At 49.8% G+C, this 69791-nt stretch overlaps 3 protein-coding genes and 1 long non-coding RNA gene across 10 annotated transcripts in view; 1 reads left to right on the top strand and 3 right to left on the bottom strand.

Moving 5' to 3' along the window:
• Nucleotides 1-32, bottom strand: part of NCKAP5L (NCK associated protein 5 like) — a 38773-nt gene extending 38741 nt beyond the window's left edge. For all 5 annotated transcript variants that reach the window (XM_032294107.1, XM_032294117.1, XM_032294088.1 and 2 more), the window contains exon 1: nucleotides 1-32. This exon is cut by the window's left edge and continues 165 nt beyond it. The gene's annotated coding sequence lies outside the window, so the exon portion shown is untranslated.
• Nucleotides 1-4939, top strand: part of LOC116562032 — a 25143-nt gene extending 20204 nt beyond the window's left edge. The window contains exons 1-2 of one of the 2 annotated variants that reach the window (XR_004273717.1): nucleotides 178-267; nucleotides 3760-4939. This is a non-coding gene — a long non-coding RNA (uncharacterized LOC116562032). Of the gene's footprint in view, nucleotides 1-177; nucleotides 268-3759 lie in introns of those variants that run through there. The other variant, XR_004273718.1, reaches the window with a different exon arrangement.
• Nucleotides 4940-9408: 4469 nt separating this feature from the next.
• BCDIN3D (BCDIN3 domain containing RNA methyltransferase) lies at nucleotides 9409-14211 on the bottom strand. Its single transcript, XM_032294076.1, has 2 exons — nucleotides 13920-14211; nucleotides 9409-10094 (listed from the first exon to the last, which is right to left on the bottom strand). Exons 1-2 carry the CDS (start codon nucleotides 14151-14153, stop codon nucleotides 9453-9455), a joined length of 876 nt encoding a protein of 291 aa, XP_032149967.1. The 5' UTR covers nucleotides 14154-14211; the 3' UTR covers nucleotides 9409-9452.
• A 20090-nt stretch (nucleotides 14212-34301) lies between these two features.
• On the bottom strand, nucleotides 34302-67688 carry FAIM2 (Fas apoptotic inhibitory molecule 2). Of its 2 annotated transcripts, XM_032294064.1 has the most exons (13): nucleotides 67422-67688; nucleotides 65260-65317; nucleotides 64798-64993; nucleotides 60818-60921; nucleotides 60344-60408; nucleotides 59869-59922; nucleotides 52885-52935; nucleotides 52509-52548; nucleotides 51944-51981; nucleotides 51316-51403; nucleotides 50942-51037; nucleotides 49223-49276; nucleotides 34302-36072 (listed from the first exon to the last, which is right to left on the bottom strand). In XM_032294064.1, exons 2-13 carry the CDS (start codon nucleotides 65260-65262, stop codon nucleotides 35923-35925), a joined length of 939 nt encoding a protein of 312 aa, XP_032149955.1. In that variant the 5' UTR covers nucleotides 65263-65317; nucleotides 67422-67688; the 3' UTR covers nucleotides 34302-35922. The 2 variants fall into 2 exon arrangements, with proteins under 2 accessions (XP_032149955.1, XP_032149947.1); XM_032294056.1 differs by lacking the exon at nucleotides 65260-65317 and having other exon boundaries at nucleotides 67422-67686.
• Between the last annotated feature and the right edge of the window lie 2103 nt (nucleotides 67689-69791).

Genomic DNA, 69791 nt, shown 5'->3' with positions numbered 1-69791 from the left:
CTCCCGAGCAGCCAATCCACGTTCACCCTTGATGCGCGCCCCTCCCAGCCCCCTCCAGATGTTCCCAGGGCGCGAGCTAAGTCTGCCTGGCCGGCGCGCGCCGCTTCCGCTCCGGTGGGAAGGACCTCCCTTCCCCCCTATAGAAACACTTTCTCCAGGCCGGGGCAGGCCGGGCCTGGTAAACCTCAGCAGTGCCTGGGTAGAGGACGCCGGGCTGGGCCGCGCGGGGGTGGAATGAGGGCGTCTAGAACAGAGAAAACTAAGTAGGTGCGTTCGGGCCCACGGGCATGCGCGTTTGCTTTTGTGGGGCTGGGCGTGCACGTGTATGTGTGGTTGTGAGCGTCGGTGTTTGTAATTTGCCTTTCTGCATACGTGTTGGGTGTAAATCCATGGGGAAAGGCTTGAGTGCCTTTTTGGCCTTAAATGCTCCCGCCTCTCTCCCTCCTCCAGGATGGGGTTGTCCCCCGGTAATCTGGAAAACAGTGGTAGGAACAGGGCCCACTCATCAGAGAGCAGTGCTGGCCGTTTCCTCACTGGTTTAGGAGGAGGGAAGGCTGGGCAGAGAAAGGCTACAACCTTGTTCTCAACCATTTGCTATCTCGGTGGGGATGAGGAAAAGCAAACAGCCCATCCAGGCCCCTGCAGACCTCAGAGCTTTCAATATCATTCCCATTAGTCCTTAATTAAACACCTATTTGCCCTTGCCTGGATACCGCATCTCACAACCCTTACAACCTGCATCGTAGTGACTGCCCCAGAAATGTAGGTTCTCAACTGGGTTCTGCAGGGAAATACGTTGGAATCCCTAGGCACAGTCTCTGCCCAATTCATTAAAATTTCTTTTGTTGTGGGTATACAAAGGATGCGGCTTAGAGTATCATATTAGCCCAATAAAGGAACATAAAAAATAAAGGAATTTAGGGTGCACAAATTGGCTAGGATTAAGAGTTCTTTTCTGAAGGAGGCTTATTTAAAATGGGATTTGAAGGGCAGAGAGAACTTGAATAGGGTCCAGGCAGGGTAAAGGGCACAAGGAGACTCAGGCAGGAAAGAGCAGATTGTCTGCATGGGATAGTGATAGGTAGTGGTAGGTTGGGAAGCCAGACAAGTTAACGGAGGAGGTTTCCTATGGAGGAGAGCAGAATGAGACTATGGATGTGACAAGACATGCGGTAAAGAAGTCATTTTGGCTTCCTGAGCATAGAGTAGTTTGATGAAAAGAGTTGCCCAAGGACAGCCATTATTGGAACCTAAAAGATGTCTTGATGGTTGATGGTTACTCCCACCAGCTGTCTCATCTTATTGCTTAAAAAATTTTTTTTATTCCTTTTTTTTTTTTTTTTTTTCTGAGACAGAGTCTTACTCTATTGTGTAGGCTGGATGGAGTGCAGTGGCACGATCTCTGCTCACTGCAACCTCTGCCTCCTGATTTCAAGGGCTTCTCCTGCTTCAGCCTCCCAAGTAGCTGGGATTACAAGCGTGCACCACCACGCCTGGCTAATTTTTGTATTTTTAATAGAGATGGGGTTTCACCGTGTTGGCCAGGCTGGTCACTCCTGACCTCAGGTGATCCACCCAGCTTGGCCTCCCAAAGTGCTAGGATTACAGACATGAGCCACCATGCCCGGCCCTTAAATTATTCTTAACATGCAATAAAATGCACACATCTTAGGTGCTTTGTTTGGTGAATTTCAAAATATACACCTATGTAATTAACACCCAAAGCAAGATACTGAACTGTCATCCTAGAAAGTTCCCTCATTTATAGTTGATCACCCCACACCCATCACCACCCTCCCCTAGCAACTTCCTGAATATCACCATAGATTTGTCTGCACTTGTATTTCACATATATGGTATGTACTCTTCCATGTCTGTATCCTTTAGCTTAGTAATGTTTTTGAGATCCATCCATGCGTATCAGAAGTCAATTCTTTTTTATTGCTGAGCAATATTCCATTGTATGAATATATTACAATTTATCCATTCTTTAATTGATGGATATTTGGGTATTTCCAGCTGGGGTTATGATGACTATGGCTGCCATTAACATTCTGGTGCAAATATTTTCATAGACATGTTTTCATTTCTCCTTTTCACCTTATTTCTTGATGCTAGTGACATCTTTGGAAGCCTACGGCATTGTGAATTCTTATTTAATTATCTAACATTTATTGAATAGGGATCAGTGGGCTAGTTCTGGGATTACAACAAAAAGTAGACATGGTCCTTTCCTCAAAGGGCTTGAAAGTCCAATAAAACTCCATGTACCTGTTGTCCATGTCCGTGTCCTAATATTGCCTTGTATTCCTAATTTCTGCCTTGAGGTAGAAAACCTTAAAAGTCTGCCAGGAATTTCTAACTACTTTTGGATGTTTCCAAATAACTGAATTATTGGAAATTAACAGAACATCAAGATAATACTCTACTCTTCTTTTCTTTTCTTTTTTTTTTTTTTTCTTTTTGAGGCAGAGTCTGTCACCCAGGCTGGAGTGCAGTGGCACAGTCTTGGCTCCCTGCAAGCTCTGCCTCCCAAGTTCAAATGATTCTCCTGCCTCAGCCTACCAGCTGAGATTACAGGTGTGCACCATCACATCAGCTAATTTTTGTATTTTCAAAGTACTGATGTTAGCAGTGATGTTAGAAATGAGTTTTCACCATGTTGCCTAGGCTGATCTTGAACTCCTGACCTCAGGTGATCTGCCCATCTCAGCCTCCCAAAGTGCTGGGATTACAGGCATGAGCCTCTGCGCCCAGCCAATATTTTACTGTTCATTTAGATGTTTGCCCTTGTTTAATAAACACAGCCAGAACACCTGCGCTCCTTCCATAAAGGCTATTGTGCACTTGATAATTTAGGCATTCAGATTTTGGCAGATTTTCTATGCTTCACAAACCTTCATCCTCACTGATAGAGGTTGAAAGAAATATAGCTACTATTGTTCCAAGATTCCTTTCAGTCTTTTGATGAGGCTTAAGACACTTTTATTCCTCAGTGCTATTATTTGCATAAATTAAAAATTACACGGAAGTACCAAAGTTTGTTCTTCACACTTGTGAAATACCACTAATCATATATCATTATTTACTTGAGTTGTCTGTGTAACAAAACAAGCTAGGCCTCTTAGGTCTCTGGTAGCTAAAAGCTGTTACCACTGGTTTAGTAACAAACTAGTTTGGTGGTATAGTCTAACTATGCATGTAGTGCTGATGCCTGGTAGATGGAATCTCAGAGAACCACCTCATCACTGCTGACATCAGTACTTTGAATTCAGGTTCCCTGCTTTAATACTCTGTGGTCATTCATTTAATGTTGGAGCATCTTCAATTCTCAGAGGTTGACACTTTAGCCATTTAGCCATTGGTTGATAAACTGACTCTAGTTTAGAATTTCTGGCAACAAGAGATAGTAAGGCTGGTAACTAGCCTCTCAAAACATTTTTTCTTTTTTTTCCAGATAGGGTCTTTCTGTGTCACCCAGATTGGAGTGCAGTGGTGTGATCACAGCTCACTGCAGCCATGATTTCCAGGCGCAAGTGAGCCCCCACCAAATAGCTGGGACTGCAAGTGCGCACCACCATACCCTGCTAATTTTTTCATTTTTTTTTAGAGACAGGGTCTCACTGTATTGCTCAGGCTGGTCTTGAACTCCTAAGATCAAGCTATCCTCCCACCTTGGCCTCCCAAAGTGCTGGGATTATAAGTGTGAGCGACCATGCCCAACCTCATAACATTTTTGTAACCTGGCTTGTTTTCCAGGTTGGATGGACTCTGAGTGCAATCTTGATGTCTTTCCTGCTCAGTAAGAGGAAGAAAGGCGCTGCTGGCTAATGTTTGGACTACTTGCTGGATAGGAACAGATCTTTACTGCTGCATGTACATAATTCTGTACGGAACAGTCATGTTCCTGGATTCTGACTGCAGCATCGTCAGTATGTGCTTTGAAACCTACCTGGCACAAATACGATGAATCTGCTCATACCCTTTAACCTCTTTTTCATCACTTTTCATCATTCAAAAATTTTAATTGAGTCTATATGCTAAGCACTGAACATAAAGTATTAGATAACTTGTATATAGTTCATGTGGGGTATGATAAATTGAGACTGGAAAGGTAAGCAGTGGGTAGATCATCCTTTATCCTAAGAGCAGTGTAGCCTTTGAATGGTTTTAAGCAGGAGGGTAGCATATCAGATTTGCATTTTAGATCAGTGTGTTTGCAGTGTGGACAATAGAGAGAGCAACAGTGAAGTCAGGGAGGCTAGGCAAGGTTTTTGTAGTACCTGAGGAGAAAAATGAGAAATGATGTGGGCTGGACTAGGAAAGTGATAGTGGTGATGGAGAGAACATTGAAATGCCCAGGGGGCATCCTAGTAGAAACATCTCTCCAAGTCATCAGAACTTCCCAACTGTGTGCCTCAGGGAAGAGGTTATGGTGGTGCTGCATACTGGACTTTGCAATTCTCAGGGCAGCACAAGCTCCCTGAATCAGAGAGCAATCTTGGTTATGCCAGATTGCATTATCCGGCATATGAAACACCATGATTTTCTATGTGTGTACTGACACGGAAAAAGTTGGGAAGCACTGATGTAGGCTGTGGGATAGATAATTCTGAAGCTCAGGAGAGGAATCAGAGAAGATGATGATAGAGAAGAGCTTTGTGAGTCCTCAGGACATTGGTGGTCACTGAACTCATGCAGTTGAGGAGATCATGCAAGGAGAGAAAAGAAAGGCTGGAACAGAACCCCAAGGAACATCAGCCTTAGCGGGGCATCTCCAGAGAAGAAGGAAAAAAACTGAATGAATGCTGTCCCCCAGAACCCAAGAAAGGGATTTAAAAAAAAAAGGACCAAATACAGTCGGTCCTTCTTATTGGTGGTTTCCACATTCATGCACTCAACCAACCTCAGATCAGAAAAAATAAAAAAATAAAAACTACATCTCTCTGAAGACTAGATCAGAAAAAAAAAAAAAAAAAACTACAGCAACAAAAATACAAAATTTAAAAAATTTAGTGTTAACTATTTACATAGTATTTACAAGATATTCGGTATTATAAGTAATCTAGAGATGATTTAAAATATATGGGAGAATACCCCTAGGTTATTTACCATTTTAGGTCAGGGACTTAAGCATCCTTTGATTTTGGTATCCTTGGGGGGTCCTGGAACCTATTCCCCATGAATAGGAAGGGATGATATTTTGGTCCCAATGTTGCTGAATCAATTTGGATCAGGACAGAGACATCCCCACTGACTCTGGCCATATGTCGTTGGAGACTTTGATAAAACCAGATTTTATTTGTTTATTTATTTAAAATAGAAATGGGATCTCACTCCATTGCCCAGGCTGTTCTCGAACTCCTGGGCTCAAGCCGTCCTCCCATCTTGACCTTCCTAAGTGCTTGGATTACATGCGTGAGCCACCATGCCTGACCTGGCAAAACCAGATTTTGAAGGATTGAGAAAGATTTACAAAGTAAGGAATGGAGACAGAAGGCGATTTAAACTTTTCTGGGCCAGGTGCAGTGGTTCATGCCTATAATTCCACACCTTGGGAGGCTGAGATGGGCGGATCACAAGGTCAGGAGATCAAGACCATCCTGGCTAACACGGTGAAACTCCGTCTCTGCTAAAAAATGCAAAAAATTAGCCAGGCTTGGTGGCACACACCTGTAGTCCCAGCTACTTGGAAGGCTGAGGCAGGAGAATCGCTTGAACCCAGGAGGTGGAGGTTGCAGTGAGCTGAGATTGCGCCACTGCACTCCAGCCTGGGCGACAGAGTGACTCCATCTCAAAAAAAAGAACTTTTCTAAGATTTTGGCTGTGCTATGAAGGAAAAATTAGACAGATGGGTGGTACAGTGAGAGTTATTTTAGAAAAACACTGCCTAATTTTTAAAATTATTCATTTTAGTTTTTAAAAGTAGTATATCCATATGGTTTAATAATCATTACAGAAGTAAATTATTTGCTGCATTTCTTACCTCCAGCAATGAGCCATTTTAACTTTTTGGCTGATTCTTCTATATGACTAAATATTCTTATACTGCCATTCTTTTTTTTTTTTTCCTTTATTACCTTCTACATGTTATTTTTTATTTTTATTTTTTTTGAGACAGTGTCTCACTCTGCTGTCCAGGCTGGAGTGCAGTGGCATGATCTCAGCTCACTGCAACCTCCACCTTCCAGGCTCAAGCAATCCTCCTACCTTGGCTTCCCGAGTAGCTAGGACTATAGGCACATGCCACCATGTTCAGCTAATTTTTAAATTTTTTTTGGTAGAGATGAAGTCTCATTGTATTACCCAGGCTGGTCTGTAACTCCTGGGCTCAAGTAATTTTCCCGACTTGGCCTCCCAAAGTGTTGGGATTACAGGCTAACTGCCACAGATGTGAAATACAGTGGTTCCATCAGAACAGGTCAGGTTCGGATACTGAAGCATCTCCCAAAGCTTTTAGTTATAGAGGATTTTTTTTCTTTTTAAGACAGTTTCTCTCTTACCCAGGCTGGAGTGCAGTGGCATGATCTCGGCTTACTGCAACCTCAAGTGATCTGGACTCAAGAGATCCTCCACCTCAGCCTCCCAAGTTGCTGGGACTACAGGTACATGCCACCACTCCCAGCTAATTTTTTGGTATTTTTTTCAGATTCAGGGTTTTGCCATGTTGCCCAGGCTGGTCTCGAACTGCTGAGCTCAAGTGATCCACCTGCCTCAGCCTCCCAGTGTTGGGATTACAGGTGTGAGCCACTGCACTTGGCAATTTCTTAATTAGCCATGTTGGACAAAGCCCATATGTATCCTTCTGGCCACTGAGGTTATTTTCTGTCATCAAGGAATTATCTGGGAAAGGCGCCACTAGCTTTGTAAGCCAGTCTCACTGCAGTCAGAGCCCATGAAGTTTTGTAGTGCTGCTTTAAGAAATCACCACAAACTTAGTAGTTTAAAATACTGATTTATCCTTACAGTTCTGGAGATCAGAATTCTAAAATCAAGGTGTTGGCAGGGCTTTTCCTTCTGGATGCTCCAGGGAAGAATATTATTTCCTTACCTTTTCTAACTTCTAGAAGCCACCTGCATTCCTTGACTTGCAGCCCTTCTTCACATCACTCCAACCTCTTGCTCTTGTCATTACATCTCCTACTGTGGTCACATCTCCCTCTGCCTCCCTATTATAAGAACACTGATTAATTCATTTAGGGTCTATTCTGATCATCCACATTAATCTTCCTATCTCAAGATCCTTAATCTCATTTGCAAAGTCCCTTTGCTGTCTAAGGGAAAATTCACAGGTTCCAGGGATTAGGAGGTGGACATCTCGGAGGACCTTTCAGCCTACCACAGCCCCACAATATGTTTCTGTGCACTGCCTTGGTGAAGAGTGATAGGAGAGAGCATCCAGCAGGGCTACAAGGTTTCAGAGCGTTCCTAAATTAAGATCTTGTAGGCAAATTCAGCTCTGTAACTACTGTGATAACTGAGACCATCATAACTGGCCTCGTTTCCATTAGCTCCGTATCCCTCACTCCCAACACTGCTTCCTTTAAAATGCTCTGTAGCACTGAAGCTGTACTCCTTATTACTTCATCATCCTGAAAAACAAGCTATCAGAGATAGTAAGATGCATGTTTTCTACCAGGTGAGATGTTTTTCTCATAAGCCTCTGGTCTAACAAGTGCAGTGGTGGTCTGCAGCATGCTCACACAGTATAATACCACCTTATTTTTCTTTATCACTCTAAATTCTGCAAAATACCTTCACATCCTTTAGCTCATTTGGGCATAGGAAAAGGAAGGTGGTGTTATTTCAGTTGTACAGATGAGTAAACTGTGGCTGTAAGGCAGGGAATGGATGGGAGGGTAGATGACTTTTAATATAGGAACCCCTACCAGGCACCAGCCACATGGATGGAATGAAATTTACATGTAATTGATAGAATTTACTGGACTTTGTGAGCATTTCAGTGTGGGGAATATAAGTGAGAAAATCAACTGAGGTTTCTAGCTTGAGCAGTGAATAACACCAAATGAGATAGGACTAGGTTTTGAATGAGACTAATTAATTTGCTTTTGAGATATGTTGAATCTGATGTACCTAAGATCTAAGGGATATAATTACAAAACAGGAAAAATGCTAGTCTGGAACTGTGGATGTATTGCTACCAATATATTTGAGGACCACAAGTATGTAGGTAGTTGTTAAAATCATAGGGAAGAATTCACCCAGGAAAAATATATAGAGAAGGGCTGAATGGAACCCTAAGCACTCAAAGTATGGTCTACTGCTGCTTGCCTCAGAATCATCTGGGGGAGCTGTTAAAAACAGATTCCTCAGCCAGTGTCGTGGTTCATGCCTGTAATCCCAACAGCTCTGGGAGGCCGAGGCGGGTGGATCACCTGAGGTCAGGAGTTTGAGCCCAGCTTGGCCAACATGGTGAAACCCTGTCTCTTAAAAATAAAAACAAAAAACAGATTCCTCATTGTAAATGTACTTAATGTCACAAAATTGTATACTTAAAAAAAATTATCTTTTAATTTTTTAAATCCAATTTCTGATGGGATTCCACATGTTCTGAAAAATATTTAAAAATGATTAAAATGGTAAATTTTTTATGTATATATTACAATAGAATACAAAAAAAAAAAAAAAAAAAAAAAGAAACCCAGAAAATAGATTCCTAAGCCCCATTCCAGACCTGAAGTACGAAGGTTTTGCTCAAAGGCAGGCCTAGCAAGTCCGGAAGACACCTGAAGAAACCAGGTAAGGTTGAAGGAGGGCCAGGAACTGATATATTCTAAGACTAGCCTAGTCTGATCTTTATAAATAACCCCCAAAAGCAGCCCCTTCCATAACCCATAACCTGGACCACTTTTCCTAGGCCATCTCAATCCAGATAATCCTAGCTCACAGCTCCAGAGATTCATTCTCCTAAAGATTTGTTCCAAACAATGGGGAACAGATACTGATTATTTCAATTACATGCCTTGGACATTTTAGCAAAAGCTCCTGCCTGGTTTTGAGGCTGGCTGATTGTTAAGGGGTTAAGGAGAATGAACATTAATTCTCAATATAAATCCCTTTCAATATCTCTTTCTTGGTCTTCCTGACCTCCTACCTCACTGCCTCTGAAATCTTAATCTGTTCCTTTCTTTCCCTTTTTCTTTCCTTTCTTTTTTTATTTTTTTTTATTTTTTGAGACAGTCTTGCTCTTGTCGCCCAGGCTGGAGTGCAATGGCACAATCTTGGCTCACTGCAACCTCTGCCCCCTGGGTGCAAGTAATTCTCCTGCCTCAGCCTCTTGAGTAGCTGGAATTACAGGTGCCTTCCACCATGGCTGGCTAATTTTTTTTTTTTGTATTTTTAGTAGATACGGGGTTTCGCCATGTTGGCCAGGCTGGTCTTGAACTCCTGACCTCATGATCTGCCCGCCTCAGCCTACCAAAGTGCTGGGATTACAGGTGTGAGCCATCATGCCCGGCCTCTTTCCCTTTTTCTATCAGTGATTCAGGAATTGGATGAGTCTCTGTGGTTTGTTTTGCCCTGAAGAATAGAAGGCTTCTGTCCCAACTGGTGTTGCCAAAGCAACATATTAATTCCATGCCATGATCCTGGGTCAAGATCTGCACAATCTGATTGGTCATATCACCTCGGATGGCAAGGGAGTGGAAGTGGTCAAAATCATGGAGTCCCAGCTTTCGGAGACGCCTTGCAGCTGCCCGGTAACACTTCCAGGGCTGAGGCTCCACGAGGAGGTAGCGGCAGAGGGAGGAAAGATGGGCCAGGAACTCCCACAGGCCATGGTCCCCATGGTTCAGATGAATCCACATGGTTATCGACATGCAGAAGCCAATGTCAAAAACTGAACGTCCAAATTGGCTTAAGAAAGAGCTCAAGAGAACCTTCCGGGTCCTCTGATTCATGAAATCCAGGGTGATAAAGGTCAAAGCATCAGGAAAAGGACATTCTTTTTTGGCTCGCTTTACCAGGACTGGATCTATGTCACAGCAGAGGAGACGGAGTTCTCTTGAGGCATCTGAGCAGGTCTCCCCGTCAGGTAGGGAAAGGAAGTGTTTGTATAGAGCCACACTCAGATCCTAGAAGAACCCAAAAGAGCAGAGAAATCTGTATCATTCTCCCACCGAGAATGCCACTTACCCCTGGCTGTACAGGATGTGAGGTTCCTAAACCGTAACCTAAAGAGACTGTGCAAAAAGTTTTCCACAGAGTAGGCCCTCAGTGCCCTCCAGGGGTCACATGCTGTAATGCATCATCCCCATATTTTCCTGACACTGATGACAGATTGGGTTGTATAGTTGAACGTTACAGCCAAATGGATGCAGCAAAGGTGCCTACAGCAGTATTTCCTGGCTTAAGTAATATGCTGATAAAATCACTCTTTCTGGGTATCTCAGACCCTAGGGAGGAGGAAAGGGGTCCAGAGGTATAACCAGCGTCCCTTATCAGGAAAGTGAGGAATAGACAAGTACCATCTTATAAAACCTGCTTCTCAGACCTGTGGTGGGGGAAGTCTGGATTCCAAAGTCCTCATTCAGCCTTCACTACAGCTTCAATTTTACTGTCTTACGATTCACCACCTCCTTCTGAGACATTCTGCTCCTATAACCATCATTGCTAAAAGTCACTGCTGACAACCTTCTAGGCAAACCCAATGATTTGTGATCTTTTACCACAATAGCATCTTTTTTTACTCTTAAGTCACCATCTCCTTTCTCTAACTTTGAATTCTTTTTTTTTTTTTTCGAGACAAAGTCTGGTTCTGTCACCCAGGATGGAGTGCAGTGGCACAATCTCAGCTAACTGCAACCTCTGCCTCCCAGGTTCAAGTGATTCTTCTGCCTCAGCCTCCCAAGTAGCTGGGATTACAGGCATGTGTCACCACACCTAACTAATTTTTCTATTTTTAGTAAATACAAGGTTTCGCCATGTTGGCCAGGTTGGTCTTGAACTCCTGACCTCAGTGATCCACCTGCCTCAGCCTTCCAAAGTATTGGGACTATAGGAATGAGCCACTGCACCTGCCCGCTAACTTTGATTTCTATAACCATTATAAGTAACTCAAATTTGCGTTTTTCCACTAGTATTTGCAAGGCATTTTTCTATTTACTACTTTATTTGCTTGGTGTAACATGCATGTGAGGAAAATTTATTTATGCCTTTTGTGCAGGTGAAGAAAATGCACAGTGGAAATCAACCAGATGTCCAATGATAGTGGCACGGTCAAATAAATGTAGTATAATTGTGAAGATATGCAATGAAACCGAACCATTTTTATGTGCAAAAAAAGAAAAAAAAATCATGAAGATAGAATACTAAATAGCAGTTAAAAATGAAGGTGCTCAGCTTAGTGCACAACATACATGATTGTCACAAACACATTAATGTTGAGAAATAAAGCAAGCCATAAAAGAAAATATGTGACAAGCATCCACTTACATGAAGCTCAAAAATGGGTGAAATTAAAAGTACATTAGGGAAGAAAAAAAGTACACTATAAAGAAAAGCAAGGAAATAATGGAAGGCTAGTTGTTACCTCTGGGTAGAGATAGGGGTTTATGAACAGGAAAAGGCATATAGGGGAACTTCTGGGGTGCTGAAAATGTTTATTCTTTTTTTTTTTTTTTTTTGGAGATAGGGTCTTACTCTGTTTCCCAGGCTGGAGTGCAGGAGTGTGATCATGGCTCACTGCAACCTTGACTTCCTAGGCTCCAGAGATCTTCCTTCCTCAGCCTCATGAGTAGCTAGAACCACAGGCACACACCACCGTGCCCAGCTAATTTTTGTATTTTTGGCAGAGATGAGATTTTGCCATGTTGCCCAGGCTGGTCTAGAGCTCCTGAGCTTAAGCAGTCCACTAGCATCAGCCTCTGAAAATGTTGGGATTACAGAGGTCAGCCATTGTGCCCAGTTTTTTGTTGTTTTATGAGAGACAGGGTCTCACTTTGTCACCCAGGCTGGGGTATGTGGCACAATCAAGGCTGACTGCAGCCTTGACCTCTTAGGTTCAAGCAGTCCTCCTCCCTCAGCTCCCTAAGTAGCTGGGACTAAGATGCCCATCACCACACCTGGCTAACTTTTTGTAGAGATGGGGTTTTGCCATGTTGCCCAGGCTGGGGAAGGAGTTTTTAAAATTGAAAAAAAGGACCCATAAATTATGGTACATCTATACAATGAAACATTAGGAAGCCACTAAAAAAAGAATGCAGTGATATAATCTCAGAATTAAAAGTACTAATAGTGTGTTACTATTTGTAAAACTAAAAAGGGGGTATTTATACATACGTAAATGCTGGTATGCACACAGGACTGATACCTAAGGAATCACCAACACTGGTACCACTGTGTGGGGGGAAAAGGAGGATTTAGGGTTGGGAGTAGAGACTTCCTTTTTACTAAATACCCCTTTGTGTTTCTAATTTTTTTTGTTTTATCTAGCGCAAGCATCTTTTTCCCCTCTTTCTCACTACAAAAATCCAGAAGAGAAAGTTTTTTTTTTTGAGTGCAAAACAGCTCCATAAATATACAGCCAGGTTTGGGAACCACTACCCTAGTTAACTGCCAACTATGTCTTTACTCTCATGTGTATACTACTCTCAACTTTAAAATTTCTGGTAGTTTGCTAATGCCTTTCGTGAAATCCCAAGCCCTAAGCTCAGTCTCCCTTTTCCATTGTTTTTACCCTCTGACTTCCTGTATCATCACAGTGGAGAAGTTTTGAGGGGACACTGGATATCCACCCGTCTCCTCATTCCAATCTTTGAAACTGTATCCAAATGTCCCCCTCCTGCTTATAAGCTGGGTCCCACAAGGTCTGCAATCATCCCCCAAGTCTCTTCTGTGAAAGGACAGCAAGATGACAAAATGTGTCTGCTGCCCTCCAGATGCTGGACTGGAGTGATAGAGAGGGCGGAAAAAGGGTACTAACTAACTTTTGAAGCATTTGCCATCATAAGTTCAGACTGCCTGCTCCTGTAGGATATCCCAGTGGCTACAAATAGATGTGGGAGAGACATTTCCTTATTTTGCATGTGGTTTGACTATAATCATTACATGTCTAGGAATAGTTTGCAGTAAGAAGAGTGGCAATGCCACCCTTCTCCATTCCCTCGGGCAAAACGTTCTATTTCCTTCTTGATCCTCTCCACTGTAATCTGTCAACTCACCTTTTTTTTTTTTTTTTTTTTTTTTTGGCTCACTGCAACCTCTGCTTCCCAGGTTCGATTCTCTTGCCTCGGCTTCCCAGGTAGCTGGGATTACAGATGCCCGCCACCACGCCCGGCTAAATTTTTATATTTTTAGTAGAGACGGAGTTTCACCATGTTAGCCAGGCTGGAGTGGAACTCCTGACCTCGTGATCCGCCCGCTTCGACCTCCCAAAATGCTGCGATTATAGGCATGAGCCACTGCGCCCGGCCAATTTAGTTTAGTTTTTTTTTAAAATAAACATGCAGGCTCCAGGGTTTGCCGCGCACTGTATAGCACACAGGAGTCTCAATATCAGGCATGATTCTGTCACCCTTGGCTCTTCTCTCCCAGGAAACCAAACCTAACCCCATGTTCCCAAACGTGTCTTTGGACGCCCCCTCTTCCCAGCCAAGGCGCCAGGCACGCTGGACAGAGGACACCCTAGATACAGGGACCATCCCCACTTGGGGTCTGGTCCTGAAGGAGAAGTGGGAACGTAGTTGTCAAGGACTCCTCTCTAAGAGAGATTCCTAAGACAGATTGTGGAACACTGGCGGACAGGCACCAGCAGCACTGGGTCGGTCAACGCCACGCTTTATACTCGTTTTAGGAAAGTTTCCATGGGTGTGATGCCACGCCCAGGCCAAAACCACAGAGGATGTGGAGGCAGCCAACCTCTTGGCTACGGATGCTCCAACCCCTTCCCTGTCACTCACCCCGGAGTTACACCCCACGTCCAGCCCCAGAATCGGCTCGTTCTTGGGACTCTGCGGAAAGAGCTGTCGAAGCAGCTCCGGGGGCAGAAGGCGGAGCCGTTGCTCCGGAGGGTGGAAGCGAGAATAATGAGGAAAATTTCCGAACGGGGCGGCCCCAGGTTCCAGAACTCGTGGTTCCTCTTCCGCTGCGGTCTCCTTAACGCCCCCTCCAGCGAGTTCCGTGGGCCCAGCCATTACATTCTACGCCGCCACAGCGCCCCGGCGGAACCGGAAGTCAGGAACCTGCGGTCGGCGTGGGCGGTGGCCGTGCCAGCGCGCGTGCGCCGAACGGCGAGGGCGGGTGGGTGGAATTCTGTGGTGAATCAGAAAGGCTGGCCTGACTCTGTCTCTCCGTACCTGGAGCCGGCTAGCGCGTGGCGCTCGCGTTGTATTATTGAGTCCTCATCTCAACACGTGGAGGGGATTAGCAATATCCACGTTTTAGAGGGAGGAAACAAGCTCTGAGGGCTAAGTGTCTTGGCCAAGCTAACACCATTTGGAAACTTGGGCTACTTGATCCAGAACAAGTATAATAGTTTGTTGGGATCTTGGAAATCAATTTTAGTTCAATTTTCTTCCTTTCCTGCAAAAAGCGAGACCCGGAGATAACTCACTTGTCTGGGGTCAGTGAATCTGGGACTCAGGAACTTCCATCTGGTTCAGGAAAGGGTAGCCAGGAGCTGCAGGTCCCTTGCAAAGCCGTTGACTCAGCCCTGTCCCCCAGGTACAACTGTAGACCATGAGCTCCTTGAGAGGCAAGGACCGTGCCTTAAGAGCCCGCACTTAAAGAGTGCTTACCAGGCACCAGACACCTTTCTAAGCCCCTTACCCAATCCTCCCACTAACGGCATGAGAAAATGTATTATTTTTCCTTTCTCTCTCTCTCTTTTTTTTTTTTTTCTTTTTCCTTTTATATAGATGAGGACACTGGGGTACAACAAAGTAACTTGTCCAAGATCTCACAGTTAGACATGATGGTACTAGGATTCGAACCCAGAGTTTGGATCCAGAGGGTGTGTTTGCAACACTGTTATTCTCAGCCTTGAGTCTCCTATACCTACCATAGGCCTGGCACAAAGATGCTCAACAAATGTTTGTTGAATGAAAACTCAATAGAGGATGCAAGGAGGTGACTAAAGCCAGATCTGTTTGGGGAAAATTTAAATGGAAGGGAGAAAGGATGCGAACTGAAACAGACATAGTGGAATGGAGTTGGGCAAGATGTGAGCCAGAGATTAGAAATAACAGAGCTGATAAGAAGAGGAACTGAAGGGTCAACTAGGTAGCAGTTTCCAGTCAAAAGCCTGGATGGCCCAGAATGTTCAACAAGGTCAACCAAGGGTGAGCAGAGTTGTTCAGGACCCCCACCCCCACCCCTGCACTTGGCCCACCCATCTTAAAGGGGTCTCCTGCTCCATGAGGCCAGCAGTTTGCTAAACTTCTTAAACGGCACTAAAGCATGACTCCTGCAAACAGTGCCATCAGGAGTTAAAATAAGCCCTGTTTTCCTCTCAGTTTTTACTTTATATTTTCATCTCTATCTGGCCTGCTGTTTCTCTAGCTTCATTTATTTGAGGATGTAAGTTAATAAACAAAAGTCACTCTGGAATTGACTTTTGTATTCTGCACAACTTACAGAAAAGGAGAAAAAGCTGCACCATTTCGTCTAATTTTGGTGATCTGAGCTGAACTTACCTCTTTTTGTCACTAGATGACACTAGCACGATTAACAATATTCACGGAGCTGGAATCACCTTGCTTTTGTAAACACTTTGTTTGTTTGTTTGTTTCAACAGGGCCAGGATAGTGAATGGCAAGAATTCCTGATCCTGGGGTTCCTCCAGAAGCAAAGATCGGGCCTGGTAAGATTACTGGTGACCTAAAATGCTTGAGAGGTGATCTTATAAAGAGGTGTTTCAATTTGATCTACTCTGGTGACTTTTCTAACCTATGCCCACTTTTCGGAGCTTGAACAGCACAAGTGACTTGACAGTACCAGTCCCAGCACCTCAAATAGCTGTAGCAGCACCTAAGAGCTTGCTCTGCACTTCAGTCAGTCCAGTTTTGTGGAGTGTGATGCAAGGGGGCAGAAGCGGTGCCCTCTTTAAGGAAAAACCCCCACCAAGTTACAAATATAAAGATAGATATAAAAGTGAATATTTATTTATAATGAGAAATCACAACAAATTACAATTTTTTTTGAGGCAGAGTTTCACTCTTGTTGTCCAGGCTGGAGTGCAATGGGCACGACCTTGGCTCACCGCAGCCTCCGCCTCCCAGGTTCAAGCGATTCTCTTGCCCCAGCCTCCCAAGTAGCTAGAATTACAGGCATGCACCGTGCCCCGCTAATTTTGTATTTTTAGTAGAGATGGATTTTTTCAATTTTGGTCAGGCTGGTCTTGAACTCCTGACCTCAGGTGATCCACCCGCCTTGGCCTCCCAAAGTGCTGGGATTACAGGTGTGAGCCACTGAGCCCTGTGACAAATTACAAATTTTTAAACGCTGACTACCACAAGCATCACAAAAAATTTCTGTAATAGTTTGATTGATTAGATGCAAGTCACACTTGAATGTTACTTTTTTTCTTACATTTTTGGCTGCATACTTTTTGATTGCTTCTTCACATGATAATCACTTGATAATATCATTTTATAGAGAGACTGGGAAGGTAATTCAGTCTTTTCTTAGCATGAGTTGATAGTTTTAAAAAGTTTTCTATTATTTGATAGTATTTTATTATTTGATAGTTTTAAAAAGTTTCAGGTTCACAAGTTGTTATTGGCAATATCATGTAAATTTTTAGGTTTGTTATCAAATTGGGGGAGAACCTTGATTAAATTTCTTTCATTTATTAGCTGGAAGATTTCAGAGCATTTCAAGTTTTCTTGTGCAGGAAATAATCTTAGATCTACTCTTCAGATGGACTGTATTTGTTAGCCAATTTGTCTTTGAAAACCTCATTATGAAGGATGCATTATAAAATTTTTATGATTTGCATTGATAGCAGTAATTTGTGTCAAGTCAGCCAAAAAATTTAAACATAGGGATTCTGATAAATTGTGTTTTGTACAATTCCCATAAAGAAATAAAAGAATGCACGGTGCATTTATAATTATATATGCTGTGCCATTGAGTTACTGTTATTGCAGACAGGACAAAACTTGTTTTGACTGGTGTTTAATAAGAGACAAAATCTTCTGCTTATGATTGGAATAATTTTCTTCAGACTAGCTTCTGACTTCATGTATTTTCAAATCTTGATTCTCCTCCACTCCCACATAACTTTGGGTGCCAGGTGCTGTAGGAGACATTTATATCCTGGTTTGACCTCTGCCCTTGTACCTACATGTCACAATACCAGGTGAGTCAGCGTGGTAGGTGAATAAGAGTACTTCTGGAAGGTATTCCTATGTCTGGGTTGCGGGTGGTAACTATGCATAGAAGTGTCTGTACACCATATGAATAGCTATCAAATGAAGTATATTCCCAATTAAACTTCCCTGTAGCTTTTATTTCCTAAAAATGCCTGTGGCCACTTCAGTGTCATCTAACACAAGGAAAATGTGAAGTGGGGGAAAACAGAGCACAAATAGACAGCAGCCTTAACCAACTGCAGTTAAGATATCTTACTTTTTCAAATTTTACAAAAACAAATGACCTTGTAAACACATTGCAAGGGTCTTGGAAAGGTCCTGCATGGGAGTGAGGATCCCGAAGCCTGAGCTTCATTAGCTTCATGGTAAATCTATCTCTTCCCTGCACAGAATGTGTACCCAAGCACAGTTAAAAAGAAGAGGTAGGGCTGGGTGCGGTGACTCACTCCTGTAATCCCAACACTTTGGGAGGTCGAGTCGGGTGGAATCATGAGGTCAGCAGTTCGAGACCAGCCTGATCAATATGGTGAAACCCCCATTTCTGCTAAAAATACAAAACACATCGTGTCACTGCACTCCAGCCTGGGCAACAGAGCGAGACTCCCTCTCAGGAAAAAAAAAAAAAAAAAAAAAAAAAAAAGGTAGACTTAGAATTTGAAATATCCAATTTAGCAATGACTCACATGTATCATGGCTTCCGTTTCCTCCCGCAGGAAGCTTGTACAGCTGACATCCTGGTCCATGGTCCAGCCCATCCTACCCTCTTGTCCTCTCTGATCACACCCCAGGGCCTTTGTTCAGCTGCTGCTCACCTGCCTCACTCACTGCCTCCAGGGTAGAGCTCAGGGGACCTCAGAACTCAGGATGAAGCAGGAACTTATGTATATGTTTAAAAATTGAACCTGGCCGGTGCGGTGGCTCACGCCTATAATCCTAGCACTTTGGGAGGCCGAGGTGGGTGGATCACCTGAAGTCAGGAGTTTGAGACCAGCCTGACCAACATGGTGAAACTGTGTCTCTACTAAAAATACAAAATTAGCTGGGCATGTTGGTCCATGACTGTAATCCCAGCTATTTGGGAGGCTGAAGCAGGAGAATTGCTTGAACTCGGGAGGCTGAAGTTGCAGTGAGCCAAAATTAAATTGCACCATTGCACTCCAGCCTGGGCAGCAAGAGTAAAACTCCATAAAAAAAAATAATAATCTATGTTTTCACAGAAACAATGTTCCAATAAGGAACTTGTACCTGAACTTTTGAAACACAACCAACTATAAATTGGGAATTTAGTCTTTATTATAGTTGAGAGATTCTACATTTAGTCCTTGCAGAGTTTTAAACCATTTGGAAAGAATAACCATAGGATTTATAAATGCAGTGTTACAGCTCATGGCGACCAAGAGAGTCCCTATTCTAAATCTCTCATTTTCTTTTTTTCTTTTTCAATATCCCAGGTCCTGCTTTGACCTCATTTTCAGATGAACAAACTGAGACCCGGGAGGTAAAGACAGTTTTTCTAAAGATAGGGCTGAATTATGCAAGGTAGTCTAAGTGCTATACCAAGCAATGCCCAATTCTCAGTGATTTACTTATCCAGTATCATGGTTCAATGTGGGTCACAGGGAGAGCGGGAGAGGGCACTCTGTTTCTCAGAGACTTCCTGGGACCATCTAGAAGCTCTGTCTTTTCTAGGGGACTCAGAGTGAATCCTCTGAACCTGGCTGCAGATGAGGGAAATGAGAGCCTAGAGAATCTCAAGGGAAGATCTGGGCCAGATCCAGAAGAGGCATTCCTAACTCTTCCTAACACATTCCATGAGTTGGCCAGAGCTCAGTCCCGCAGTCCACCTGGATGCAAGAACGGTGGGCTAGCAGTGTGTCCAGGAAGAAGAAAACACGGGTTTGTGAGAAAATGAACTAGTTTCTGACTGGGAAAAACAGGAGAGGAGAAAGGCAGTGAATATTTGTTAAATATTGACCAGCCGGTTGGCACTGGACTTTATACATTATTTCATTTAATCTGGTCTAGACTTTGGGGTCTCCTTATCCCTGTGATGGTATTTTTTTTAACCTTAATCCTATATGGAAGGTAAAGTGGAAACAAGGGTATTTCTCATCCATCATTTCTCTCCCAAGACACATTTTAGACCTCAAGGGTCTCATTAAGCGAATAATCTGTTTTCCCTAATTACTGAGAAGAGAGGCTCTTTTGATCAGGTATTCTCTAGCCTACCCTCCACAGTCTAAACCATTTTCTTGTCCCCTGTGAAATCCCACAGGTCCTGCAGGTGATTAACAGCTAATCTTGTCAGCTATTTTCAGAATCTCTCCCCTTTCTCTTCTGAAATAAATTATTTTCATTGTATCAATTAGAGTTCTCAGTTGCAAGTAACAGAAATTGGCTCTGGTTGATAAACAGAAAAGGAACTTGTTGAAAGGATATATAAGAGTTCACAGATTGTAAAAGGAAAACAGGAGAACCGGGCTTGAAAAGGGCATGAGAGACTTCCAATTCAAGGTGGTGGATTGCTGCTGAGCGCAGTGGCTCATGCCTGTAATCCCAGCACTTTGGGAGGCCGAGGTGGGTGGATCACAAGGTCAGAAGTTCAAGACCAGCCTGACCAAGATGGTGAAACTCTGTCTCTACTAAAAATATAAAAAAATTGGCGGGCATGGTGGTGGGCACTTGTAATCCCAGCCACTCAGGAAGCTGAGGCAGAGAATTGCTTGACTGATGGAGACCTGGAATCCTTAGGAATTTGCAATGGCTTTGCATTGAGTTGAAATTATGACAGCAAAAAACAACAACAACAACAACAAAAAGTAATTATGACAGCAAAACACCAGTTAATATGACAGAAAAAGCCTAGACAAAGTAGTAGTCATGTTCCTAGAACTGAAGGGCCCAGCAAGTGTCAAGTATAATGGATGAAAATAGTGTCACAAATTATACAGCCTGGTGAGTTTTCACATCACTGAGGACAGCGAGGAAATCCTACATGTTTTCAGAAAGACTAAAAACAAAACAAAGAAAAAACAGATTTCATACAAAGGGTCAGGAGTCACAACAGCAGTAGATCTCTCACCAGCCGCACTGGCAGCTGGAAGACAATGGGACAATGCCTTGAATATTCTGGAAGAAAATGACTTCCAATCTTCCATTCTATACACAGCCAAATGATTAATTTAGTGTGAAGACAGAATGAAGCATTTCCAGACATGCAAAAAACCAAACCCATTGTTGTCTATGAGATCTTTCTAAGGAAGCTACTGGAGAAAATTTTCCACCAAAATGAGGTAGAAAAACAAGAGGGGAAAGTGTATGAAACCTAGAAAACAGGTTTTTAACAGAGGAGAGTTGAAGGGAATCCCTGGGATGGAGATGGAGGGTTACTGAACAGCAGCAGGGCAGCAGATCTTCAGAGTGGCCAGTGAAGGCCACAGCGGTCAGAAGATTCCAGGAGAGAAGACAGCATCAACAAGATGAAATTGATAACACATTTAATGGGCTGGGTGCAGTGGCTCACATCTGTAATCCCAGCACTTTGGGAGGCTGAGGTGGGTGGGTCACTTGAGGCTGGGAGTTTGAGACCAGCCTGGCCAACATGGCGAAACCCCATCTCTCCTAAAAACATAAAAATTCCCTGGGCCATGGGGGCATGTGCCTGTAATCCCAGCTACTCGGAAGGCTGAGGCATGAGAATTGCTTGAACCCTGGAGATAGAGATTGAAGTGAGCTGAGATCGTGCCACTGCCCTCCAGCCTGGGGACAGAGTAGGACCCTGTTTCAAAAAACAACAACAAAAAACCACTGAATGTATCCGAATATATGCAGAGGATGTTTACTCACTTAGGGAAGAGTTAAGAAGTTCTAATAAGGACATAAAAAACTAACCAATTGAACATACAACTAACAATAACAATAATCAACTCCCAGAAAAGCAAAATGTTGTGCAAGAAAGGAGAAGTAATAATTGTATACTACATAGTTCAGTGGTCCACGGGGTTTATAGTCTTGATAATGTAAACACTGAATATTGATCAATCTGCAATCATGGTTATAACCAAATCAGAAGGAAACGGTAGTAGTGGTGGAGGTAATGGGAAGAATGTGTGTGTGTGCGCAAAAGCACGTATGCCCTTGATTTCCTTCTCTCTGTTTTTAATTCCTTCTGATTTTTACTCTGACTCACCGTTTTTGTTTTCTTGTTCAGACTAATGTATTCCAAGCTTTCTAATGCAAGTATATTAATTTTATAGTTAGGAAAAAACCAATACAGGTTATTACCAAGAAAAGGTTAGGGACCACATCTTCGCATCCTCAGCTTCCCTTCTTAACTCACCATGGTTTTACAACTGTGAATCTTTCTCAGAATTTTTTGAGCCTACTTATGTTTTCAGCACGTGCCACTGCTTGGGCATAATGAATTCACCCTGCTGTGCAAAGTATTTCTTCCCCACCCCCGAATCCCGGCCCCCGAGACAGAGTCTTGCTGTCACCGAGGCTTGAGTACAGTAGTGCGATCTTGGCTCACTGCACCATCTGCCTCCCAGGTTCAAGTGATTCTCCTGCCTCAGCCTCCTGAGTAGCTGAGGCTACAGGCGCATGCCATCATGCCCAGCTAATTTTTGTATTTTTAGTAGAGACGGGGTTTCACCATGTTGGCCAGGATGGTCTTGAACTCCTGACCTCTTGATCCGCCAGCCTCAGCCTCCCAGAGTGCTGGGATTACAGGCGTGAGCCACCATGCCTGGCCCCAAAGTATTTCATAGAATCATAGAATCTTACATTTTCATTTATCATTGTTCAAACCCAAGGAACTCCCTGGACTCAAGAATTACACAAGGTATGTTCAGGCAGTGTGGCTGGGGAAAGATCTGTGAAGGGAGGTAGTGGATGGAGGACTGCAGTCTTTGGGGTCAGTGGGTGGCAGAGGGGCTGGTAAGAAACAGGGAAGGAGAGGACTGAGAAGAGGAGCTGAAGAACCATCCCCTGCTGCAGATGCCAAGGGAGGAGGACAGAACAACTGTTTCCTGCCCCTGCTGAAAGCCTTCAAAGGCTCCCTGGTGCCCACACAATAAAGTCTGAAGGTCTTAAATCAGAGCTTCTTGAACTTGAATGCGAAAAGGAATCACCTGAACCTCTTGTTAAAATATAGATTCTGGCTGGGCATAGAGGCTCACGCCTGCAATCCCAGCACATTGGGAGGCAGAGGCAGGAGGACCCCTTGAGCCTAAGAATTCAAGACCACCCTGGGCAACATAATGAGGCCCTGTCTCCACAAAAAATTTAAGAACTTAGCCAAGAATGGTGGTGCATACCTGTATTCTTAGTTACTCAGGAGGGTGAGGTTGGAAAGATCACCTGAGCCATGATTGCACCACTGCACTCCAGCTGGGGCAACAGAGCGAGACCCTGTCTCTAAATAAATATATACATGTAGGTTCTGATTCAGAAGGTCTGTGATGGGCCTGAGGGTCTGCATTTCTGATAAGCCCACAGGTAGTGCATTCTTCTTGAGCAGTGAGGCCTCAGAGGACTCACAAGCTCCTCTGAGACTGACTTCCTGTCTGTTCCTTCACCTTCCCCTGCGCTCCCCACCCTATCCCAACATCTCTTTTCCACCCATTCTGAACCACTCCCAGTGCCCTGAATGTGCTGGGTGGGAACTCCATGTCCTTGCACATGCTGTTCCCCGTGCCTGGAATCTACCCTCTACGCACAATTCCCACTCTCCTCAAGACCCAGCTCACGTGTGTCTTCTTTTGTGAAGACTTCACTAGCCACTCTCCTTCAAAGACAGTGAATATTTTCCTCCCTCTAGCTACATGAATGTCTCTTGCTGCTTTGTCACACAATACTGCAATGGTTCATTGACTATGAACTCGTGGAAAAGAATGACCACATCTAGCCTTTGTATCCCCAACATCTAGCATGATGCCAGGCAGCTAAAGGAATGCCGCTTTAATGAGTGGAGGCTCTTTATACATAAAGAAGGAACAGATTCTCAGTAATGTACAGTTTTACAAAGGGGAGAAAAAATACTTCTCAGGAAAAGACACCTGATGTCTCAAGTAGGTGATACAAGGTGGGTATCACTACTTACCAGTATTACTTCTGTCATCCTTCCCTCCTTCTTCCTTCCTTCCCTCTCTCCTTCCCTCCTTTCCTTTTTCTCTATTTATTTTTGTTTCCTTTTACAGTATATATATATAAATACATATAATATATAATATAATGATATATGATGTAAAATGTATATGTATAATGATATATAATGTAAAAATACATATAATATATGATATATAATATATAATATAATGATATATCATATTTATATATATACATATAATATATAATGATATATAATGATATATATCATTATATATGTATATATATTTATATATATTTTTTATATATATTTATTTTTATATTTATATATATTTTTTGAGACAGAGTCTCGCTGTGTCACCCAGGCTGGAGTGCAGTGGCGCGATCTCCGCTCACTGCAACCTCCACCTCCCAGGTTCATGTGATTCTCCTGCCTCAGCCTCCCGAGTAGCTGGGACAGGCGCTTGCCACCACGCCTGGCTAATTTTTTGTATTTTTAGTAGAGACGGGGTATCGCCGTGTTAGCCAGATGGTCTTGATCTCCTGACCTCGTTATCCACCTGCCTTGGCCTCCCAAAGTGCCGGGATTACAGGCTTAAGCCACCACACCTGGCCTACAGTGTATTTTAGCACCCAAGTTATAGAATTCTTTCAGTATAGAAAAATTAGTAAATCTAGTTAAGCCACAAGAAAAAACCTATTCTTACCCACCCTCTGGAGATAATCATAATTAACATTAAAATTAAAAAAAATTTATAGGTACGTGGTAGGTGAATGAATTTATGGAGTACATGCAATATTTTGATACAGGCAGTAATAATCACATCAGAGTAGATGGAGTGTCGGTCAATTCAAGCATTCATCCTTTTTGTTTCAAACAATCCAATTTCAGTTATTTTTAAATGTATGATAAATTATTGTTGACTACAGTCATCCTCTTGTGCTATCAGATTCTAGACCCTGGTCCTTCTAACTAACCCATTAACCATCCCCACTTCCACATCCTGCACTGCCCCTCCCAGCCTCTGGTAATCATCCTTCTACTCTATATCTCTGTGAGTTCAATGGTTTTAATTTTCATTTCCCAGAAATAAGTGAGAACATGCGAAGTTTGTCTTTCTGTGCTTGGCTTATTTCCCTTCACATAATGACCCTCAGTTCCATCCATGTTGTTGCAAATGACAGGATCTCATTCTTTTTTATGGCCGAATAGTACTCCATTGTGTGTATATACCACATTTTCTTTATCCATTCATCTGTTGATGGACAGTTATGTTGCTTCCAAATCTTGGCTATTGTGAACAGTGCTGCAATAAACATGGGAGTGCAGATATGTCTTTGATACAATGATGTCCTTTCTTCTGGAAACATACCTAGTAGTGGGATTGGTGAATCATATGGTAGCTCTATTTTTAGTTTTTTGAGGACCCTCCAAACTGTTCTCCATAGTGGTTGTACTAATTTACATTCCCACCAACAGTGTACGAGGCTTCCTTTTTCTCCACATCCTCACCAGTATGTGTTAATGCCTATCTTTTGGACGAAAGCCATTTTAACTAGGATGAGATGATATCTCATTGTAGTTTTTGACTTGCATTTCTCTGATGATCAGTTGAGCACCTTTTCATATACCTGTTTGCCATTGTATATCTTCTTTTGAGAAATGTCTATTCAGATCTTTTTTTTTTTTTGAGACGGAGTTTCACTCTTGTTGTCCAGGCACGATCACTGCAACCTCCGCCTCCCAGGTTCAAGCGATTCTCCTGCCTCAGCCTCTCTAGTATGTGCCACCATGCCTGGCTAATTTTTGTATTTTTAGTAGAGACGGGGTTCCTCCATGTTGGTCAGGCTGGTCTTGAACTCCTGACCCCCAGTGATCCGTCCGTCTCAGCCTCCCAAAGTGCTGGGATTATAGGCATGAGCCACCACGCCCGGCTCTTTTGTCCATTTTAATTGGATTACTAGATTTTTCCTATTGATTTATTTGAGCTCCTTATATATTCTGGTTATTAATCCCTTGTCAGATGGATAGCCTGCAACTATTTTTTCTTCCATTCTGTGGGTTGTCTCTTTACTTTGTTGATTGTTTTCTTTGCTGTGCAGAGGCTTTTTAACTAGATGTGATCCCATTTGTCCATTTTTGCTTTGATTGCCTGTGCTTGTGGGGTACTACTCAAGAAATCTTTGCCCAGACCAATGTGCTGGAGAGTTTCCCCAGTGTTTGAGATTTTAGATTTAAGACTTCAATTTTGATTTTTGAATTTGGTGAGAGAGGGGGGTCTAGTTTCATTCTTCTGCATATGGATATCCAGTTTTCCCAGCACCACTTGTTGAAGAGAATGTTCATTTCCTAATGTATGTTCTAGGCAACTTTGTTGAAAATGAGTTCACTGTCGATGTATGAATTTATTTCTGGGTTTTCTTTTCTGTTCCACTGCTGTATGTGTCTGTTTTTATGCCAGTACCATGCTGTTTTGGTTACCATAGCGGCTCTATGGTATAATTTGAAGTCAGATAATGTGATTTCTCCAGTTTTGTTTTTTTGCTCAGTATAGCTTTGCCTAACATTTTGATGTATATCCGTCTAGGGTTTTTTTTTTTAATGTATATCCATCTAGGGTTTTTCTATTCATAAGTAAACATAAAATGTGTGTGTGTATATATATATATATATATATATATATATATATATATAAAATCAACATTAAACAAATTAGTTTTAATATTACTCAAATATTACAACTGTGAGTATAGCTTCCTTTGGAGATGCCACCAGAAGCCTACATTTCAGAACATTTTTGAGGAATACAGGCCACTTAGTTTGCATAATATCCTTCAATTTAGATTTTTTTTTTGAGACAGAGTCTCGCTCTGTCACCCAGGCTGGAGTGCAGTGGCAGGATCTCAGCTTACTGCAACCTCTGCCTCCCGGGTTCAAGCAATTCTCATGTTTCAGCCTCCCAAGTAGCTGGGACTGCAGGCGTGTGCTGCCATGCCCAGCTAATTTTTGTGTTTTTAGTAGAGATGGGGTTTCACCATGTTGGCCAGGCTGATCTTGAGCTCCTGACCTCAAGTGATCCACCCTCCTAGGCCTCCCAAAGTGCTGGCATTACAGGCGTGAGCCGCCACTCCACCTTCAATTTGGTTTTGTCTAATGTTTCTTCGTGATGAGACTCAGGCTTTGCTTTTTTTTTTTTTTTTTCTTTTTTGAGATAGGGTCTCGCTGTGTCATCCAGGATGAAGTGCAGTAGCATAGACTTGGCTCACTGTAGCCTTCACCTCGGGGTCTCAAGCAATCCTCCTGCCTTGGCCTCCCAAAGTGCTGTGATTACAGATGTGAAACACCATGCCATCAGGCTTTGCATTTTTTTTTTTAGCAGAAGTGTTATAAAGTGTATTTTTGTCCTTCTCAGCACATCATATCAGAAAGCACATAGTGTTAATTTGTGCCATTATTTGTGATTCATGATTAAGGTGAAACCTACCAGTTTTCTCTACTGTAGTGTTATTTTTTCTTTGTAACTTTTTTTTTTAGACACAGTCTTGCTCTGCCCAGTCTGGAGTGCAGTGGCACAAACTTGGCTCACTGTAACCTCTGCCTCCCAGGCTCCAATAATCCTCCCACCTCAGCCTCCCAAGTAGCTGGGACTACAGGTGCGTGCTACTCAGTTAATTTTTGTATTTTTAATAGAGACAGAGTTTCGCCATGTTGCCTAGGCTAGTCTTGAATTCCTGGACTCAAGTGATCCACCCACTTCAGTCTTCCAAAGTGCTGGGATTACAGGTGTGAGCCACCGGCCTGGCATCTCCTTTGTAATTTAAAAGTAATCTGTGAACAAAAAGCAATCTATGCACATGAAACAATACCTATCATCACCAATCATTAGAGAATGCAAACCCAAACCATAATGAGGTACCAATTCAAATCCACAAATAGGGCTAAAATTTAAAAGACAGACATCAACAAGTTGGCAAGGATGTGGGGAAACTGGAATCCTCATCCACTGTTGATGGGATATAAAATGGTGCAGCCCCTTCAAAAAACAATTTGGCAGTTCCTCAAAAAGTTAAACATAGGTACATATGACTCCGCAATGTTACTCCTAGCTGAGAACTGAAAATCCAAGGGAACTGAAAACACATCTCCACCAAAATCAGGACTGTTTATAGCAGTATTACTCATATAGACAAAAGTGAAAACAAATGTCCATCAATTGATGAATGGATACATAAAATGTGGTACAGCCATACAATAGAATATTATTTGGCAGTAAAAAAGAATGAAGTGGCTGGGCACAGTGGCTTACACCTGTAATCCCAGCACTTTGGGAGGCGGAAGTGGGTGGATTGCTTGAGTCCAGGAGTTGGAGGCCTGGGCAACATGGTGAAACCCTGTCTCTAAAAAAAAGTACAAAAATTAGGCTGGGTGCAGTGGCAGATGCCTATAATCCCAGCACTCTGGGAGACTGAGGTGGGCAGATCGCTTGAGTTCAGGAGTTCAAGACCAGCCCAAACAACATGGCAAAACCCTGTCTCCACAAAAAATACAAAATTAGCCAGCATGGTGGCCCATGCCTGTAGTACCAGCTACTCAAGAGGCTGAAGCAGAAGGTTGGCTTGAGCCCAGGAGGTGGAGGTTGCAGCGAGCCAAGATTGTGCCACTATTCTGCTTAAACACAGAATAATTCTTTCTCCAGCCTGAGCGACAGAGCCAGACTCTGTCTCAAAACAAAACAAAAACAAAAATTAGCTGGGCATGGTGGCATGAGCTTATACTCGCAGCTGCTTAGGAGGCTGAGGCGAGAGGACTGCTTGAGCCCAGGAGGTGGAGGTTGCAGTGAGCTGAGACTGCGCCACTGCACTCCAGTCTGAGTGACAGAGTGAGACCCCATCTCCAAAAAGAAAAAGGAATGAACTACTAATACATGCTAGAGCATAGAGAATGCTGGAAACCAAGAGCTCATGGAGCATAGAAAATCCATCTCCTCCGTGCCCTATCCAGATTCCTATGTGAAAGAAGCCACTTATGGAAGACTATTTTGTATGATTCCATTTATGTGAGGTGTTCAAAATAGGTACATTTCTAGAGACAGAAAGTAGATTTATGGTTGTCAGGGGATAGGGGAAGGAGGGGAATAGGAACTAATGCTAATGGGCGAGAGAGACAAAAACATTCTAAAATTAGATTGCGGTGATAGTTGTACAGCCCTTTGAATATACTAAGAAAACATTGAATTGCACATTTTAAATGGTAACATAAGGTGTTTAGATTATATCTCAATAAAGCTGTTTTTTTTTTTTTTTGAGACAGAGTCTTACTCTGTCACCCAGGCTGGAGTGCAAAGGTGTGATCTCAGCTCACTGCAACCTCCGCCTCCCGGGTTCAAGCGATTTTCCTGCCTCAGCCTCCTGAGTTGCTGGGACTACAGGCACACGCCACCACGCCCAGCTAATTTTTGTATTTTTAGTAGAGATGAGGTTTCACCACGTTGGCCAGGATGGTCTCGATCTCCTGACCTCGTGATCCACTCGCCTGGGCCTCCCAAAGTGCTGGGATTACAGGTGTGAGCCACCATGACCTGCCAGAAGCCCTGTTGTTGAATGGAGTGGGTCTGCAACAAATGCCTATAGGAACCTTAGGAGGACTTCTGCTGTCGGAGGGATTCCGTGAGGCACACACTTAGATCTTTCTGATGCTTAATGACTGCTTTCACAGTCACAGCTTTGGCTTCATCTTTACCCATAAAGCCTTTAAAGGCTTTATCTTTATATTCTTCATCTACACCCAGAGACTATGTGTTCCTGACAGTGCTCTGGAGTTGATCTTTGCCCCGAGGTTTTTTTTTATTACTTTGACGATTCTTTCTTGGCTGGAAAGATTATCTTGGTCTTTTTATATCGCCTCTAAATTCTGCTTAAACACAGAATTATTCTTTCTTTAGCTTTTCTCCCACTATCTGTATCTTGGGATACAAGGCTCAAATAAGCCAGACAGACACTTTCAACACTTTGCCTGAAAATCCTAGCCAGAGTCATCAGTTAATGAGACACCTCTTCTACTTTCCACATTAGTGCCGATGAAAGTTTCCCTCAACTGTCCACCACTACATCACAGTCTGTGTTCCTCCAGATTCCAATAATGCTTCCCTCAACTTTCTCTTGAGCCTTCACCCACAGTCTCCTCAAGGCGCTGCCAGCTTTCCCTCGCAGTCTCACTGAGGCTGTCCGGCGCCTCCCACCTGTGTTAGCTTCTGCCATGGCAGTGCCTTGCTTCCAGGTACCGAATCCTGTTCCAGGAGTCTGTGGCTGCATAGCAAATGACATCAAGCTTAGTGGCATAAAACCACAACCATTTTATTATTCTCACAGATCCTGTGAATTAGGAATTTGGATAGGGTGTGGAGGAGATGGATTTTCTATGCTCCATGAGGTCTTGGACCTCAACCAGGAAGACGCGGTGCATGGGAGCTGGAACAGCTGAAGTTGGAGAATCCACTTCCAAGATGGTTCTTCCTGCCTATAGCTGCTGCCAGCCTGGAGGGCATGGCTGGGAGGCTGGCTCAGCTGGGTCTCTTGGCTGGAGCACCACACATGGCCTCTCTGGCACCGTGGCCTCAGGAATTGGACTTCTTACACAGTGGCTCAGGAGAAAAAGAAGTCAGCAGAGGGGGACAGAAGTGATTTGGGACAGGCGAATCTCACTCCTCTTGGCAGGGTTTTCCCAGATAAAGCAAGCAGAGGGTGTGGAGAGGAGTGGGGGATGAGACGCTGGGAAGAAAGCATCTTAGCCATCCATGGTGTGAGTGTGTGTGCACACGTGCGCGCACACACACACACACACACACACTCACTCTGTGAGGCAAACAGGTTTGCTGGGAGTAGCCAGACTTGAGTAAAGACAGATGGAGTGAGTGAGCTGGGTGAGGTTGCTCAGCTCTGGAATTTCTCCAGCCTCACTGGGGGCTGGGTACTGTATGTCAGGACTGTCCCGTGGGTGGGGGATGCATACCATGGGGCAGTAGCAGCCAGAAGAGAATGAATGGTGTAGAGGGTTGAATAGTGACCCCTTCAAGAGAGATATGTCCAAGTTCTAAACTCCTGTACCTGAGATGAGTTCATCCTAGATTTGTGGTGAGCCTTAAATCCAGAGAAAGGATCCTTCTAGGAGAGAGGAGAGGGAGCTTTGAGACACAGACGCAGAGGAGGAGGCCGTGTGAAGATGGAGGCACAGACTGGAGGCACCACTGCCAAGCAACATTGCGGATTGCCTGCGGCTGCCAGAGGCTTGGAGAGAGCTTGCCACGGCCCTCCCTCAGAGCCTCCAGCAGGAACCCACCCTGCTGACACCTTGATTTCAGGCTTCCAGCCTCCACACTGTGGTGGAATGGATCACTGTTGTTTTGAGCCACCCAGTTTGTGGCAGTTTGTACCTCAGTCCTAGGAAGCTAGCAGGCAGTCCAGATAGGAATGGTTGGTGAGGCAGGAGGCGGCAAGGGGGCCCAGCGTGTCCCCAATCTAGACCACCCATCCCTTCGGTCCCACCAGCCCTGGCCCTCAATATTTTGCACGCTTTGAGCCCTGATCCAGGGGCCTTCCCTTTCCATGGCGCCACGGCTCAGCACCGCTTCACCGGGACCTGCGTCTTCTCAGGACCCACAGCGGCACGGTCTCGAGCACAGCGCCTGGTCTGTGTCCTGCACCACTGCTGGTGTCGTCTCCCTTTCCTATCTCTCACTCTCTGTGGAAGTGCTTTGTATACAGTGAGTGCTTAATAAAAGTCACTTTTCTCTTCTCAGAGTCCCCTAATGCTTGCCCCAGACCCTTTCCCTGCTCCAGCAGAATTTGTGCCCTAAACTTGTCAGAGACAAGGATAAGTCCCCCCACCCCCTGCTCCAGTGTGATGGTGTTCCCTCCCCTCCCACACAGCGCCCCGGCCTCACGTTCCCCATAGGAGCTTGTGGGGTGATCATTAGCCCATGTGCCTCCTGACCCCACTCCCTGTCACTAATTTGTGGGTAAACTTGGACAAGTCATGGCACCCTCTGCTCCCTAGTTTCCTCTCAGATAAAATAGAGGGTTGGAGTAGACACATTCACCCATGCATTCCTCCATTTACAGGAAAGTTCTTTACTGAGACCGTGTGCTGTACCTCTGCCTTCAAGGAACTCTGGTTCTATAGGTTTTTTTGTTTTGTTGTGTTGTTTTGAGACAGAGTCTTGCTCTATCACCCAGGCTGGAGTGAAGTGGTACAATCTTGGCTCACTGCAACCTCTGCCTCCTGGGTTCAAGCAATTCTCCTGCCTCAGCCTCCCGAATAGCTGGGATTACAGGTGTGCGCCAGCACACACAGCTAATTTTTGTATTTTTAGTAGAGATGGGGTTTCACCATGTTGGCCAGGCTGGTCTTGAACTCCTGACCTCAGGTGATCCACTTGCCTCGGCCTCCCAAAGTGCTGGGATTACAGGTGTGAACCGCTGTGCCTGGTCAAGGTTCTGTGGTTTTAAAACTGCTGCTCTGGAGAATCTGTCCAGGTGCAACCCAGGCATTTCTTCCTCCCGTGTACCTGTTAGGAAGCAGATTTTGGCTCAAAATAAGAAAGACCCTTCTACCAGAATGGCCCACAAATGGACAGGCTTCCATAGAAAGGGGTGAGTCCCTGGTCCAGAGGAGCCTCTGGGATTGCTTCCAACTGTGGGATCCAGATAGCCTCCATACAGGGTTATTGAACAGGAGGACCAATTTAACTCTGTCCACATGAAAATAAACGTGGAGATTTTACTTCAAATTCAGCAGCTCTGGTGAGAAGGCTCTCACATAGGTCCATCTTAGACCCACACAGACTCCACGAGCATCTGAGGCCACCAGTGCACGCCAGACGAGGGAAACGGCTCGGGTGTCAGAATTGCTTTTATTTTTATCTCCAGTCAGTCACAGACCCCAGGAAGGTGAGGCCAGGGAAGGGAAAAGGCGTGGACAGTGGGTTGCTTGCAGGAGCTGAGGCCAGTGGACAGCAGGAGTGTCTGGGGTATGGTAGCGGGGCCAGGTCCCTGGGGCTGTGTCTGCCCTCAGGCACTCAGGAGGGCTCAGGCGGGGGTACACTGTGTCTGAGAGATGCAACCGTCGTTCAGCAAAAGGGCTCAGTGGTGGCTGATGAGAAGATGGGTCTAGGGCTGTCTGAGAAGAGCTGTTGGCCCGATCCTGCCCCAGCCTCCAGCCACATGGGCCCTCGGTGATGCTCCCAACCAGGCCCCGCGTTTCCTCAAGCAGCCACCAGAGGGCAGAAAAGTGCTTGTGCAAAATCCCAACCCACACAGGAGAGCAGCTAGGACACCTGGGACTTTGCCTCACGTGGGCCAGGGAGGGAGATACCAGCCTTTTGGAAAACAGGTGTCTGTCCCATCCTGACTCCTTCAGAAGGAAGGGTAGAGAATGGAAGAACTAAGATTCTGGGGCTTCCCCAGGTGATACAGAAATAGCCATAGGTGTTCCCTGGGAATGAGTCCCAGACTCGCGTGTGCCTCTCTAGCCCCCATCTGCCACTTCTAGGAGAGGACTTCAGTGGGAGACCCCTCACCTCACATTGCAGATGATCAGATTCCTGGCTGCCTCCAGCTTTACAAAACCCAGCCCGCCCCTTCCCAGGCCCAGCCCCACCCAGGCCAAAAATGTGAGGGGCCCGCAGGTTCCCTTCCTCCTCTACAGCTGTGACATCTACTCAGCTGCGGTTTCCTGTAATCCTGCATTCCTGTTCCCGCCCTTCCTCCTTCCGACACCTCTCCTGGTGTTTCGGGGCTCCCCACTGCCTGGAGATGGAACGTGTAGACTTTGGCCTGGACTCTGCTGCTGACACTGTGGTACCTGGGACCCCTCCACTCAGGAACCAGGAGTAGGAGGCTTCAGCATCTTCTGCCCAGCCTCCTCAGCTCACAAATAAGCCAATTCTCAAATGGCTGTGATGCGTGTGGTTCACCGTTTATAGCCAAGGGCCTGCTCCTCCTCCCCCAAGCCTTTGGCACTCAGCCCTGAATAAATTTCTAAATCCCCAGTTTCTGCATAACTTATCCCAGGGAAAGGAGAACTTGGGCAAGTAGATTCTAGGAAGCATGGCCATCTGACAGTGGCAGGACCGTGAGGTGCTGGGGCTGACCCCTCTGGAACTGAGGCCAGTGACCAGGAGAGGAAACCGAGGGGCTGAGAGGAGCGGAGGTGGAGGAGAGTGGGAGCTGGGAGAGGAAGTCAGCAGAGAGAAGTGTTCTGGTGCCTCTCGAGTCCCATCCTGGCTATGAACTTCCATGTGGCAGATGGAAAAACTGAATCCCAGACAGCAGGAAACCCTCATCTAATAACAGGAGCCCACTGGTAGTGGGGCTAGGAACCAGAAATCTTGCCTCCCAGCTCATGTCTGGATGGTAGAAACCTCAGGGTGCAAAATCTGGCAAGGGATTTTGGGAGAGATAGGAGACCGGGGCGGCACTGAGGACAAGAAATCCCCAGGGACAACAGGGCCTGACCACCTCCCTCTCTGGGCTCCCATTGGTCTCATTCTGGCCCCCACCCAGGCACAGAGGCAAGTGTCATACCGTTTGTGTGAGGCAGCTGTGGGTCTGAACCCCAGGCCCGCCACTAGCTAGCGGTATGACCTGGGACACATTACCGAGCCTTTCTGAGCCCCTCGGCTTTTCCCTCTGCGATCGGCATGAGTGGAGTGCTGCCTCTGGGGGGTCACTGCGATGGGTTCGTTTAGACCAGCACACAGTGGGCATCCCACCCATGCCCCCAGTGCCTTTGCCGCACACACCACCCGCCAGTTCTTGGCTCCTTTTCTCTTCAAATTCCCAAGATGGAACAACACTTCAAACGCTTCGGCAGTGCTTCTTAAAAGCGAGTAGGAAGGACAGGGAGGGATGGGGTTGGGAAGGCACAGTTAGTACACCTCGTTACCCTTCCCGGGGCAGATGGAGCTCCCAGCACCGGAGAGAAAGAGGACCCCAGAGGGCGAAGCCAAAAGAGGGTCCTGCTATCCGCTCAGAGCCTTCCCATCTCCTCACAGTAACTTTCCACTGGCCTGGAGCTGGCCACTGCGCCTGCTGGCTGCACGCTCCCCCAGGTGTGGCCTCCTGGTCCTCTCCCTGGCAGGCGCCCCTCCGGGGGTTGGAGGGCTGACGCACACCCTGCCTGAGATCCCAGCCGCCTGGAAGCTGATAAGGAGCCCTGGCCTCATTACATGGGACCAGCTGGAGGGACTGGCCCTGGCTGTTAGCATCAGCTGGATGGCTTTCAAATTGGAGAGATGCAGAGATAAGTGGCGTTGGGGGCACTTAGGGACTCTGGGCTGAGTGAGTGGCCAGTGAAGCTAGGAGAGATGTGGATGCTGCCAACTACGAAGGCCTCAGGAGGCCTGGCTGGGGACGAGCCAGCCAGCAGCAGCCCACGGGGAGGGTGTAGGAACTGAGAGGTGCAGAAGGGACTCGGCACAGCCTCGGGTTAGGGCTGGGGCAGAGCAGGACTCCTTCCAGATGGGCCTGGCCTAGCAGCTAGAAGGATCGCCTCCTCCCCCAGAACATCAAGCCGGAGGGCCCAACACGCCCGCTCAGCCTCAGGCCTGTGCACACAGCCTGGTGGGTGGAGAGAAGAGAGTGAGAGGATGTGGGCCTTGGTCCTGCAACCCCAAATGCTTCTGGGTGGGTGCTGGTCTGGGTGGATTGGCGAGGCTGGCAGAGCTCAGACCTCCTGACTGGCTGCCCTGCTCCTGCCTCCCTGGGAGCCCTAGGACAGGCCATCACTGAGGAGCAGGGTCCCCAGCCCTCACCTCCTGCCCCAACAGTGCTCTGTCATGACCCAGAAGGGTCATTCATAGCAAGCAACAGACAGCACAGGCTTCAGTCCTCTCCCATTGCCCTTGGCCTCCTGATCCAAATCAGAGCCAAGAGAAAATGGGCAGCCTGGGACAACCATCCTGCCTGCCCACTCTACCTGCCCAGCCACATCCCCCTCCCCCGCTTCTTACAAAGTGTTAACACCTGACCTGGACGAGAAAGGAGGACATAGACTGGACACAGAACAGTGTGCCCCAAGGTCACATGGTTGTACGGCCCTGGGAGGAACTGTGGGGGCTCAGGGCTCCATCGGGCTCCCGGGGTCTCTCTCCCGCATCTGAAATCCTGCTATGCCTCTCCCACTTGTACCTTGGGCCCTCAAACCCAGAGGAACCTTCAGCCTTGACTGTCCCGGTTTGGAAGATGTAATGTGGGGAACAGGGTGTCAAGGGGGGGTGATGTGGCCTCAGTTCCTTAGGGTCCCCATGGCGTATGTACAAGCAGCAGAGGGCTGGGCTGGGCCGGGCCGGGCTGGGGTACAGCAGCCTGGCCACAGACTGGGTTGGCAGCTAGTTTTATATCTGGTCTTGCAGGAGCGCAGGGGAGGGACAGGGAACCAGGAGGGGGCACATTCTCTGGAGGATGGGGGGATGGGGAGGGCTCCTCATTCCCGGTTAGTGCCAAAAAGCTGCAGGAAGAAGGTGAAGATATAGATGATGTCTAGGTAAATGTTGAGGGCTCCAAAAATATACTCCTCGGGGCTCAGCGAGTGGCGTCGGTTACCCATCAGCAACTGGGTGTCCAGTGCCAGGAACTGGAGAAGTGAGGAGAGAGAGAGAGAGGTCAGAGGCCCAGGCAGTGTGACCCTGACTACGGTGCCCCCCTTAGGCTCACTCCCAATTTCATTCCCCTCACCTGCTGCCTGGCTGCCCAGTGACCCTCCTGTGACACCTTCTATCCCTAATTCTATTCAGCAGCTATTTACTGAGCACCTGCTATTTGCCTGGCACAGGAATACAGCAGAGAACAAGACAGCCAGGGTCCCTGTCCTCACAGAGCTTAGAGTCTAGAGGAATGACAAGTAGAACAGGGTTCCAGGGAGCAGTGGGGCTGATAACAAGGAACCTCACCTACGTGAGTGTGGCAGGGAGTTAGGGAAGGCTTCCTGGAGGAGGGGACCTTCAAGCTGAGGTCTAGTCTTCTTTCCATTCCCTTGGGACCCTGCTCTCAGAGGAAGGTGAACTCTTCAGGTAATGGTGAGCAGGCCCCAAGCATTGTGCTGGACAGTCATCAGCCCATCAGTGCTGCTGGCATCCCCATCAAGTAAGAATCAGATTCTTCCTACAGGAAATGAGGCCCAGAGACCTTAACTATTTGCCCAAGTTTACACAGCTGGAAAGTGGCAAAGCCAAGATTTGAACCTGAACAGGCCAGCTCCGGAGCCCCAAGTGTAACCATTCTGCCCTGCTACTAACGGCACACAGGGTTAATGCATTTCCTCCGAGGAAACAGGCTCTCCCCTGGAGCCCTGCTTGGCCTAATGGACTATGAACAGATTCCCTTCGAGACAGCACTGTGTCACCCTGCTGCCCCCCGCCTACCCTTCCCATGTAGCTTTCCTCTGGGCTCCAAGCCTAGGAGCAGAACCCTCGAGAAGTAGCGTCTGAAATTTGGCAGGCGTGGTGCACTTTTCTGGAGAAAGAGGTCAAAAAGTCCACCAGTGTCTCAAAAGTTATGCAGCACTGGTCCACATGGGATTGGAATTCTTTACATTGATTCACATTTTTGTTAACTGGGCTCTTCAGTCACTTGTGTATGAAAGTCGTGTTCCCGGGGTCCTCTGAAACTCATTCATTATACAACAAGTATGCATGGGGTGACAGCTGCATGCCAGGGACTGTCTGAGAGCAGGAGACGAGAAACACAAAGCCGCGCCTGCCTTGGGGAAGCTCACAGTGTCATGGGGAACACTTACAGGTCATTACAAGAAAACCCAAAAAATGCACAATTAGGGCTATGAAGGAGGAGCTACTGATCGGGCCGGAGGAAGGTGACCCAGGAGAGGTGGTATTTCACCCGGGGCTCGAGTAGGAGTTTGCTAGCTGAGGAGCCTAGGGAAGCCTGGGAGGCCTGACGGGCTTTGTGTGAAGAGGGAACTCCATGAGGCAGGGGCTATGGGAGACGCAGATAGAGGAGGAAGGGCTTGGGGCCTGGCCTTGCACCTTGCAAGGACCCTGCTCAGGAGGCAGCGGTCATGCCCAGTTCCCTTTCCTTCACACCTGCCATGGACTCCTTGACTCCCAAGACCCAGACTTCAGAGTTACTATAGGTGAGCCCCGTGGAACCCTAGTTGAATCCCAGCCCCAGTGAAACGCCCCCCACCCCATGCCTAAGAGGCCAGGGCTCCAACAGGGAGCAATTCCAGCAAGCAGGACATTGAGGCAGGGCCACCCCTTAAATGCGGGGAAGTGGGGGCAATTAGGAGCACAAGCTTGAAAGTCAGATCCACGTGGACTCCAGGCGCTGCTCTATCACTCATTAGCGGTAGGACCTGGGCAGAGCATTGCACCTCTCTGGGCCTGTGAGTCCCTATGTGTAAACGGGAGATGAGCGCGCCTGCCTCCTGAGGCTGTTGTGGGAATGAGATAATGCATGCAAGGGGCCTGGCACGGTGCCTGACACGTGGTAAGCAGTTAATGAACGCTTGCTATTATATGAATGTGGCTTCATTGTTATTATCTGCAGAAAGAGGTGCCCTCTTGAGGACGTGCCTGCGCTGCTGGTGAGACTCAGGTGTCTCTTACTTCTCATCAGGGAGGCAGCACTGTTCCTGGGGGAGCTGAGTGGCCTTGACAGAGCAAAAATGGGAGCCATGCCCAGGGCTGAGGGGAGCCCTGCACAGGGCGCATCAGACTCTTGAGCTCAGTGGCATTGAGGGAAGGGCACCCCAGATGGGAGCAGGAGTTGAAATGCCTGGGGTTGAGGCCCGGCTCCATTGCTGGTAGCTGAGTCATCCACTTGACCTCAGTGTCCTCATCTACAAAATGGGATAGCAGCAATGCCCACACCACAATGTGGTTGTGAGGGTAGATTTATCACCGTGTATGTGGCATCCACTATTTCTGTTCTTTTTTTTTTTTCTTATTTTCTTAACCACAATCAGAAGAACACTATTTCTATTCTTATGACTTCTCTCTATTCCGCTCTGCTCCTTCTGCATTTGATTTGGATTCCCAAGCACACTTTCCTTCGGCAGAGAGAACGAGCAAGCACAGGGCCCGGTGCGAATGCTTCGGGCCGCTTGGCAGTCACAGCTCCCAGCGTGAGTCCATAAACTGCTGATCTGGCTGATCAATCAGTAGCTTGCTTGGTTGGTTTCCCAGAGCCCGGTCACCCCTGGGTGAGCTAATGAAATGGGGTCTCTCAACTTGGAAGGCTTGGACTTGTCCAGCTCTAGGGGTGGCCCTTCTGAGAAGCACCCACGCAGGAGACCCCCTAGAGCAGCCAGCTGACTTTTCTCTTGGAGAGAAGAGGAATGAAATGATTTCTGCCCAGCCCTTGGCCTATGGCCATGGATGCTTATCTATGTGGTGCTCTCTGGGATGGCCTGCTTCAAATTTCACCCCAGTATGACCTGTCACTGCCACCTCATGCCTGTGAGTCAACCAAGTCTTTTCATCATTTATTCTCAATAATATTTACTGAACACCTACTATGTTCCAGAGAACATGCTCTCATAGAACTGACAGTCTAATGAAGGCAAAAGACATGATCAGAGATTCTGCATGGCAGTGCCTTCATTTTACAGGGGAAAGGCATCTGCTGCCATCTCCTTAGTGATGGAAAGCATTGTTAACTAATGGCTTGTTAGAGTTAACATCTTAGGGTGTAGCTAGGGTCTTGGCTGAGAGCTAGCAACAGAGTTGACTGCAAGCCCCTGAAAGGAGAGCAGGTAGTTGAGTTAGTGGCTAGCTGAACAGGAGACCCTGCAGGAGGAGCACGTGGGATGGGGCAGGAGGCCCCCCCGGGACTAGGACGCTATAACTTACATCTGAAGAGCCCTTCCCCAAGCCAACACTTGATCTCATCTCCCTCCCCCCATTTGCCCTGGGAGGTGGGTGTCCTCATGGTCTTACACACGAGGAAGGGAGTCTCAGAGCTGAGTGACTTGCTGATGGCCGCTTATCTAGTGGTGACTCCTACGTTGGTGGAGATGGGGAGGAGCGGGCTTGGAGGGAGGAGGGAAGCATGTGCAGAGGGCACAGGCGCCAAAGGCAAACTTCCCTGCCTCACCTTACCGGCCAGCACTGGACCTGGCCGGGACCCCCGGCCACACATTTGGCCTGACCCTGCCATATCCGGGGCCCAGGCTTATGTCTGTTGTCCTCCCTGAATGTGGCCCCAAAGGTGACGCTGAGGGGCTCTGGGCAGTGCATGCCATGGAAAGGCCAACTAAGAGCCACCAGCCGGCAGGCACTGAATACAAAAAGCTAGGTTTGCAATGTGTTGAATCAGCATAAACAGTGACACGTGGACTGTGTCTGTCCTGCAGAAATGCCTCTGTGAAGGTGTGGAGGCAACCCCCCTAGCTGTTGTTTGCAGCGTCGGTTCTAACAGTGAGATGCTGAAACAACCCAAACTCTACCAACACGGGGGCGTTTAAATAAACTCTGGGCAGCAGTACTGAGGTGGAAACATCCGTGAGAGACGCTACTATGAGAAAAAAGCAAGTTGCAGAAAAATCCACATCATATGATCCCATAAAACTATACATGTCAGAGGAGCCAACATAGCAAATATCTATGAAATGCATATAGAAAGGTCTGGAAGGAGAGACAATTGACCATCGTGGTTCCCTCTGGGGAAAGTGGTGAGAGACGCGGTCAAAATGACATTTGCTTTTTTCTACGTTTAAGATTTTCCAAAAGTGAAATCTGTGAATAAATGTATTCACATGTTATATAATTAGAAGTTTAAAATAGAAGGGTTAAGATAGCACAAAAGAAGAGTTCGTGAACTCTTTCACTGAATTCTCACCATAAGCCTCTGCGGCTGGGGTTGCACTATCAGCTCCACTATTTGCTGAGGACACTGAGGCAGAGACAGTGTAAGTAAGTGACTTGCCCACGTCACACAGCCCAGGGACAGCTAGAGGGTGAACTTGGGGTTTGGGGATTCTCTGGAGAAGAGACTAACAGCCAGATGTCCAGGTGCCCCGGCTGGGCTGTAGGAGAGGGTGAGGGGGTTCGGGAGTGGAGAGAGACCCCTGAGTGGAGATCTGGTGCCCATTTCTTGCCTGATGCCAATAGAAGATACTTCTCCCCATTGACCTGGGTGTCAAAAATTTAGATGTCACAGATGACATTTGCACCTCCCAGGAGGGTCACCAAAGGAACAGGGTCTGGCAGGCATTTGAGTCAGAAAGCCTGGCCCAGGATGAAAGGGGGGTAGTGTGTGAAAGTGTATTAATGACAGCGATTATCTATCCACTTTTTAAAAAGTGGGCTGGGCGTGGTGGCTCACGCCTATAATCCCAGCATTTTGGGAGGCTGAGTGGGGGGCGAATTGCCTGAGGTCAGGAGTTCGAGACCAGCCTGGCCAACATAGTGAAACTGTCTCTACTAAAAATACAAAAATTAGCCAAGTGTGGTGGTGGGCACCTGTAATCCCAGCTACTCTGGAGGCTGAGGAAGGAGAATCACTTGAACCCGGGAGGTGGAGTTTGCAGTGAGCCGAGATCGCACCATTGCACTCCAGCTTGGGTGACAAGAGTGAATCTCCGTCACACACACACACACACACACACACACACACACACACAAAGTGAACCAGGAGGCAAGGTAGGCATCAATGGCCTGTGGCAATAAGTGGAATAAAATATTTTGTATGAAAGAGCCATGTGTGGTCACAGGAGGAAGGGCATGAGTCCAGGATAATACAGTGCTTGAGAACATAGGCTGGGAAGTCACACAAACCTGGGTTCAAATCTTGGCTCTGACCTTAGGCAACTTACTAACACGTAAGAGTTATTGATCACTAACCACACACCAGGCACTAAGTGCTTTATATATGAATGCATCCAAACGTCACAGCCACCTACGAGGGAGCTAATGTTCTTGTCTCCATTTTACAGATAGGGAAACTGAAGCACAAAGACGTCACATAACTCGGAGAGTCTACACAGCTAGAATGTGACAGAGAATAGCTCTGATTCCTATAGTGAATGATAATCTTGTCATTTAGATCACCAGTGTTTGAAGCCAGGCAAAATCTGGTGATCTAGATGACAAGGTTATCATTTACCATAAGAGTAAAAGCCAGGCCGGGTGTGGCGACTCATGCCTGTAATCCCAATACTTTGGGAGGCCGAGGCAGGTGGATCACAAGGTCAGGGGATCGAGACCATCCCGGCTAACAGGCTGAAACCCCGTCTCTACTAAAAATACAAAAATTAGCTGGGTGTGGTGGCGCGCACCTGTTGTCACAGCTACTCGGGAGGCTGAGGCAGGAGAATCGCTCCTGGAGTGCAGTGAGCTGAGATCCTGCTACTGCACTCCAGCCTGGCAACAGAGCGAGACTCCATCTCAAAAAAAAAAAAAAGTAAAAGCCATCATCGATTGAGAAATTGCCATGGGCTGAGTGTGAGGAGGCTGTTTTACCTTCATGTGTTACCCTGTTCATCCATTACAACAACCTGTGAGACAGGCAGGTTAGCCCCATTTTAAAGATGAGGCCATCGAGGCACAGAGGGTCAAGTCGTTTTGCCCAAGTTCACAAAATGTTAAGAGGAGCAGTAAGGCCTTGAATGTGACTTAGTCGGGGGCACTGGCCAGCTGCGGAGCCCCCTCCCCACTCCACACCCCCACTGGCGCTGCCAGTGCCTATTCCTGGCTCTGCTCTGAAGAACCAGGTCCTGGATGTGGGAGCAGAAGTTCCTTTGCGCCCTGCAGGCAGGTGTGGCGCTGCATCTGCCTCCCCTCCCTCCGTCCCCCACCCCAGGGCTTCTCCACCTCCTCCAGTCAGGTTTGAGCAGGGTGTGGGCTGGGGGATGAGCGCCTCAGGAGTGAGACAGGAAGGCCTCAGGAGGTGGCCTGCACACTCTCCCCTGAAGGAGCAATCACTGATCAGTCCCCCATCCCAGCCTGGAGGAACCCACTCCACTTACAGGTTGTCTGGGTGAGGACTTGGGGGAGGCCGCAGGACTGTTTGAGTGGCAGAGGGTGGGTGACGAAATAGAGGTTCTCACTGGCTCCTTCAGCCTCAGGTAAGGCATTGAGGGAAAAGGGCCTCCAAGCTCTGAATGGAATGGAGATAAATCTAAAATAAAGTCATGCCCAGCCTTGGATTTGTGTGGCCATTTGTACTTTTTGAAGTGTTTTCCTAATTGTGAGGAAGGTAGGGCATATACCGCCATCCCCGATAGAAAAGCAGGGTGAGGGGTGGGGGTAGACAGGAGTAGTTTTCTTAAATCCCTTGGACGCTGTGGGTCTGGCCCAGGCTGGTCATGGTATGTGTGTGTGTGCGCACACCTGTGTGTATGTGTGTATATGTGCATACATATGTCTGTATATGTGTGCATGTGTATGTGTGTGCATATATGTATGTGTGTGTGCATGTGTATTTGTGTGTGTGTGTATATGCGTGCATGTGAGTGTATGTGTATAGATGTGAGTTTATGTTTGTATGTGCATGTGGGTACGTGTGTATATGAATGTGTATATACGTGCATGTGTGTATATGTGTTCATGTGAGTGTATGTGTGTATATGTGAGTTTATGTGTGTACATGTGGGTATATGTATGTGTATGTATGTGTTTGTGTTTGTGCACATGGGTATGCGTGTGTGAGTTTATGTGAGTGTGTATATGTGTGTATGTGCATGTGTGTGTGTGTGAAAGTGTGTGTGTGTGTCTCTGGGCATGCTGTCTCAGCTTCAGTGCATGTGCAGCTTCAGCGGCAGCTTCCTCAGGCAGGTTCCTGCCAGCTCTGAGAGCTCCAGGTCTCAGCCCTGCTTTCCTTCCAGAGACAAAGGACAGATAGCTGTGTGTCTCTCCATGGTCAGTGGTCAACACCGGAACTGGAGGTCCAGCACCCCTACCAAGTGTATTCCTATTCCAGCTCTGCTCGTCCAAATACTATTAGGCTTGCAGCATCCAGTACTGACAACACACAGTCTCCCCTGTCCCGGCCTCAGCTCTGGTACACTGCCGTGACCTCCTGACTGATCTTCCAGCCTCTGGCCTGTCTACTCAGCTTCTCACTAATCTGCCTTAAAGCACGAATGTGATGTTTCCTTGTAACTGTCAGTGGTTCCCAAGGTCCTCAAATGGGCTGGGCTGGGCAGGGAGTGAAGAGGTCTATTCCCACTGGGCCCATCACCTAATTTCTAAAGTCTTATGCCTTGTTCCTTCCCAAGGACGCTGGCACTTGGGCTCCCCATTTAGGGGGCTCAGAGACCTTAGCTTTCCCAAGGAAGGACCAACTCTGAGATGGGGCAATCTGCCCCAAGTCCCCTGGGCCCTGGAGGCTCAGCTGTGGCTAGAAGCCAGCTGCAGGCATGAACCCCCACCTCATTCCCTGCCCCATTACCCCAGCCTGACCCGACCCTCATGCTCCCCATGTGCCCTTCCATGAGTTTCTACAGAAATGCATCCAAAGAAAGAGCACTAGGTGGAACAGGAGGATTTGGCCACGCTGGGGTCAGAGCCGTTCAGCTGGCTCACCCACTTCTACTGGCATTTGGGTTCTGGCATCCCAAATGGGGGGGACATGGGGTAGGGGTGAGGCCAAAAACCCAATGCTCCCTGAGAATGTACTAAGGATGACGTGGGCAAGGCCTCGGAGGAGCCTGTTCCTCGAAGCTGGACCACAGCCCTAAGAAGCCTCGGCTCCCACCCCTCAGGTGCTGCCCCTTCCTGCTGGGCGGCTCTGCCCCCAAAGATGGCAGAATCTCAAGGGAGGGGCTGATGCTTTTAGGAGAGAAAATCACTGGATTCTCAAGTGCTTCCAAAGCTCAGGTTGGTGGGAGTTGGGGGAAGGGTCCTCCTGGGGGTCTGGGCCCTCCTCCTACCCTTCTCTTCACTACTCTCTCGCAATCTCCTGGAGGCAGCGCACGTGGCAGGAATACCTGCGTGCAGCGTGGCGGGAGAGGGCAGGCTGGGGAGACCAGCGGACCACAGAGTCCGAAGGTCTAAGGGGCAGGATGTGGTCAGCACATGTTTCTGAGTTCGAGTTAACGGGAGGGTATGGGGATTTAGTTATGGGGCTGGGCCTCTGAGGGCCTTCATCTACCTGAAACTGAGAGGAGGGAAGGGGAATGAGTCTGGAAGCTGCTCTCCTCAACATTCCGCTGCCCCATGGGCCCCAGGGGAGCTGCAGATGAACACAGGCAGGGGATTGGGTGACTGGCCCCGTGCTCTCCACTGTTGTTTCTATAATCTGCAGGATGATCCCGACCAAGGCCTTTTGGCATGTTGATCTCTTAATGAGATAACCCCTCCCCTGTGACTCACGGAAGACTGCCAGGCGGTGCTGAATTCAACTCAGCAGCCTGTGTATTCTCTGCCTGGCTCTGTCTACCTCCGCGGACCCTGCCCTGCCCTCTGCCACACCTCGGTCATCCGTTCATGTCACAAACATCTCCTGGTTGCCTACTATGTGTCAGGCCCTGTTCTGGGCACTGGGGCTGCAGTGATGAATAAGCCAGGCTACAATTCCTGCCCTTAGGGAACTTGGATTCCGCTGGAGGGGGAGAGACAGTGAGCAACAGATCAGAAAAATACACAGTGTGTCAGGATGAGATGTGCTACAGAGGGAAACAGAGCAGGGACGGGGAGGGTGGGACAGAGCTGCGCACACCTGACGGATGGGAGAGAGGGCTGTGAGCAGACCGTAAGAACAGACCGAGGCAGGTGCAGAGGCCTTGGGTTTGGAGAGAGCCTGCCAGGCTCAGGTAGCACGAGGCCAGTGTGGCTACAGCAGAGGGAAGCGGGGAGGTCAGAGAGGACCTATAGACTATGGGAGGTGATCGCTGGATTCTCAGTGGAGGAATGGAGGGGACCTAACGACTCCAGCTGCTGTGCTGTCATGGATGTGGGGTGCAGGGGCAGTTTGGAGGTGGCCACGGCAATAGTCAATCCAAGCTGCAGGCGACGGGGACTGGGACAGGGAGTAGCCATGAGGCCAGAGACAAGTGGTCAGATTCTGCATAGGAGCCGGGGCCACAGCATTGATGTGGGGTGTGATGTGGGGGGTGAGGAGAGGGTAGGAGTGGAAGGTGTCACCAAGATATTTGTCCTGAGTGACAGGAAGATGGGCAAGGCTTTGGGAAAAGCAGGCATCCAGGGGAAGGGGCAAGAGCTTGGTTTTGTACATGTAAAGTCTGAGGTGCTTGTGAGACTTCCTCACGCGGACGGACCCTCACTAGGAACTGGAAATTCTAGTCTAGAGTTCAAGAGAGAGATCTGGGCTAGAGATGTAAATGTGAGAGTGATCAGCATAAGACAAGGCAGTCAAAGTTTTGAGGCTGCCTGAGGCCCTGAGGGAGGAGGGTAGGAAGAGAAGAGTCAGGCCAAGGGCTGCAGGATCAGGAAGGCTGCAGAGAATCCCGGGCTGGTGGTGGCCTGGACACCACAGGAGGAAGGTGGTTTGGGGAGGGCGGGGGAGGAAAGGAACAGTTGTGTCCAATACTGCAGGGAGTCCAGCAAGATGTGGACTGAGACTGGGTTCCTGGATTCAGCCACACGGAGGTCCCTGTGACCTGGTGAGATGTGTTTACGAGGATCAAGAGAACGGCCAGGCGCCATGGCTCACATCTATAATCCCAGCACTTTGGGAGGCTGAGGCAGGAGGATCATCTGCGGTCAGGAGTTCAAGACCAGCCTGGCCAACATGGCAAGACCCCATCTCTACTAAAAACACAAAAAATTTGACTGAGTGTGGTAGCATGTGCCTGTAGTCCTCGCTACTCGGGAAGCTGAGGCAGGAGAATTGCTCGAACCCAGGAGGAAGAGGTTGCAGTGTGGAGATCGTGCCACTGCACTCCAACCTGGACGACAGAGTGAGACCTTGTCTCAAAAAAAAAAAAAAAAAAAGAGAGAGAGAATGGGAGAATTACGAGGAGAGTAGGGAAGAAGGAGAGAGGGAGGAGAGCCACTGGAGAGAGTGAGTGTCGGTTCTCTTACAAGGAGCCTCGCTGTATACGGGGAGCAGGGAATGGGCAGGAGTGTGAAGGGGGATGTGTGTCAAGAGTATTTTGCGGGTTTTCTTCAGATGGGAGAAATTGCAGCATGTGCTTATGCTAATGGGACTACTCCATAGAGAGGGCAATACTGATGACAGAGAGACAGAGAGAGAGAGAGAGAGGAAAAGTCTTGGAGAGACCTTTTCAGCCTCTCCCCAACTCCAGGCCAATAGAACCACAGAAGGTGTCCTCTTTGAAGGGAACCATAGGGGCACTGGAAATGGCACCAGGCTGGGCACAGGACGCTTATGTCTTGGTCCTCAATCTGCCTGTTTCTGGCCATAAGACTCTGTGCCAGCCCCTTCACACCCAGGGCTTCAGCTATGGAAAGCAAGTCTTACAGCATCAAGACTGCCTGCCCCCGGCCCCCGGCTGCACTGCGGTGGGGGCTGGACTGCGGTGGAGATTCAGTGAGGTAACAGGTGTGAAAGTGCTTTGTAAAACGTAAAGTGTGGAACGGAGGGTGGAGACTATTGTTATTATTCTAACAACACTAGGGCTTATCAAACAAATTTAAGGGATTACTGTTCACCCAGCCCTACTTGCATGCATGGCTTCCTCAGGGAGTTCACACACTCACTGGAACCTGATCCACGGGAAGCCAAGTAGACTCCCTGGCTGGACCCCATGGGTGCTCACTGCCTCCATCATCACCAGCCCGTCTGCCCTGGCTTGACTTCTCTTCTGTTCCCTGCAAATGCCACCCTCTAGGGCCTCCAAGCACTGCTGCCCAGGCTAGCTCTCCCTATGTGGCCCTCTTCTTTCTCTCCGAGTCCAATTCCCCACCCCATCCTTTGAAGCCTTTCTTTAGGAAGTATTGCCTGCAGGGAAGGGCACTGGTGTGGAGCCGAGAAAAGTTAGTGTCTTAGGTTGACCAGCTACCCAGCGTGCTCAGGATTTAGGGGCTCCTCAAGAAATGGGGCTTTCCGTGCTGAACCTGGGGAAGTCCTAGGTGGCCTGCGCTAAGCAGACACCTTAGTCTTGCTCAAGGCCATATTTAGCCATTATCTTGCCGGGAAACCATGGACAAATCATTCTGTTTCTCTGGAATTCAGTTTTGTCATCTGTAAGAAGAAGGCTGAGTGTTTCACTAGATCCCAGCCCTTCAGTTCCAAGCCTGGAGGTTGTTTATCCATTCTACAATACTGACTGCGTGCTACTCTGCGCCACGCACTGTGCTCTCCCGGCTGACCGGGTATCTGGGCAGCCACCCTGCACATCACACACAGTAGGTGCTCTATAAAGACCATGGAAAGGATGCATGAATGAACCTGACACACCCCACTCGGGCTTGATCCCTACCTAAACCCCCCAAAGCCTCTGCTCACAGCTCTGACCCCACCCTTTCCCCCCATTTCAGCTCCCTCAGCCTGTTGCCCACAAGCCTCTGAAACCTGGACTAAGCTGCAACTCTGGCCACTGGAATTGAGCTGAACATTCCAGCAAGGAAGGGGAGAGTCTGGTCACTGCTTCCATTGTCAATAAATGTTGACCTTGAATGCCTTTCCAAGAGGATGTCACCAACACAAGCTTGCCCACCTGGGTGGGTCCTGAAACAGGATCACATTCGGGTTCGTGGAGCCCACCTGAACAGGCCTGTGTTGGGCAGCTCCAGGCAGGTGTCTGTTCCTAGTCATTTCTTTTTTCTTCTTTTTCTTTCTTTTTTTTTTTTTTTTGATGGGGTATTGCTCTGTCTCCCAGGCTGGAGTGCAGTGGTGTGATCTCGGCTCACTGCAACCTCCATCTCCCAGGTTCAAGCAAATCTCTCCCCTCAGCCTCCTGAGTAGCTGGGACTACAGTCACGTGCCACCATGCCTGGCTAATTTTTTGTATTTGTAGTAAAGACAGGGTTTTACCATGTTAGCCAGGATGGTCTCGACCTGCTGACCTCGTGATCTGCCCACCTTGGCCTCCCAAGGTGCTAGGATTACAGGCCTGAGCCTTTGTGCCTGGCTTCGTCCCTGATCATTTCTTGTCTCCTGGGCATCTGCTTCCAGCCATGCCCCACTTAGCCTTAGACCCCAGGTGGGACTCACACCAGACTGTCCAGGTTCCCAGTTTGGCCCTACCACTTCCTAGGATGCTGTGTGACCTTGGGCATGTTATTTGATATCTCTGAGCTTCAGTTTCCCCATCTTAATGTATTAATGGTAGAACCTATCTTATAGACATATGACGAAGATTAAATGCACATGGAGAGCTGGCTGGGGGGAAGCAAGTGTTCAATAAATATTAGCTGTTGCTGTTATCCTAACCATCATCATCATCATGAACATTCTCAATTTGATGAGAACAGCAAAGAGCAAGCTTAATCTAACAGTGTCTCTCTCTCGGGGTACTTGGAATCTCCCCAGCTCCAAGAAGCCTTTCCCAATTCCCCCGAGGAGGGTAACTACGAACTTGGTCCACATAGCCAGGACGCCCCCATGCCCCCACCCCCACAAGCAGCGCTGACCCTCCCCTGGAGGAAGGGACTCTTCCCAGTTCTGCTTCTGTCTACAGCTTCCATCCTGCTGTTACAATCTTCCTTCCCTTCTGCCCAGGTCAGCTGGTCTGTCCTGGAGACCAGGCAGAATTCCCCGAACAAATGCAGCACTGAGCCTAGCTCCACCCTCAGGCTCCTGAGGATCCAGGGAGAAGGACTGTGGGGAAGATGGGAGGAGAAGGGGACTGGGGTCAGGATGCTGGGGAGGCGGCTGCCAAGGAGCCAGGCCACACTCACCAATGTAAACACACCCGCTCCCAGCGATGCGTATACTGCGTGGAGCCAGGGCACCTGCGGCAGAGGAAAAATGGGCTTAGGGATGGTAAGAAGGGGCAGCAGTCAGAGGGGCGCAGAGGAGGGCTCAGTCTGGAGAATGGAGGACATGGGGTAGCCCTGCTCAGCGCTCCCTAAGGAGACCCAGGACTGACCCTGATTCTCTGTGTGACAGAGTGGGTGAAGGGAGTCCTGGAATAAGAGCCATGCTGGTGGGACTGGTGGGAGAACTCCCCCGCCTCCGTCACCCATCCACCCCCCATCTCACCCATCATTTTTCCCACAGCACACAGCCCCGGGCTCAGGGCAGATGAAGATGACTCTTGGTGGGCCCTGTTCCCGCTCTAGCCTGGGACTGCTTGAGGCTGCTCCTGCCTCCCAGTGTGTGCTTATCCCTGTCCCACAAAGGGTCTGTCTTTCCTGTGTCAGGGCACTCTTGGGCTCTGCTTTGGGGGCAAGGAACTCAGGTATAAAGGGACAAAGACTTGACCTCAGGGGTGTCTGTGGGGGCATCTAGAGTCTGCCAGCTGTGTGTGGTGGACTCGCCTGCACAGGCTGGAACAGCACACCCCGGCCCTCTGCGCCCCAGTCTCCCTCCAGGTCTGGGGCAGCCAGCTATGGGGGAAACTCTGCAGGAGGGGCCTCACTAAGGCCCTCCATGGGGCCTTCCTCCAGAAGACTCGGAAACAAAGGCATCCCAGCAAGCAGACCTGGTCAATAAAGGGTTCTTTGAAGTTCTGTGGCCCCTTCCTGTAGCCCTCCTCCCCATCCTAGATACACAGAGGGCCCCCAGGCCAGCTCCGGCCCTCCCTTCGTCAACAGGATCCTGGAAGAGCCAAGGAAATGCCAGCACCGATCCTGATGTCCTGGACGGGACGCCAAGTTCCCGGAGGCTGGGGCTGGGCAGGATGGAGGTAGGGAGGGGGAGTGAGGACTACTGCTCCCAGCTCTGCTAGAAAAGGGCAGTGGGGGACCATGTACCATGTGTGGCTGTGGGGGTGAGGGGGATAAGCACTGGGCCCCCAGCAGTCCAACAGCTCATCTCTTGGGTTCCCAGGACTCAGACCTCAAGGGCTTCCTGTGATGCCCCCAATCTGCCCCTTCTCCACATGCAGGGACCTGGGAGCCTGCAGAGTCTCAGTTGGATTCCCCAGGGCAGGATGGATGCTTCTAAAAGAGTGGAGATTTGGCTACCAGCTGGTGGATGCTCTAAGGATGAGGGTATGCTCCAAGCCCCACTGCCCCACCTGCCGCCTGCATGGCCAGCTAGATTCTGCCTCTTTGGACTTGGCTAATTCCCCAGGAGCTCCCAGAAGACCCTTCCTCAAGGCCCCTCTGGGTCTGGTGGGCCTCATGGAGCCCCAGTGCTCCCTTCCCTGCCCAGGGTTTAAATGCCCCACGCCCTACCCTCGGCCTCACCTCCACCCCACAGAGGAGGATGGGAAAAGTGAAGCCGGATGTGGCTTGTGGAGCCAGGCCTGCCAAGAAAAGCCTCCTTGTTTGCTTACACTGCCAGCATGCCCGGGGCAGGTGCTGGGGTGGGGCGGGGGGGCGGGGGCGAAGGATGGCAGGCTGTGGGGCCTTGACTCCTGGCCTTCCCTGGGGGCAGGGGAGGGAACGGCACCTTGGGCCAGTGGGGCCCCTCCCTCCCCGTGGGGCCTGCCGCAGGACCCACAGACTCACATATTGGAAGGGTAGGAGGATGGCCAGGATGAGTCCGCTGAAGAAAAGAGTCATGAGCAGCACAAAGAGTACGCCCTGGCAGGAGGTGAAGTCGAACTGCGGGGACAGGAAGGGGTCAGCTGCCCGAGCGGCCTGGCCTTCCTGGGGCCCCAACTACAGGCTGAGCCCACACAGCAGGCCGCAGTCTTGTGCTCACTCCAAGAACCTGGCATTCCTTCCCCTTCTCCCCCTCAGCAGATGTCCTCCCCAGACCCAACTCACTCCGCTTTACTTCTCCCCCCAGCCCTGGGTCTGAGCTCTGAGCCCCTCATCCCACCTGCCTTCCCCCGCTCAGCCTCAGGCCGGGGTCCCTGCCCGCAGGCCCCAGAGCTGACCTTGGTCTGGAAGCTGAAGACGGTGACTGAGAGGCAGACGAGGGCCGTGATGCCCAGGCACAGCAGCACAGAGGTGGTGTTGTAGTAGCTGAGGACCGTCAGGCCGAGGGGTCAGCTCCTGGGTGGGGCATCTGGTCTCCCCCACCCTCCTAGGAGCCCCCCACCTTCTGCGAGGACCTGGTCTCAGGACCCGTGGCCCCAACCTGGTGCCCTTTCCACAGGTCCCTCTGTCTGCCTCTCCAGCCCTTCTTCTGGGCCCCGCGCCTCCCAACAGGTTTAGACTCAAAATCAAGTTAGAAGGATCTTGATGAGGTGGGAGTAGGAGTGGGGAGGGGTCGTGCTGGGCCTGGAGGTGGTTTACAAGTAACCGCAGGTCCTGAGTCTGGGGGCTTGCAAGCTACAGTTTGGGAGCGGGCACCTTGCTCCCCACCCCCCCATCCACCAGGCCAGGTCTTGGGGTCACTGTTTAGCTGAATGCTCAAAGAGAGGACTCTAGGCCAAAGCCTCCAGCCCCATCCACATGCTCCCAGGAAGGACGGTGTGTGGGGGCAGCTCCTCTCGGGTGTGGCCGGTGCCTGGCTCCAAGCCTGGCCTACGGTCCTCCTCTCCTTCCACCTGCTCCCTTTACCTGGACAGCATCCCAGTGAGGTAGGCCATGGACAGGGTCTGAAAGGAGAAGCAGGGTGAAGGAATGCTCCAAACTCAGACTGTGGGGTCCCAGGCACCCTTAAGATCCAGCCCAAGTCTCCGCCCCTTGCAGGTACCCCTTAACTCTGTCTCCATCACCCCCACAAACACTGACTTTCAGGAGTCAGGCCTGGCTAAGGAGTGTCCCCACTGCCAGCTTCAGGGTCTGTACCAGCTTTCCCTTCCTTTCTTCTGCAGCCACGCTCCCCGCTTCTACGACCCCCCCCCTTCTTCATTACCGTAGCTCTAGGATGCCTCAAATAACCCTCTTTAAGAAGTCACAATGAAAAAAGACAGTGGATAGGGAGCAGGGCCAGATTAAGCCCATTTGGAAGGAGAAGGTGGACTGTGTTTGTGGAAGAAGTGGGGTGAAAACACCCCTGCCCCCGCAGAGATCTCACATTGGACATTCCCAGTCCAGACTTCCTGGTCCTCAATCCACCCTGCTTCCCTCCTTCCTCCATCCCCATTCAGCATCTGTCCTCAGCACACCCCAGATCACTTACAAAGACGGTCAAGAGAATCAGGTTCCAGGGGAAATGCCTCCTGCAAGGCAAGCCACAGAGTTCAGGGGAGAGTGTGGGGGAGCAGTGGGTGCAGGCTGTGTCACCACTACAGGGAGGGTCTCTGACCAACCCCCTCCACATTCTTCAGAGCCTCTTCCTCCAGCTACATCCCCATGTGCCCCCTCTCCAACCCCCTTCTCCCTACCTCAGAGGTACCAAGTAAAGGAGGGAGGGGCTGGCCTGCTCGACAGAGGCCCAGAGAGGGATGGGGCCCTCTCAGGGATGCGCACCTCACTGGTGGCAGGCAGCGCTAGGGCCAGAACTTTCATGATCCTGCTCATATTCCCACAAGTTCCTCCTCAAGCCATTATCGTACCTGGGTCCAGAACAGCAAGCCAGGGTCAGGTAGGTTGCAAAGAACACAGCACTGTGAAAGACGGACAGATGGGTGAGTCAGCCAGCCCCTCCTGTGGCCCTTCCCCCAGACCCCCTGCTTATGCCACTCTCTGCCACCCCCTGCCCACAGAGCAGCCGGGCAGGAAGGGACAGGGTCATCCCAGAACCTGGCAGTGGGCAGGGTGGCAATCCAGTTCCAAAAGAGAGCAGGAGGATGGGACAAGCCTGCTTCTAAAAACAAGGAATCTTGGGTCACATGAGACAGCTGTTCCTGACCACCCAGTCCAAAATGGCCTCCCCAGACACTACCTTGTTATTTTATTTTATTTTTTAAGACAGGGTTTCACCATGTTGGCCAGGCTCGAACTCCTGACCTCAGGTGATCCACTCGCCTCAGCCTCCCAAAGTGCTGGGATTACAGGTGTGAGCCACTGCGCTCAGCCTATCTTGTTATTTTAAAAGCCCATATAGGCTGGGTGCAGTGGCTTATGCTTGTAATCCCAGCACTTTGGGAGGCCGAGGGAGGTGGATCACCTGGGTTTGGGAGTTTGAGACCAGCCTGACCAAAAGGGAAAAACCCCATCAAAAAAAAAAAAAAAAAAAAAAAAAAAAAAAATGAACTGGGCATGGTGGCGCATGCCTATAATTGCAGCTACTCTGGAGGCTGAGGCAGAATTGCTTGAACCCAGGAGGCAGAGGTTGCGGTGAGCTGAGACCCCACCATTGCACTCCAGCCTGGGCAACAAGAGCAAAACTCCGCTCAAAAAGAAAAAAAAAGGCCCATGTACAGCATTTCCCATGTGCCAGGCAGTTTTAAGTGTTTTATGAATATTAACAAATGTAATCCTCATATCTTTGCAGCTGAGACACGGGGAGGTCAGGCTGCTTGTCCCAGGCCATCTAGCTACCACGCTGCAGAAGCAGGATAAGAACCCAGGCATTCTGGCTCCAGAGTCCCTGCACATAGCCACTGCATGCACTGCCTCATTGGGGCCCTTCTTGGGCTTCATCATTACCTGGGGTGATCTTGTTAGTTACCTTACTGTTGATCTAGCCTACTAGATTGTAAACTCAGCAAGGGTAGGGCCTTTGTCTGTCCTGCCAGCCCCTAGCACAAGCAGGAAGTGGCACCTGTTGGACGAAGTTTTGGATCAGGAGGCCATGTCTAGTGGGAGGTGCAATCTCTGCCCGGGAGCAATCCAGAGCTAGAGATGGAGGATTGAGAATTTTCTGAGTAGTGGAGGCAGAGGCCAGTCCAGGAGGTGGGAGATGATGGCTGGAGACCCAAGGGTGGGGCTTGCCCATGCCTACCTAGGTTAGCGATGCCACCAATGCATAGTTTCCAACCCCCAATGGGCCTTTAACATAGCATTGCTGTGCTTTCCCATCTCCTTTCTTGGTTCTCTCACCCATCACCCACAATTTCAAGCTTCCTCCTCCATCCACAAACCTCTCAGGCCCCCTCACTCTTCCTGCACAGTCTGCCTCAGGTGCACCAGAAAGACTGGAGATGAAGTGGGCTCCCTTGGCTCCCTGCCTGCCACCTGCAGATATCATGTGGTGCTACTTGCCCTCCTGTGCCTCCTCCCATCCCAGGCCAACCCTCCCACCCTCTTAATTGCCGGGAGATCTCCATTACTTAAACCTTTCCACTGGTACCTCTCCTCCCACACAAACCTCCTCAGCTGTTTTCCATCTTCAATCAACACCTTCCCTGCTCCAGCTACGGCCACTCTATCCTCTCCTGCAGCCAGGCTTCTTGAAAAAGTGGTCTCTATTCACCGTGCCCCTCCTCCATCTTCCCCACCCAACACACACAGCCTCAGCACTACTCAATGGGAGCTGGCTTCGCCACATCACTGAGACCTTATTGAGTGCAGTGGATACTTGTCAGTCCTTACCTTGCCTGGCTTCTCAGCATCTGGTCACTATCATTGTTTCCCTGGTTCCACATGACCCCTGGGTCCCTCCTACCTCCCTCACCACTCCCTGGTCCCTCCAGGGTCTCTCTCAGTCTGCCTGGTTCCCTCAATGTGGGGTTCTCTCAAGCTCTTGCCCCATGCTCTCCCTAGGTGGGCTCACTCATTTATATGACTTGCTCACCCATATTTCTGATCTATATTTTCCTTCTCAACCCTGGACTCGAGTTTCCAACTGCCTACTGGGCAGACATGACTATTCAGACACAAGTAATGCTCAAGAGGTTAGAGGGGAGCTTCCCTGTCTCCCCTGCTCCATCTTCTGCTTTCTCACCTGCAGAGGACGTCATGTACCCTCCAAGTCACCCAATCAGAGACCTCAGCATCATCCTTAACTCTCACCCTGCTATGCCCAATTAATCACCTGGACTTGCTGATCTTCCCACCCAGGCAGTTCTCAAAGCTGCCCTCTTTCTTCCATCCCCACTACCACGCTTTGAGGTCAGGGCACCTCTCTCTCTCTGGCTCGGACCCTTGCAGGAGCCCACCTGCCTTCTGCCCTCCACGCTGCCGGCAAATCCAATCATGTGACTTCCCTGTATAAAATTCCCAAAGACCTGGTAATGCCCTGCCTGAGCAATCAGAAAATGCACTCCCACTTGCCCTCCAGCCCTTCTGTCACCGCACTCTGCCCCTCCACTCCACCCTTCTCATCACAACCTGCTTTGCTCCCTGGAAACATGCCTGCCACACTCTGCTCCTGCTGGAAAGGACTGACTGGCAAGGATGTCTGAGGCCTGGGTTAGAGAGGGCCAATCCCTGTGCACCACAGGCATGCCTCAACCAAAGCCTGAGCCCCTGCACCCTTCAGACCAGCTCCTGTCACTTCCCACCCAGGTATAGCATCTAGGGGGCCAGCCTGCAACTTATTAATTTTCTATTCCTACCATCTGACCCAGAGCTTGGTGCCTGGTAGGAGCTCTTCAAATATTTCTGGATGAAATGCAAAAAAAGTGGCTCACGCCTGTCATCCCACCACTTTGGGGGGCCAAGGCGGGTAAATCACAAGGTCAGGAGTTTGAGACCAGCTTGGCCAATATGATGAAACTCTGCCTCTACTAAGAATACAAAAGTTAGCTGGGGGTGGTGGTGTGCACGTGTAATCCCAGGTACTTGGGAGGCTGAGGCAGGAGAACCGCTTGAACCTGGGAGGCAGAGGTTGCAGTGAGCCAAAATCACACCACTGCATTCCAGCTTAGGTGACAGAGCGAGACTCCGTCTCAAAAAAACAAAAAACAAACCCAAAAAACAAAACAAGAGATGTAATTGAGACAAGCATATTGGATTCGGTGAGTAGGACCCCCTCAAGTTAACCCTTTCCTGGTCTTCAGTGGTTTTCAAATAATGAGAAACTGTTGTCGCAGTGGCCGGAAGGCTCTTCTGGTAGCTGGTGCCAGAGGCTGCTGAACATCCTGCTCCATGCGGGACGGCAGAGCCATCCTGCCAGACTTAGGAAACACTCAGCACCTGCTCTCTTTCAGTCTCGGTTGAGTCATTGGGCAGCCACTTCAGCAATAATCTAATAATAATACCCGTGTCCATGTGGGTGTGGGTCCTATCTCCCCAGCCAGACTGGAAGCTTCCTGAGGGCAAGAGCCCAGCCTCCTTTTCTCTCTGGTTCATAGCTCTTCAACTTTCAAGACAAGGGGTCCAGAGGACGGGCAGAAGGGCCAAAGACCCGAGGATTATGGTGCAGATTGGGAGCCTGACACCCCGCATTCACATCCCAGCTCTGCCACTACTGTTGTGTGACCTTGGCCAAGACCCAGTTTCCACCTTTGCAAAACAGAAACACTGGTACCAACTCACTGGGCTGTTGGAAGTACTGATGAGACAACACAGTTCAAGCGCTTTGTGTAGGCCTGGCACAGTAGAAGGACTCCCCACGGGAGTTATGATAATTAGAAGTTGGCTGATGGACAGCTTCCTGGAAAGGCTCTGACCCACCTCCACCCATTTCTGGTCTCACACTTTTCCTCCTCTGCCTGGGTTTCCCCTGGCCCACCAGCCTTCTACCACCGTAGGCAGGCACAGTAGCTCAGTGGGCGCAATCAGACAATAAAGTGAGAAGCGATGGAGGGAGGCGTCTAGGGTGTTGAAAAAGCTGGGCTGTGAGTTGGGGATGGGGAGGCCGGCAGCCCAGGGGCCAGGCAATGAGTCACTTAAGAAGTGAGAGGGAGAGAGAGAGAGAGAGAACCACTGATTTATGCATCAGAGCCGCAGCCCCAGGGCCTGGGCAGGAACCACAGTCTGTTTACAGAATGTCAGGACAGGGAAATGAGGCTCAGGCGCAGGCCAGGATCCAAACCCAATGCCTTCCCCTGCTTGTCCTGCTCTAAGACAAAGGAGGCAGCAGAGCACAGAGGGTAAGTTCCACCATCAGAAAGACCTGAGTTTCTTCCCTGGTTACACTGCTTTGAGCCTCACTTTCCTCATCTGTAAAATGAGTATAATAGTCGTGTCTGCCTGGTTGGGCTACTGAAAGATCAAACGAAAAATACACATAAAGTGCTTAGCACGGTGCCCTCCTTACAGAAAGAGAGCTGCCTGATTCTCAATTCTCCTACTGTTATTCCAAAAGGAAGAGACCAGGAGGGAGTCCTTGGGGAGCACATGATGTGTTGCAGGAGGTGAGACCCACCAGGACTCAGACACAAGGCTGACTCTGGGGGTAGGATGGAGAGAGCTGAGGGATGGGGAGGGGGCAGGGCAGGGCAGGGCAGGACTCAGGCAGGTTTTTTGGAGGAAAAGGGCAGCATCCCATTGGTAAAACTCCCAAGCACCTTTCATGCTTTGGGCACCCTATGGAAAGCACCCAGTCCACGTCCACCTCCCACTTCTGCCAGCACCCACCCTGGTAGAAGCCAGAAAGAGCATCTCTGTTTTCTGCCCAGAGATGTTGAAGAAGAGGGACTCCAAATCTCACCATTCAGAGGTCAGATTCTCGCACTCCAATACCCCCATCCCACCCAATGGAATGGACTCTGCCCCGCTAAGCCTGCTCATTCCTGGGCTGTCTCCCTGCTACCACCTGCTAGGGGCAGACTCCCATAGACTCTCCCCCAGAAGGCTCAGAGAGGGGCATAAGAATCCATTCCCAAGTTCTCAGGGGCCTAAGGCTGCCAGGCAGTGCTGACGCACCAGAAGCCATGCCAACCTGCCACATGGGCTGGCCTAGGTGGTAGTCTCTGGGGCCTCATTAGCTCTACTGTACAGCACCTCCCAGTTCCCCAAGACACATGCCTCCCCGCCTGCCTGCAGACAGGCCCTCCTCCATCCTCTGCCCTAGGAATGACTCTGGAACCCCCAGAGGCCAGGTGAAGGTCCTTACCATCAGCCTCTGGTGGGCCCCGTGTGAACTCTAGGCCCATCTTTGAGGCTGCTCTGGGCTCGGCATGGTCCAGGGGGCTCTGGGCTGAGCCCATCTCCCCACCAGAGTCCCATCCAGGAACAGACTTGGAACACACACAGTGTGTAAGCTCCTTGGCCAGGCAGTCAGAACCTCAACTCCACAAGACCCCACTGCTCTCCAGGATGCCTCGGAATTCCCCTGCATGGAGCCTTCCAGCCCTCTGCCAGAGAAGTCCCAGTTTACCAAACGTACCATGTGCATTCTCGCCCCACGCTTTTGCTTAAGCCACTTCTCTCCTGGGAACGCCGTCTCCAGTCTTCATGGCCCATCCTTTGAGGGGCACCCCTGATGAGGGCTGTGTGTGCTGGTATACGGGCTCACTCCTTCCCTCCTCCCCTCTCCAAACGCTGCATCTGTTCATGCTGCCTTGGGCCACCCAATAACTTCCCCTGCAGAGGCCTCTGCTCCTGCAGCCCTGGTACAGGGCTGGGCTCACGGTGAGTGCAAGAGCAGTTCTGCTCTGAGCCCCAGGATGGTTCTGGCCTGGAGATATCCAGGATGACCCCTTAATTACCCAGAAAGGAGGATCAGAATCACCTACACCTTCAAACCTCCTCTCCCAAGTTACTGGCCAGATTCCTCAAAGGATATAGGACAAGCAGGAGCCAAGTGGCTCGAGGGCTGCAGGGAGCCTGCCAAGTGGATGGATTAAGAACACAAGCCTTAACCTGAATCTGGGTCTGAATCCAGTTCTGCCACTGACTAGCTGTGTGACTCTGGGCGAATTCCTCATTTCTCTGAACTTTAATTTTCTAAAGTAATCATACCCAGTACATGTGAGGACCGGAACGCAATACTGTACTTGACGTCAAGCACACAAAACAATGCCCAGACCTTATTAAGCACTCTTTAAGTGGTAGCTATTATGATTAATATTTCATAAGCATTAATAACAACATTAATAAGAGTAGCAACATTATCATTAGTGTAGGCCAAATTGTTCCAGTCCCACTTCCTCTTAGGACCGAGGTCTGGGTCTCTCCAGCTACAGCCCCAGCCCAACCTTCCCAATTTGTGCAGGCAGCAGGACCTACCCCCATCGCCTCTGTGCTCCATCAGATTTAACACCTTAGAAAGGTCCTTCTGGCCATGCTCTGGAGCCGGCAGAATGGGGCAGGGTTGGAGGGAATCTGTGACAACAGTCCCTATGGTGCTGGGAGAAGCTACGGGCTCAGATTTGGCCAAGAAAGACACAGAGGTCGGTGCGGTGGCTCACACCTGTAATCCCAGCACTTTGGGAGGCCGAGGTGGGTAGATCACGAGGTCAGGTGGCCATGGCCAGGCCTGAGATATAGACCATTCTGACCAACATGGCAAAACCCTGTCTCTACTAAAAATACATAAATTAGCCAGGCGTGGTGTCGGGCGCCTGCAGTCCCAGCTACTCGGGAGGTTGAGGCAGGAGAACTGCTTGAACCTGGGAGGCCGAGGTTGCAGTGAGCTGAGATTGTGCCACTGCACTCCAGGCTGGCAAAAGAGGGAGACTCCATCTCAAAAAAAAAAAAAAAAAGAGACAGAGATTCCCTCTTCTGGCCACTAAGCCTTCTCTGAAAGGGGAATGGGGTATACTCACTAGGATGCCCAGTACCAGCCTGGGTTGGCCTGGACATAGTCCTTGACAGGGTCACTGCAGAGAAGAGAGAGAGGGAGAGAGAGTCAGAATGTACCCCAGGTCTCCATTTCTCGTTCAACATCTGCATCTGTCCCACAGAGGAAGCCGAAGTAAGGAATGCAGGCCCTGGTGGCTCGGGGAGTCCCAGCCCACAGTCCTCGGCTGGGACCCGCAGGTGCCTGGGCGCACAGCTAGTGGATCGAAGCAGAAGGACTGCTGCACAGACACCCAGAAGGTACCCTGGGTCCTCCCCACACTGGACAGAGGACCCCTCGCCCATGGCACTCTCTAAGGCTCTTTCCCAGTAGGAGGAGGCCCACCGCCCCACAGGCATCTCTCTAGGCCACATTCCAGTAGGAATCTGATCATGGGTTCCCCGGCCCCAGGCCTGGCCATGGACATGCCTGGAAGGTGCTGGCCTATGCTGCCAACTCACCAGAAGGTAAAGAGAGCCACAACAGCCAAGGTCACCAGCAGCTGGATCAGCAGGATGGTGTAGACCTGGGAGTGGGAGGGGATTCTATTCAGCTTGGGGAGTTCTGTCAGAGACCTGTCAGCCCCCCCCGCAACTCAATCACCTCTCCAGGTCCCCATCCTGTACACTCCACCCTTCTTTTTGGGAGTCACTGGAGTGAACCCAGGGCAAGGTGAAAGGAAAGCAATGATGCTGCTGAGCCCAGTGCACTCCCCAGCATTGGGAGAAGAGGGGACAGTGCATTTAGGTGTAGCAGGGGGCACTGGAGTGACATCTGAGGAAGCAATTCCTAAGGAAGCAAATCCCAGTTGTCAGCTGGGATCACAAGAGAAGAGGGGAAGGATGGCTTCTGCAGGCAGAGGGTTGGGCCAGGGTCCACTCCAGGGGCTCCCCCACTGAGCCTCCCAGTCCCAGAGGGCAACGGAGGGGCATTACTTTTCTGATGAAGACTCGACGAACTTTCTGGTCGTCCCAGCTGAAAGTAGTGAAGAGCTCATGGTCTCCGGTGGGGAAACCGTTGTCGTAGCTGGAGCTGCTGCCTGTGTGGCATGTGGAGGGCATGAGGGTTCCCCCTACATAGAATTACTGACCCCAACAGACACCAACTCAAAGCTGCCTTTTTGTCATCCTGGCCCTCTGGACCCTGAACTCTTTCTCTCCAGCCCCATTACCAAATATCCAGCCCCAGCCCAGCCCAGCCCCAACCCCCAGATCTCTCTCCCTGATCACTTCTCACTTTTCTTGCTCTGGGTCCTGGGAAGAAACTGTCACCCCCTACCTCTCCCTCCATCCCAGCTGGGGCTTCTTGGTAACTAGGCTCTGCCATGTGAATGTGGCCCTCCCATCTTCTCCCTCCCTCACCCTACTCCTTGGACATTTTGGCTCCCTTGCCGTCAAGGATCACAGGGGGACAGCCACTCTCTCTGGGCCACCCAGCAGCAAAGATCCTGACCCTGGCTCATTCTTTTCTTTTCTTTTCTTTTTTTTTTTTGAGACAAGGTCTCACTCCTGTCACCCAGGCTAGAGTGCAGTGGCATGATCACACCTCACACTGCAGCCTTTACTTCCATGGGCTCAGGCAATCCTCCCATCTCAGCCTCCCAAGTAGCTGGGACTACATGTGCACACCACCATGCCTGGCTAATTTTTTTTTATTTTGTATTTTTAGTAGGGATGGGGTTTCATCATGTTGTCCAGGCTGGTCTCCAACTCCTGGGCTCAAGCAATCCACCTGCCTTGGCCTCCCAAAGTGCTGGGATTACAGGCGTGAGCCACCGTGCCCAGCCCTGACCCTGGCTTACGCTGAGGCCCTTAGGCTGGGAGTTGGGGACTGGTTGGCTGTGGTGGGCCTGCTGGGGCTCCAGCTGGAAACCAGGGCTGCAGGGGGGCAGGGATTGGAGGGGAAATAAAGCTAAGACCAGGGCAAGAAGTAGGGGTGGGGATGATGGTTCCAGGCCTAGCCCAGAACCCAGGCTTTCAGAAGAGCATGGACACCATAGTTAAACAGAGCTGGGGCGGATCCCTCCCCTAGAACTGACTAGTTGTGTGACCCTGATAAAGTTACTGGCCTTCCCTGAGCCTCTTCTGATACTGGTTAGTGATACCCACCTCCTGGGGACCGAATGAGATAAAAATGGAAGCCTATGCTCTGTGAAATCAAAGCCTACCAAAAAAAGAAAAAAAAGAAAAAAGAAATAAAAGTCTATGTTCTCTGGTGGGAACTACCCTGCCTCACCCTCTCCCTGTGCCCTTCATCAGGGCCATTTCCAAGTCTTCCAGTATGTTCATTCTGTCCCCTCCACTGTCCCCACTAGGTGTCCATGATCTCCTTTGCCCCTAGCAATAGCCTCTGTCTTGGTCTTTCAAAGCTGACCATGGCATTGCCTTGCTTTGAGCTCTTCAATGGCTCCCCACTGCCCTTCACTCAAGTTCAAGTTTCTTTCTTTTTTTTTTTAAAGACCGGGTTTCACCATGTTGGTCAGGCTGGTCTTGAACTCCCGACCTCAGGTGATCCGCCCGCCTTAGCCTCCAAAGTGCTTGGATTACAGGAGTGAGCCACCACGCCAGGCAAGTTCAAGTTTCTTAACAAAGCCTCCACAGCCTCCCCGAGCAGCGCCCTCCAGCCCCCTATACATTCCTCCCCGACCTTTTTCTCAACCTGAGTATATTTTTTCGACCATGTGTTCTCTTGCCTCTGGGCCCCTGCACATTCTATTCCTTCAGCCTTAAACACTCATTTTCTTGCCTCTTCACCAGGCTAACTCATGCCCATCCTTTGGGACTCAGTGTGGATACCCTTCTTCCAGGAGGCCTTCCCTGACTGTCAGGTGGGTTGGGTAAGGTGCCCAAACATCTGTCACTGATTTGCTTCACTGTGTGGTAGTTGTTCAATTACTTGTCTATACAATCAGCTCTCTGAGGACAGAGATCCCAGCAGATCTTGCAAATCAACGCATCCTCCAAAACAAACTCAGACGCGGACCCTGTGCCTGGCACACACTTTGTAAATGTCTGTCACAGCTGCCTTCCTGCCTCCACAGTTCCCTGGAAAACATTCCTTAAAGCAGAAGTCCTAGCAACCAGGATATGGGAAAGGAAGAATGGGAGAGAGCTAGACTCACTGCAAAGCTGAGGCCTGGAGGCCTTCGCCCTCTTGTTCTTTCACTTCTCCCTTGTGTCCTGTCTATATCCCCTGCCAAAGGCCAAGTGGCCAGACCACAGAGGGAAAAAGAGAAGGAAAGCGGGCCCGTGGGTGTATAGGGCAGGAAGGAGGACCCCCACAAACACCAGACCTTCATTGACCCTCCAGTATGTCACTGTGGGGTGAGTCTTCAGGGGTCTGCGCCCAGGGGGTTTGTAGTGGGAGGTGTGGACCATGGCGGCTACTCCCTATGAGCAGAGGCTCTGTCTGGGGCATTGTCTCTGGGATCCCTTCTAGAATTCTGCTGGGGGTAGGGGTGATAAAGTGGGGGAGGGGAGGGGCTGCTGAGGGAGGCTGAAGGGGCCGAGGAGGGTACCCTCAGAGCTTTTGGGAAGCTGTATGTTCCTGGCCCTGAGGTAAAGCTCCCACAGGCTGCTCGACCCAACAGAGCAGCTCCCACCCGCTGGGATTCTCGGTCTGCCGGAAGCTGGCATCCACCTGGGTGAGTGTGCCTGTGAATTAAGCCTGGTGTGGGGGACACTCAGGCTGGCACCCACACTCCCTTCCTGCATCATGCCCTCCTGCCCCAGCACAGACTCAGGGAAGGAAACAGAGATGAGGACAGTGATCGGTGAGGTGGGTCCCCAGACCCATATCCCCCAGCAGCCCTGGGGCCTCCATGGGGACCTGTCCCCACTGAGGTTTCAGATGAGTTAATTCACAAACACTGCACCCGCACTCACAGGGGCCAGGCCCAGTGAAGGCTGTGGTCAGTGGCTGCCTCATATACCCCTCCTTCGCTGCATCTCTTTCTTCTAGGAGGGACTTTCCTGACTAGCCGCCAGCCTTTCTCCCTCATCTGTCCCCTCCATTTGCTCTAGCATGGTGACTTGAAAAAAACGCCCTCTGCCGGATGCAGTGGTTGATGCCTGTAATCCCAGTACTTTGGAAGGCCGAAGTTGGTGGATCACGAGCTCAGGAGTTCAAGACCAGCCTGGCCAAGATGGTGAAATCCATCTCTACTAAAAACTACAAACATTAGCCAGGCACAGTGGCAGGTGCCTATAATCCCAGTTACTAGGGAGGCTGAGGCAGGAGAATCACTTGAAGCCGGGTGGCAGAGATTGCAGTGAGCCAAGATCGCACCACTGTACTACAGCCTGGGCGACAGAGTGAGACTCCATCTCAAAAAAAAAAAAAAAAAAAAAAAGGCCGGGCGCGGTGGCTCACGCCTGTAATCCCAGCACTTTGGGAAGCTGAGGCGGGTGGATCACGAGGTCAAGAGATCGAGACCATCCTGGTCAACATGGTGAAACCCCGTCTCTACTAAAAAAAAATACAAAACATTAGCTGGGCATGGTGGCGCGTGCCTGTAATCCCAGCTACTCAGGAGGCTGAGGCAGGAGAATTGCCTGAACCCAGGAGACGGATATTGCGGTGAGCCGAGATCATGCCATTGCACTCCAGCCTAGGTAACAAGAGTGAAACTCCGTCTCAAAAAAAAAAGAAAGAAAGAAAAAAGAAAAAAAATGCCCTCTTCTCTATGGGGAGCACCCTGATGCAGACATTATATCTCTCTCCCTTTTCATGGAGTCATCTCTGACCTACCCTCAGAACAGTCCTCCAAATCCTAAGCCTCTAACAACACAGCTTCATACAACAACCACACAGTGCACCTCTTTCTAGGCAGCTTCCTCCCACTCAGGTTTTCCCTCTGGGTCCACACCCCCACCCCCACCATGATGCTCCAGGTTCCAGGAGCTGAGAGACTTACTAGGGTCCACATAGGCCCAGCTTGGGTGGAGGGGCACTGCCGTGGGAGCTGGGGGGAAGGCCCCTGCCTTCATCCCCTCCCCAGAGGTGGCCTCCTCATAGGAGGGTGGGGCTGAGGGCACTGCTGGAGACTCCTTCTTCTCGCCATGGGCCTGCTGCTGCCCCTCAGTCCCGGGGGCCTTGTTAGCCACAGAGAGCTGTGGAGTAGGGGCAGAGAGAGAGAGAGAGACAGACAGTCACCAGGGAAAGGGAGCCTTCCAACTCCTCCTCACCAACTAACTCCTCAATTCCTGGAACTTTCAACGGTCCCTCCTTACCTGCACTCAGAAGGCAAGAGTGCAGACAAGAATGTCTCTTTGTTATAGACAAGAGAACTGAGCTCCAGAGGGGTCAGGGCTAGCTGGGGCACACGGTGGAGCTGGGACAGGAATGGAGGAAAGAGAAAATTCTTAGGAGTGCCCACCATTGGTTGTCTCTGTTGCTGTCCCTGGGGCAGGGCCTCTGTGGTTCCAGAAAAGGGCCTGGAACATAGTAGACTGTCACAAATAAAAGGTCTTGTCATCTAATCTTCCTGACATTCGCTAGTTGTATTCTGGCCCCTGCTTTAAAATGAGGAGAATGAGGATCAGAGAGTAAGAGTCAAGGTCCAAGGTCACAGAGCTGCATGTGGCCCACTGAGAGGCAGGGCCTAGGCACCATCCACTGGGATTGGCCTCCTCCTGTTGGGCTGGAAATGATGCAGCGAGAATGGAGAGGGGGGAGAGAAAGGCAACAGAAAGGGAGGAGGAGAGGGAGAAAACAGAAAAGAGGAAAGGCCTTCAGGGTGGAGAAAGGGCAAGAGGACCCTGGCTACGGTCCTTCTGGCCTCATTCTGTAGGAATCTCAGCCTCTCCCCTAAACCAGAACAGACTCACTGTGGAAGGGGCCTCAGCCGAATCTCTTCCTCCACTGAACAGATGAGGAAACTGAGGCTCAAAGGGAAATGTGCCCATGGCAGGTTGGAAACTCGAGTCCATTTATACTCAGATGTGCCCCTCGCCCCCCGACCCGTGGACACGTTTAGCTTTGGTGAGAGGAGGAGGGCCTGAGCTGGGCGGGCCGGAATGAGGCAGCCAGAGAAGGAAAGATTGGGGTGGAGGTAGGGGGATGTGAAAATTAAAACAGCAACAAAAGGTTCGGCTCTCAGAAAATGGGATTTAGGTCTGGTTCCCAGAAGACTCTTAGAACTGAAGGGCCACTGAGGAAGAATGCAGACTTCCTTCTTTGCAAGGCGCATCTGGCTGAGGCGGCCTGGAGACAGGCACGCACCAGAGGACTTCTGGTTCCATCCAGACCCAAGGACCGCTGAGCTAGAGGGGGTCTCCTCCAGCCCCCAACAAGCCTGTGAGTGAGCTGGGTCAAGGGGCAGAGGAGGCAGAGGTCCCCCTCATGCCAGGAAGGGAGCAGCGCCATGAAGTGCCTGGTAGAGGTGGGGTGGGGGTGGAAGGAGAGACTCCGCGGAAGGGGGCTGGAAACTGAACACTCCCCAGGCCTCCCATTCCCTCCCACTCTCCAGCCCCCCTCATCACCCAGATCTGAAGGATCATGCCCACCAAAATCTAGTTCAGCCCCCAGCCTGCCACTCAGCGCCCCCAGAGCTTCCTGGACCCTAATGCCCAGTCCCCCCACAAATACGGCACTCCCAAGTGAGGTCTGACCAATGGCAGGAGGTGGTATCACCCAATGACATCATTTGAGGCCCAAAGAGCTCGCACACCGCAGAGGAGGGTCTGAGGGTCCAGGGAAGGATGCCATTGGCTCTGAAGCTCCTTTCAGAGAAGTAGGGGGAGTGTAGGGGAGGTCCTTCCAGTGTTTTCTCTGCCCAATCCTCAGCAACCCCAAACAGAGGGCCAGAGGACCCTCCCCCTTAGCCCCAGGCCCTAGTGGTTGTATAATTCCACAGGCTACTGACATTACATAAGCCTACTAGGCCAGCCAAGTCTCTGCCCCAGCCCCTCCCCTACAATTCAGGCCCAAAACTGGAGAAGAAGAGATGCTTCCTCCGGATCCATCCATGCCTGGCCAGAACCAAAACAACAATTAGAGCATCCGGATGCAGTGTTGCCATAGCAAGCTCCAAGCACAGGGATGGAGCCAAGACACCCAGATGTGGGCTAACGGCAGGGAGTGGGGTGGGGTTGTTTCTGTGGAGGGTGGGAAAGATGAGCTTATATAGAGTGGTTGGGTTTGGGATTGGAGGGTTGGGCCAGGAGGGTTGCCCGATGGGCACTACCCCTCAGGGCTCACCCTGGCACACACATACCCACGCACACACATACAGTCATACCGGACGCCCAGGCTGACTCCTCACGGGGGGCCTGGGCATCTGTGAGGAGCCTTGTGATGCCAAAGCATGGGGTAGCAGGGAGACAGGGGAGGAGAGGCGCGCCTACGGGAGGGCGGGAAGAGGGCCCGGTCCATTCCTTGACACGGGCCTTTCAGTCCTCTGACTTCAGCAAGGACCACGGAGGACCTTCGAACTAGGGCCAGGGGAGGATGCTTTCGTGGTCCAGAGGGCTTGCTGAGGAGACAGGGAGCTGGGAGCCGGAGGATGGAGGATGCTGTAGGCAGGGGAGATGCCGGTACCTTTCCCTGGGTCATGGTGCCGTCTCTCGGGGAAGGGGTCCCTGAGGCCGGGGCGGCCGCTTGGGTAGCCGCAGCCTGCTTGCGTCTCTTCCTTCCTCCGCGTGGGTTCTAGCAACATCCACTGCAGCCGGGCCAGGCGGGCCGGCGCGTACCATCGGCGCGGGGGGAGGAGGGGGCCGGGCCTGGGAAGATGCTGCGGAGGAGGCTGCGGATTCGCGAGTCCTGGGGGGAGGTGGCCGCGCACCGCCCCCTTCCTGCCGCTCCCCCCTCCGCCTCCCCACCTCCCCCCTTTGCCCTCCCTTTGGATGAGAGAGCGTTGCGCGCTGCGGAGCAACGCCAGTGGATGGATCCGCGGGGGATGAGGGGGCGGGGGACGCGGGAACTCCGTGACACGGATCAGCTGACGCTGCCCTCGTGAAACCAGAGCCAGGCGTCAGGGCCTCCTCTCTCCACTGTCTCTCCAACGTCTCTGCACCTCTCTGCAGCTCCAGCTGCGCCTCTGCCTTTTCCCCTCCCTCTTTGGATGCGCCCCTGATTTCTGTCTCCATCTCCACCTCCCCTATCATCGTCTATTTCATCATCCATGGTAGAGGGGAAGGTCTGGGAGTGTTACGTGCTGCGCGCATCTAGGAGGCCTGCGCCCCTGTGGGCCTGGGGCAAGCCAGTAGCCACCTGTCCTTGCTCCTTTTTCCTGTGAAATGCACACAGTAGGTCTCTCCCTGCCTTGTTTCACAGAGACATGGGGTGGGCACCTCTTTTGTTTCTTTCAACCCTGCTGGGACGTTTAACGGGGTCTTTCTGGAGACACAGCTAGCTCTGTCTCAAAGCCTCTCCAACCCCTGCCAGAGCTCTCTTCCTGCCTCCACCCTTAGCTTCCATCACTCTGTCTCCATCTTCCCCCGTTCCATTCCTCCCATGCCAGGGCTCGTTCTCCCCGCTTCCCCAGATGTGTCCTTGGGACCCAGCCAGCACCAGGCCCCATTTTCTGTAGCTGCTGCAGTGTCACTATGGGGTTTGCAATCTCCAGAGCTGAGATCAAGTCCCAATTTAGTCACCCACTCGCTGCGTGGCCTTGGCAAGGCCCGTAACCTCTCTGAGCTGCAGGGTCTCCTGTGAAAAAGAGGCTTAGAACAGAGCTCTGTCCATCCTAGATTGACTGTCAGACACACAGGTTATTGCAGTAAAAGCACAAAGTGCTGGAAGTATGTGAGGTATTATTAACTGAAGACTCTCCTTGCAGAATGCCTTCGGCTGCCCCAGAGCAAGGACCCACAGATCTGCCTAAAAGAAGGATCTGAACCTGCTAGGATGGGATGAGAAACCAAGACTTGGGGCAGGTGGGGGTGGCCACTTACTTTTTCTTCCCCTCTTAGTGCCCGGGAACCTCCGAAAGACCTGGAGAAAGCAGGACCCAGGGTGGGTAGACAAATTATCAAAGTTTTTTTTTTTTTTTTGAGATGGAGTCTTGCTCTGTTGCTCAGGCTGGAGTGCAGTGGTACAATCTTGGCTCACTGCAATCTCCGTCTTCCAGGTACAAGCGATTCTCCTGCCTTAGCCTCCTGAGTAGCTGGGCTTACAGGCGTGCACCACCACGCCCAGCTGATTTTTGTTTTTTTAGTAGAGGCGGGGTTTCACCATATTGGCCAGGCTGGTCTCCAACTCCTGACCTCAAGTGATCTGCCCGCCTCGGCCCCCTAAAGGGCTGGGATTACAGGCATGAGCCACCGTGCCCAGCCTAATTATCAAAGTTTTATCCTACCCCTTTTTGCTCTTTGTCCCCCACTCCATAATGATCAATTTTGCACAAACACACTTAAGCCTGGGCCTCCGTGTCCAGAGGCTCTCTTGACCCTGCAAGCCTGAGCTCTTCCTCCAGCAAGCTGCGCCCTGGCCCCCAGCACTGCTGCTGAAGCTTTGCACAGCTGGTCCAGGCTCTGCCCTGCCCTCCTTCTCTGCATCTGCATCCTGGAAGTGTTTTCCTTTTCCTGCCTGACAGGTTGAATGCAACCTCCTCCAGGAAACCTCATTGCCCATTAGTTGGGGTTAGATGCTCCTCTTCTGTAGTTCCCTAGCACCCTGATGTAGTGCCTATCATATGGCGCTGTGAAGTTTCTTTGACTCTAAGATCCTATAGCAGTTTTTGTGTGAGCTGGACCGAGTGCAGGGCCGGGTGTGTGGAATGCACTCCATCAATTGTATCTATTAACGTATTTCAGATGTGGCATTATGCAGAGCCTTTCATCAGCCTCAGCACTTTCATGCTTGTGAATCCCTCCTGATCCTTCTCTCCCATTCACTCTGCGCTCCAGCCACACAGACCTCTTGGCTGTTCTTTAGACTGGGCTGAGCATGCTGAGGGCCTTTGCACGG

Source organism: Sapajus apella, unplaced genomic scaffold (genome assembly GCF_009761245.1).
Source record: "Sapajus apella isolate SASKATOON/1434 unplaced genomic scaffold, GSC_monkey_1.0 scaffold2, whole genome shotgun sequence".
NCBI classification, from domain to species: Eukaryota; Metazoa; Chordata; class Mammalia; order Primates; family Cebidae; genus Sapajus; species Sapajus apella.
The sequence above is the reverse complement of the archived record's forward strand: the minus strand, read 5'-3'. Positions and strand labels throughout refer to the sequence as shown.

Excerpts from the sequence above, each read along its gene's own strand:
- BCDIN3D (XM_032294076.1), bottom strand. The coding sequence starts at position 14,153 with ATGGCTGGGCCCACGGAACTCGCTGGAGGGGGCGTTAAGGAGACCGCA. Across the intron at positions 10,095-13,919 it reads ACGTGGGGTGTAACTCCGGG|GATCTGAGTGTGGCTCTATA; the intron begins GTGAGTGACAGG and ends GGGTTCTTCTAG.
- FAIM2 (XM_032294056.1), bottom strand. Across the intron at positions 51,038-51,315 it reads TCTTCAGCTTCCAGACCAAG|TTCGACTTCACCTCCTGCCA; the intron begins GTCAGCTCTGGG and ends CTGTCCCCGCAG. Across the intron at positions 49,277-50,941 it reads TCCTCCTACCCTTCCAATAT|GTGCCCTGGCTCCACGCAGT; the intron begins GTGAGTCTGTGG and ends CCTCTGCCGCAG.